Raw genomic sequence first — 60,948 nt, forward strand, 5'->3', positions numbered from 1 at the left:
GTCCCCTCTGAGCCCTGAAAGGACGCGAGCTGCTCTGATGGGAGAGGAGTATTGATCAGACATTTAAAATCTGGCTTCTCTCTCTCCCAATCCTGTACGGCGTAAGCTCTTTGCCGGGTGACAGCGGTGTGTCAGGGAACATTCTCCCATCGATCGCAGGCACATCTGCTACTTCTCCTCTCTTCCCCTAAACCTGCCCTACTTCTTCTTTTAAAGCCCAGTCCCACTGGGAAGGTCAGTTCTCTCTTAGGACCAAAGACAACTGACTGAAGTGGCGTGTTGAATAGAAATGGCTGGCACCTTTTCTAAGGAAATCAAGTATTTGCAAATACGTTTATTCAAACGTAACATTTTTCGTGGCCAATAAATACTTTGAAGGTTTCTACAATCTTTATCTAATGTCGTTTCTGAGACGGCTGTCTAAACCCCCTGCAAATGGTTAATCCACGACCTTAATATCTGCGCATTTGTCTAAACGAAGGACGCGTTCATCATTACCCAAAGAGATAAATGGAAAGAACACGATGACATAGGCCGAGAGGACCTCAAGCACTGAAGGGGTTAAAAAGGCAGCTACATTTCTAAGTGATAGTGGGGTTTTTTGTTGTTGTAAATATAAAAGGAGTGGTACTACCCTTCGCTCCCTCACTTCAATCATGCTGGGCCCCCTCTCACTGTGGTGTGTGGATCAGGTCCTCCCGGATCTGATAACACTCTTATCTCGCTCACCAGGACGGCCCTACTTTGCTGACCTCGATGCTGCAATATCACTTGGGAGAGATAAGAGGTGACACTCACCAACATATATGGAGGTGCAAAACGAGTGTCCTCCTACCCATGTGCAACAGAACGTGAAGACGGCACACAGGGAGGGCAAGTACACCCGTTTTAACCCCCTTTGCTGACAGATGGACCAGCAAAGCATTTTGGCCGAATAAATTAACATGCACAGCAATGTGTTGCTGGTACCTGGTAACAAAGGGGTTAACGGTGCTATTGGTAGCTGCTGACCCCCTAATGCCTGCTCTGTCCTGATACTCTTTAACCAATGCACAAATTCCAGAATACATTGATATACACAGGGAAGCACTGATACACAGATATTAACACACTAATACACAGTGTACGCAGACACACGGATATATAGCATGACATTCACAGATTTTCACATGCACACAGATGCACAGACCCCCACGTGCTAATATACTGCTGTTATTGTAAATGTAGTACTTATATGGCTGTATTTCTAGCCTTATTGCACCAAAGTCCATGTTGCTGATTTTTACAAGGTTCCACAAAACCCCTCGTCACCGACTCCTTTCTCTGACCCCCGCACCCCCTTTCAGCCACACAGTAGGTCATCTGGTCAGAGAGATATGTAAAATTATGGATCCTGGTAAAGAGCTTAAACTGGAAAATTAACTAAAGACAGGCGTTAATAAGACTGAGCCTGTGATCAATGCAGAAGACAATGCTGCACCCAGGGACCTGCTCGCACAGAGACATCACAGAGAAAAAGACAGAACAAAGAGAGAGAAGCATCAGCAATCAGCAGAACTGACCCACACTGTTCACCTCTGACCTCTAATGGCCTGGAGAAAGGTCAAATGACCTCACAGGATAAGGAATCCAAGACTTCAGGGTCTGTATCAATGCACAGAAGGGGGATCTTTCTTTTAAACGCGCTCGTGTCGGATGCAAGAAGTTTGTTGAACAAGTTTTTTCGGTCCACAGCAAATTAGAGAGGTGGTTTAGAAGAGGAAAAATAATGGCCAGACTATGATACCTCACATTGCGTGTCGCGTAACCATTTCGCTGCTAGAGGGGCCTACAATGCAACACAAGGGGTAACAGAATATCAGGTTTATATAAAAAATGTGTCATACCACCTTCCCCAAAAACCCTAACCCTTGGTGCCAATTCCCCCTTTCCTTAAACTGTAGTGTTTTCTTGAGATGACCACAAAGCATTTGGCACTACTTCCCCCTATCATCCCCCGGCACCAGGAGACCGTTCTGTGCACCCACCACTCTTTTAGTAAAGGATTTTCTTACAATCGCCTCGGTATGCCACCTCCAGCTGCAGAGTATGACCTTTAATTCTACAATTTCCTTTACTCTGAATAACTCTCCTCCCACTCAACTTCCCCTTTTCTACACCATGGCGGTATTTATTAAAGGCAGTCCCAGCCAGGCCAGTGGTATGTTTAACAAGCTAAATAGAGCATTACAAAATAAAAAAGACAAGGGTTTTTTAAATATTTCTTTATACTTCTTTTCCACGATGAAAAAAATATTGGGTGGATTTTCAGCCTGTATTTAATGTCTGGGTGATCAGATTATCAATCCCCATAGCCACAAGTAAATCGCTATTTCTGTTCTGTGCAAAATAATTATCAACCACACATTAAATAAATGATGATGGGTACGTGACAAAAACCCTCCACCATACAGCAAAGCAAAATCCCACTTGTGTGCACATTCCTGTCTCAGACTGGTCCCCATTATAGAGATGGACGAAACGGTCAAAATCCATTTCCCGAGCTTTCCCTTCAAAAATCCGTTCCGCAGTGGAAAATCCGTGGACGGATTGGTCCAGTTTTAATCTGTGCGGATTCGTCGAAAACAGCCATTGGATACAATCTGTTTTGTAGAATCCAGTCCCCGGATTCAGCAATCCGTATTTTTAAAGAATCCTCCAAGGGATTTTGGATTCCGCTGGTTGTATTCTACAAATCCTCCAACGGATTGGATTGTCATTGACACAAAGATCCATTAAAGGCAAATTGCCCTTTTTGGGGCCGATTCTCAGAAATCTGCGGACCGAAAAGGAACCGGACGATTCGAGGTAGATCCAAATCCGCAAAAAAAAAAAAAAATCTTCCCATCTCTAATCACCAACCCTGCCCTTTCTCCGTTATCTCTTAGCATACAATGCTTCCACTTCAGCTAGGGATTCTGGGAAATGACATGCAAATGAGGGTACAATGTCACCTATTACTGCTTAACATGGGCCCCTAAAAGATCATGCCTGCCGCATTACGCCTGCGTAAAGGGCATAGCCAGTAAACCTGTAAAATAGTCATTAGTCAGATAAACTAGTAGTGGCGGTTATGTTTGAAACCCGGAGAAATGCAAAACATTAATTTTTACGATACAATTAAGAATCAGTTGCTTTAAGGAGTATTGAATCCTTTCTAAGGAAACCGATTACACCCTCTTCCTCTATTCCCCCAGATGCTCTGAATGACTCGAACAGAGGTTCTTGATTCTTATTCAACACCATCCATATTAGTTGCTGTCAGTGTCTCTACTCGGTAGAAACCCGATCTCTCCTCTTTAGCTCGCACAGACACGTTCGTGAAAGACAAGAAGCACGCTGTTTTACAGGGTTTTATTAAAAAAAAAAAAAAAAAGATATATATATATACAAAAAGTAGCAGGTTAACAGTATTTATGTACAATAAAAATATCAACCTCAATTAATCTAGAGAACTAAAAAAAGGTTGGAGTTTATTACAGTGTTATTGCAAAATGGAGTCTGATGAATACTACCAGGAATCGCTCGCTCTCAGCAAGAATCCCATCAGCGTCAATAAGGGGGGTGGGACGGTGGGGGGTGTCAAGCAAAACCCTGAATCATTTCTACACCAGTAAGGGCTGAAAAGGTGTCGCTGCACAGCACTATAGGGTTCCCTGATGTGCCAATACTTTGTGACCCTACTGAGATACACAGTTGTAAGTCTCATGTGATAAGCATATACACATACACCCCTTGAGCACTCACGAGGTCCAGAGGAGAGGCAGAGTTGGCACACATACCGGTGCAAAGTGAGTGTATTTTTTTTGTTTGTTAACCCCATCACTGCTAAAGGACCATGTAACATGTAAGCAATGCGACGGTGCATAGCAAAGGGGTCAGTGCAAACATGTCTCTACATGAGGACGGTCACATACTACACCAAATTTACAGATCCCTCCCCTCAACTTTTCCTTCCTCAGCTGTTGCTGCATGGGATCAGCGTCCTACATCAGGGGTGCTCACTTCTAGTCCTCTAGACCCCCACCCAACAGGTCAGGTTCTCAGGACATCCCTGCTTCAGCACAGATTGCTAAAAGACAGCCACTCATTGAGCCACTTGTGCTGAATCAGGGATATCCTGAAAACTTGACGTGCGTGGGGGGTGTTGAGCACACCCAAAATAAGCCGCTAACCCTCCTTATCCTTTCTTCATGTGCCCGGATGTGAAATACTCATTAATAGCCACGTCTTATATGGGACGGCTAGGCAGGTTACCAGAAACATAATCAGTGACCCAGACGCTGATAAAACTGAAGAGGTTATTTATTGAACTGCGATAGCGCCCAGACCGGCACTGTCTCATGGAAACCCACTGAAGTCAATGGGAAGGTCCATGTGATACCTGATCGGCACTAACCATAGTTTAAAGAATAACCCCCAATGCGTTTGTGATGTTTTCTTCACATTGGGACACTTGCCCTAAATGCGCCTGCATTTATTTAGTAGCAAAATGCACTTTTATTAAAGCCCAATGTGCGTGCAGAGTCCCTGCTCTTGGTACAGACGCAGCTAACTCTGCATCATTTCATGTCCCCATCAAATAGACTTCAGAGCAGGGTGCAGGCTCAGTCAGCATTCAGAGGGTTAATCCCCAAACACTGGATTTCTCTGGCTGGGGCAGCCCACATACTGAACGGCAAAACACACGGGGAAAGGAATAAAAGAAATCAAAATGGCTGGAGAGATTTCACCTACATCACCGACACGTGATGTGATGAGATATACTCGGCTGAAAGAGGCAGATGGAACAGGTTTATAAAAAGGGGAACACATTTTGTTTCTCTCCTCCCCCAAAAGAAAATTAACCCTGTAATATCAGTTATTGGGAAGAAAAACTGCTGCTCGAATGTTATTAATCCCCCTTTTTTTTTTTTAACTCTTTTGCTGCCAGTGGGAAAAATCTCTTGCACATGTCCGGTTTGGCTTACACCAAATTTAGAACGATACTTCAGAACGCAGAGAGGGGGTTCAAAATATTGGTTCGGTGCTTTCGAGGTTCAGTGAGCTAAACACAAAATTAGAATCGTGGTGCAGGGGTTGGGAGATGGGGGTTACGGTAAGGGGGAAAAAAAAAGGTTTAACCACTTTAACACCAGATGCTCTGCAGTGTTGAGGGGATTAATTTCATAGGGACTGTAGGCCATCCTTACAGGTAGCCTTGCATAAATAAAATCCAACCTCAAATGAACGGAAATGTAATATTAGATTGCAGGATTACCATCCACGACGAAGATATTAACCCTTTCCATGCCCGGAGCTGCCCTTCTGCTAGGAGGAGGGGTTCGAGAACGTTTTTTTTTTTTTATCCCTGAATCTTTCCAAGTCTTTTGCTGAACAGCACAGGTCTTTCTCTCCCCTCCTCCCGCCCCCACCCCCCATATCACACCCCATGGTGTCAAACCGCCTTATTAAAAATAAATTACTTTATTAGGGTTTTGCAATGTGTTAAATACTCTATTTTTTTGCGTGTTAAATATATTGTTTTTTTTATTATTATTATTACATTACGGTCAAGAAATCGCTGCTGCCAAAATAATTATTGTGGCTGCGGTTGCTTATCGTGAAGATGATAATGTGGAATTTAGGACTTAAGGGGGAAAAAAAAAAATGGAGAACATAAACGATGCTGAATCATTTTAACCCCCTGGCAGCTAAGGGGTTACAAGTTAATGTGCTGTGTTTTCTCCCGCCCCTTAAAAAACAAAACAAAAAAACCCCCACTAATTTCTTTGTTTGGAGGACTACTTCAACACCCTTCTGGTTTGGCTTGTCGGCCATTTTTTTCTATCCAAAGATAGTCAAAAGAGTAAGGGGCTTCAGCAGCCAAATGCCCTCCTCCCTTAATGCAATTTCATTGGAAACCCAGATGGTGGTGGTCATGATGGGGATCCCCACCCTTAGGGTGTGCATGAGGGGGTCTTGCAGCTTTGAAATGGAGGGTCATCTCCCCGCTGGGGATCAACGTCCTTAACGAACCACATGTTGCCGGTGTAACGAGCTTCTGCTCAGCAGTTCCCCCGCTGCTCCTCTTTCGAGAAGAGCGGTGTCCACACTGTGGGGCGTTACCGTTCCTCCCCCGGGTTACGCTGGGCGAGTCTCTGCACCAGGGCTGTAGGGTGGAGCGAGCATCCTCGGGAGAGAAGTCGGTGCCGGGGTACTGGAGGGGAAGAAGGTGGGAGGGGTCACCGCTTCACTTTGGCGTCTTCCTTTAGCCTCCACATCATGAGCTCCATGCAGGAGCAGGCGTCCTCGCTGGAATCGTGACCCTCCACTGGGACAGAAAGAGGGACATGGTCAGTCAGGCCATGACAGCAACAAGGGGGAGGTTCCTGTCTGGCCCCTACGTCAGTGAAAGGGTTAATAGCTAAAGCTATGAATATACCCACTCACGCAGATTTGCGGGGCTTAGAAAAAAAAAATGGCCTACCCTTTAGTTTTTGAAAAACTAATAAATCTCATTCCAACTCCAATCACAAAAGTTTATTGCTCATTTTTCTCTAAATATTTTTTTGGGGGGGAGTAGGGGGACACATACCGTGCCAGTATTAAGTCTGCATTTGTTTCTCCTTTAACCACTTCCCTGCCAGAGGTGTTACAGCAAAGTTGTTAACCGCAGAAGGATAGAAAAAGAATCCACAGAGATGGAGCTGAAGTGCTCAAAATACCCGCTCCCCCTTACCGTTGTCCTGGATGATACGCTGGAGGTAGTCCGCCATCAGCGTGCGCAAAGCACGCTTATACGGCATGCCCAGTCGGTGAGGGAAGACGATCGCGGTGTCCACCACGGTGAGGTGGATGATCTGAGGGGAGAGGAAGCGGATGTCGGTGCAGGCTCGTACATGCTGCCTCATTACATATCTCAGTCTGGGTCCTCACACCAGGCCAAGGTCACACGGTGTCTAACATACTTCAAATCAGAGCCTAAACACTAAACCTACTGCAGCAAATGGGTTACTTATCAATGAGAACTTGCGTAGTAGTGGTCCCGTATTTCCTTGAAATCCTGCCCTGAGGACTGTGTTGGACTATCAGTAAATCGGGGGAATTGAGGTGGGAGCAGAGTTGTAGAGGGAGAGAGGGGCAGTACCTTCAGTGCAAACAGGTCACTCTCAAGGCTGTGCCCAATCAGGATGGTGTCTGCGTTAAACATGCAGAGCAGCACCGCCTGTACATCCCGCAACGTGATGCTCGTGTTCTGAAGATCCTCCTCTGTCACGCCAGAAAACCTGCGGCACAGGGAGGTAAAATAAACATATCGCTGACGAGTATTATGGCTTTTATCTCCCAGATCCCCAATACAAAGCCTCACACAGCAGCAATCGCGCATCAGGTCAGAGCCTGTGTAACGCTGCCATCTCACCTTGTATTATAATCCACAATCCTATTGTCTGGTTTGACGAAGGTGTCGTACACGACCTTGAGCTGAGAGTTTATGACAGTGACGCGTGTCAGCTCCAGCCCATGCGTGGTGTAACACTGAGGAGAGGAGACAGTCAGCAAAAGCACCGGTGTACCTACACAAGTAGCAGACACACACACACACACGTCAGACATCTGTGCCTCGTTCACAAAAATACACCAAATCAGACAGCCAAACACTGATGTACAGACACACGACAAGTACTGCAACTCATTTACAAAAATATTGGTCACCAAAACACTGACAGTCTCAGTCGCAGACACACTGCATTCGAGAGGGAGTGAATACGAGTCTCCTCTCCCTTCTTATGTTAGCAACTGACACTCTGTGCAGCGTCCCGTCTCCTCCTCACCATCTCGCAGTCCAGCGCATACACCCCAGAGTTCCCGTCGGCTTGCGGCATTTTCTCAAATGTCTTGACGTAGCCGTCCAGGTTCTCCTTACGGCCGTCCTGCACGTGTTGCTGGAAAGGCAGCAGGAGGAGGAGGAGGTTAACCACTTCACAGCCAGAGGAGCAATGTTTTTACAGGACTCCTGCGGCAACTACTGGTCAGTGTTATAATGGGAGAACATGGACACATTGGATTTTTGGCGCGGATCGGCGCACTTTTCTTTAGTTTCCATATTCCCCTGGGATACCTTTGCCTCCTAACTGTGGCTGGGCTTCTATCGGTTTTAACTGGAAATGCAAGATGATCAAACGGTGGTGTTTTTCAGTTAAAGCAGCAGTCCAAACTGTCAATTCCTCACCCCACCCCACCCATTTAATATGTGCATCAATACAATACACACAATGATAAGTAATTAGCTAAGTTGCTGGTCGATCGGCAATGATTCGGCTCGGGGGTTCACTAAATGGAAGAGGACCAAAGATGCAAAGTTCTCTAAGGAAGATCATGTGACCAAGCAGTCACTAGATACAATTGGTGCACTGCTAGAGAGGACAAGGTTCAAAAAGGGGTGTGCCAGAGCCTGTTTCAGAAGAGGAAGGGGATGTGACTTTGCAAATGGTTGCTATAGAAACAGAAAATGTTTGTTACGTTATAATACATTAAAAATATCTTATTTTTTATTCTACAAATATTTGCTTATAGTACAGGACTGATTTATTTAAAAAATAAATAAAAACACATGTAGGATATTGCTTGGTCTGCAGCATTAACACACAAATCATAACCAGGCAGGAGCACAGTTAGTGCTGAGGGACAGGCATCTGCTACCACCTGCTGGCGTATTGAGTAACTGCAGCTCCTCAGTGTGCCACGGCTACTATACATTGCTGGCAAAGTGAAGAAAATCTGCTAATGTCCAACACAATACCCACTGGCAGTGAAGAGGTTAAAAGGTGGCTGCGAGTGCTACATTACATTTCTTACCTTCCCCACTTGGCATCCAGATGAACCCACAGCACCAGAGCAGCAGTTGTAATGAGTCTCCCATCCACCGGGCACTGAGACAGGAGAGGCACAGATATTGTAAGGTGCAACACACAGCCATGTTATTGCACCGCCAGCTCCCCACGCACCCGTCATTGCACCGCCAACTCCCCACGCACCCGTCACTGCGCCCGGTCATTGCACCGCCAACTCCCCACGCACCCGTCACTGCGCCCTGTCATTGCACCGCCAGCTCACCACGCACCCGTCACTGCGCCCTGTCATTGCACCGCCAGCTCACCACGCACCTGTCACTGCGCCGTCATTGCACCACCAACTCCTCACACACCCGTCATTGCACCGCCAGCTCACCACGCACCCGTCACTGCGCCCTGTCATTGCACCGCCAACTCCTCACACACCCGTCATTGCACCGCCAACTCCCCACACACCCGTCACTGTGCCGTCATTGCACCGCCAACTCCCCACACACCCGTCATTGCACCGCCAGCTCACCACGCACCCGTCACTGCGCCGTCATTGCACCGCCAACTCCCCACACACCCGTCATTGCACCGCCAACTCCCCACACACCCGTCACTGCGCCGTCATTGCACCGCCAACTCCCCACACACCCGTCATTGCACCGCCAGCTCACCACGCACCCGTCACTGCGCCCTGTCATTGCACCGCCAGCTCACCACGCACCCGTCACTGCACCGCCCACTCCCTACACAAAGCTCAGTCACTGCACCGCCTGCTCCTCACACGCACACACAACCGCCTGTTACATACACAACCGCCTGTTACACACACACACGCGCCTGCTCCCCCCACTCACTCGTCACTGCGCCGCCTGCTACACACACACACAGCGCCGTCTGCTCTACACACACCCGTCACTGCGTCGCCTGCTCCGCCCACACACACCCCAGTCACTGCATAGCCTGGTCACCCCACACACACCCCGGTCACTGCGTCGCCTGCTCCACCCACACACACCCCAGTCACTGCGTCGCCTGCTCCACCCACACACACCCGTGTCACTGCGTCGCCTGGTCACCCCACACACACCCCGGTCACTGCACCGCCTGGTCACCCCACACACACCCCGGTCACTGCACCGCCTGCTCCACCCACACACACCCCAGTCACTGCGCCGCCCACACACACCCCAGTCACTGCGTCGCCTGCTCCACCCACACACAACCCCGGTCACTGCGTCGCCTGGTCACCCCACACACACCCCAGTCACTGCGCCGCATGGTCACCCCACACACACCCCGGTCACTGCGCCACCTACTACACACACCACCGCCTACCACACACACGCGCGCCTGCTCCCCCCATACACCGGTCACTGCGATGCCTGCTCCGCCCACACACACCCCAGTCACTGCATCGCCTGGTCACCCCACACACACCCCGGTCACTGCACCGCCTGGTCACCCCTCATACACCCGTCACTGCGATGCCTGCTCCGCCCACACACACCCCAGTCCCTGCATCGCCTGGTCACCCCACACACACCCCGGTCACTGCACCGCCTGATCACCCCACACACACCCCAGTCACTGCGTCGCCTGGTCACCCCACACACACCCCAGTCACTGCGTCGCCTGGTCACCCCACACACACCCCAGTCACTGCGTCGCCTGGTCACCCCACACACACCCCGGTCACTGCACCGCCTGGTCACCCCACACACACCCCAGTCACTGCGTCGCCTGGTCACCCCACACACACCCCAGTCACTGCGTCGCCTGGTCACCCCACACACACCCCGGTCACTGCACCGCCTGGTCACCCCCCACACACCCGTCACTGCGATGCCTGCTACACACACTGACAGCGCCGTCTAATCCACACACACCTGTCACTGCGCCGCCCACACACACCCCAGTCACTGCACCGCCTGGTCACCCCTCACACACCCCGGTCACTGCGCCGCCTGGTCACCCCCCACACACCCGTCACTGCGATGCCTGCTACACACACTGACAGCGCCGTCTAATCCACACACACCTGTCACTGCGATGCCTGCTCCGCCCACACACACCCCGGTCACTGAGCCGCCTGGTCACCCCACACACACCCCGGTCACTGCGCCACCTGCTACACACACACACAGCGCCGTCTGCTCCACACACCCCCCAGTCACTGCGTCGCCTGCTCCGCCCTCACACACCCCAGTCCCTGCATCGCCTGGTCACCCCACACACACCCCAGTCCCTGCATCGCCTGGTCACCCCACACACACCCCGGTCACTGCACCGTCTGGTCACCCAACACACACCCCAGTCACTGCGCCGCCTGGTCACCCCACACACCCCAGTCACTGCGCCGCCTGGTCACCCCACACACACCCCAGTCACTGCGTCGCCTGCTCCGCCCACACACACCCCGGTCATGGAGCCGTCTGGTCACCCCACACACACCCCAGTCACTGCGTCGCCTGCTCCGCCCACACACACCCCGGTCATTGAGCCGCCTGGTCACCCCACACACACCCCAGTCACTGCGCCGCCTGGTCACCCCACACACACCCCAGTCACTGCGTCGCCTGCTCCGCCCACACACACCCCGGTCACTGCGCCGCCTGGTAACCCCACACACACCCCAGTCACTGCGCCGCCTGCTACACACACCACCGCCTACCACACACACACGCGCGCGCCTGCTCCCCCCACACACCCGTCACTGCGATGCCTGCTCCACACACACCACCGCCTACCACACACACACACACACAAACCCGTCACTGCGACGCCTGCTCTCACACACATCAGTGCGCTGCCAGCTACACACACACACGTCAATGCGCTGCCAGCTACACACACGTCAATGCGCTGCCAGCTACACACACGTCAGTGCGATGCTTGCCCCACACACACACGTCAGTGCGATGCCTGCCACACACACACACACACACACACACACACACACACACACACACACACACACACACACACACACACACACACACACACACACACACACACACACACGTGTGCCGCCTGCTCCACACACGTCACTGCGCCGCCTGCTCCACACACGTCACTGCGCCGCCTGCTCCACACACGTCACTGCGCCGCCTGCTCCACACACGTCACTGCGCCGCCTGCTCCACACACGTCACTGCGCCGCCTGCTACACACACACACGTCAGTGCGATGCCTGCTACACACACACGTCACTGCGCCGTCTGCTCCACACACCCAACCCCATCACTGCACCGCCTGCTATACACACATACCGAGCCCAGTCATGGCACCACCTACTATAAACACACGCCGCCAGCTCTATCACTGCAATCCACTTCTTGCTATACAGTTCTAAAAACTGCACTGCAAGCCCACCTTGCACACACAGCAGTCACTGCACGCTACTGCCTTCTGCTCATACAGCTCCATCACTGCACCGCGCCCTCTTCAGTTATTCCACGACTCACTCCCTCCTCTCACACCAATGCAACTGAAGCCCCCTGTAATTCTCACACACACAGTCTGTAGCTGCCTCAGCCCCTCCCTGCGTCAGACGGCACCTCTCTGCCTGCGCAGGCGCCCCCAGTGATGAACGCACTCCTCCCTGCGCACGCAGTTCCCGCTGGGCGACACAAAGTACTCTGCTCCACAGCGACAGCAAACTCTGCAGAAGGCTGTGGGGGGAGAAGAGCAGGGAGTGAGAGTACAGCCGCATGAACAAGAGCACGAGTCGTCACATGACTACCGCCTACTGAGCCAGAGAAAGGGGACAGCGTCTCTAATGTTACACACATTGCACATAAAGCTGATCTATTATACTGCAAAACACAACTTGGTTGGAGACTGCCACCCTACAGTGGGAGGGGAAGCCTTTATAGGTCATAGGTCCCTTCTGTCTGTCATGGTCACCCTGCTGTGGGAGGGGCAAATTCCATTGTCTATCGGCCCCTTTTCTGTGTCACTCTGTAGTGGGAGGAACAGATTTGCTAGGTTACTGGTCCTTCCCATCACCCTGCTACAGGTACATTCTGTGTTGCTGTGCAATGAGGCACAGATTCAATGGGTCACAGGTCCTTTGTCACCCTGCTGTGGGAGAAGGAACAGGCCGGATATCATAGAATTCCTGTCTTTGACACGAGGGATATCTATATACATTTTGGCCCCTCTGAAAGGTGTGGGGGATTAAATAGGACATGCAGCTTTTAGCAGAAAAGGCTTTCAAATCGTAGGGGCCGTCAAAAAGCATTTCATAATCTACAAGACTATACCCAGTGTACAGACTGAATATACAGACTCAACAGTATCTACCGACTGAATTCAGTATCTGAATGTACAGACTTTGTGATTGATCGTATACAGCATCTCAGTACACAGACAACACCGGTGTTGTTGCAGGGTACCTCAGTGCACTCAAAAACGCAACACACCCGCCCCGCTCTCCCCCCAGACCCCCAGGCAGCATGCTGGGAGGAAGAGGGTGTGGAAAGCTTGCACACTTACAATCGGAGGTCTTCTTCTCCTCCCCGGCGGTGAAGACCAGGGCTCGGCCGGGCTTATCTGGATGTGGCAGGGGGTATCCGTTTTCCTGCAGCTGCTCCATGGTCAGGAAGTAATCCTTCAGCTTTGTGTACAGCACAGCGTCTGTATACACACACACGGAGTGAATATGAAGATACAGGGGACATCGCATTTGGCCAAGAGCAATGTAAGAAATATTGGAACCAGAGAGTTGGGCAATATGATCGGAATAGTGCGATAATAAAATATACTCCTCCTCAGTCACACAGTGACAGCTCGCGGGATGTAGCTTCAAGTGGCATTGGCCCACACCATTTTAATTTTGTTTATTTTTTGATTTTGTTAGTTTCTGCCGTTGCTCAACTTTAAGGCAAAGTATCTAAGCTGCCTATCAATAAGCAAAGAACGGTCTTCCCAGGGCAGACAAGATGGCCGCCCATTTCAAACGAGGAAGTGCTGTAGATTCCTAAATGGCTTCTAAAGCAACCCAAGGAAGCTCAATACATTAAAACTCATTAAAATGGACATAAAGACAGTGTGTGAGGGATGGGGGGTGGGGGGGGAGAGAAATGGAGTAAATATGATCTAACATTACACAACAGATTTAGTTTTTTTTTTTTTTTTTTAAACATAGGATTTTGAAGGCAAAAAAGGCAGCCTTTTAAAAGACACATCTGCCAATGTAAAAAGGATCTCAGCACCCCTCATCCTTCCTTCCCCACACATCCGGGATAGCAGCCCCTCTCCCCCACTTCAGCCTCCATCCTAATCCTGTCCCCGATCTCGGCCGTTCAGGGATCGGCAGAAGTACTCATTGTACATTTTTAAATGGGTGTTAAAACCGAAATACTGCAGCGGTGGAAGGAAGCGCTAAACAGCTTACCAAATAATGGATATATAAATAAAATACTTAAAGAATAAAAATTTAAAGGACACAATGAAAAATAAAAATAGAAGAACCTAAGAAAAATAAATAAATAGATAAATAAATATAATTAATTAAAATAAAACAGTTGGATTCCAAAATATTAGTCCTGCAGCCACAGTCCATATTAGGGGATTTCCTGGTCCCCTCACAAGATTTAGCGAAAGGGTTTATCTGGGCGTTAGGGCGCAAAGGGCTGTAACAGAGGAAAATAAACTGTATGTGGAAGAGAAAAGTGTTCTTATAATATTATAGAGCAGTTTTGTAAAATGCTACTTCGCTTAAGAGTCCGTTTGAATTTGAAGAGTCCTTCTGCTGGGTGTCCTGACGTCAGAATGAAACTACAGTGGCTCAAGAGGGACACCCTATGCGTTTCGCAAATTCAATTCGTTTCGTCGGGGGATAGTGCAAGAGGGTTGGTGAAGGCTGTTATATACCCACCAGCCTGCCCATTCGCTGTAACTTATTACTCATGTGGAACACCCTTGGGTGATCAGTGTAACGCTGTGGCTTATGTTATCTATAATACTTGCTTTTAGGTATGCAGCCTTAGATGGATTACAACGCTTTAGAGACCAATTAGAAACATATATAGTTTGGATGAAATATATAAGAGATAAAAGTATTGGGTTTTATTATAAAATATATTAAATAATTTATGGATTAAATAAATAAATAGAACCACAAGTTGCTTTTATATATTTCATCCAAACTACATATGTTTGTAATTAATTTCTCAAGCGCTGTAATCCATCGAAGGCTGCATACCCAAAAGCAAGTATTATAGATAACATAAGCCACAGCGTTACACTGCTCACCCAAGGGTGTTCCAAATGAGTAATCAGTTACAGCGAATGGGCAGGCTGGTGGGTATATAACAGGCTTCACCAACCCTCATGAACTATCCACTGACTAAGTGAATTGAATTCGCGAAACGCGTAGGGTGTCCCTCCTGAGCCACTGTAGTTTCATTCTGACGTCAGGACACCCGGAAGAGTTTTTGACTACACAGCGCCAGGAATTATCCCATACACCGAACGGAGGACAGCAACCTGGTCCAAAGCACTACCCGGGAGGAGGTCTATGAAGCAGCGACGCACAAAAGGGGCAAACCAGGGAAAGCAACACCGTGGGGAGGGGGACGGCCCCCGGAGGAGAATCCCATAAAACCCAGAGTGAGCAAGCAACACTGCGGACCCAGGGCAGGAACCAGGGACTCCAATGGGGTATAGCTGGAAAGCTTAAAATTCGACTGCGCACACAATTTTATTGTGTGCGAGTTTGCAATCATCTTTTTCTTTTAATTTTATTAAAACGTTATTATGCCATGTTGTTTTATGAACTCCTTCATTAAGGTGCTGTTCCCCATTTGCTGAGGACTGCAGAAGGACTCTTCAAATTCAAACAGACTCTTAAGCGAAGTAGCATTATACAAAACTGCTCTATAATATTATAAGAACACTGTTCTTTCACATAGTTTCTTTTCCTCTGTTGCAGCCCTTTGCGCCAAACGTCCAGATAAACCCTTTTGCTAAAACCGAAATACTGCCTTCATGATTTATTAAACATTAACCTAAAAAGGTAAAATGTCGTGTTTTCCCTCCCTGCTGAACAGAACGCGATCGCCATCTTCACGATAAATGTCTTAATATCGTAAACCGGAAGACATGTTTTGTTATTGCCAAACCCTAATACTGGGAATACACACCCAAGCACACAAACAACCTGCCCGCCCAGCTCTTTCCCAAACAGCTTGACCCTTTCCCTGCCAGAGACCTACAGAGAAGGGATTACATATGTAGTATCACTTAGGTCGCAGAGTTCTCCCACCACCCCCCCCCCCCCCTTTATTGCAACTACTGTGCGATTTAAGATGCATTTAGATATGCATCTACGGGGGTGGGGTGATCGATCTTGGCGGCTGCAGTCTTTTCCAGGGTAGGTGGGGGCTGTAAGGTCCTCTACTCCAGCACTCAAGACCTCCCCCCCCCCACCAGGTCTGGTTTTAAGGATATCCCAGCTTAAGCATAGGTGGCTCAGTCGCAAACTGAACCATCTGTGCTGAAACTGGGAGGGTCGTGAGAGCTGGAGATGAGCACCCCTGTTCTAAGCCCGCACTTGGGCTAGTGAGATATTTGGTATACCTGTCAGCTCCTCCTCCCGGATGGTGCTGCAGCGTTGCAGAGAGAAGCTGGTAGTCACCGCTCTCTTCCCCCCCAAGACGGACTCGTGAGACACGGTTTTCTTGTTGACGCTTTCTGTTGTGGGAGCAAAAAAAGAAATAAAATGACGATGGGCACGAGAAACTCCGTGATGGCGAAGGAAAAGTGTGCAGCGCTGGAAGAGAGGCCAGGAGCCGGCTGGGGCTGGGCAGTGCCAGAGTGCCTCAACATGAAAGTACTCTGCAATTTAACATGGTCTACAGTTTGCGGGTTAACAAGAACACTTTCCCAGTACAAAACCAGCTCGTTCGGAGGATTGAATCCCATACACCCCTTTATGTATGTTCGACATATTTGCATCCATTTCAAAATGAATGTTTTGCTTTTCTTCAGTAGCACTGAATTCCTGCCCATCAGCTACTTCCATTTATCCGTTTGACTAGTGACAGCTTCATAAGAACGATATAAACCATGGACCGACAGAAGGCAATCTACCTCTAGTTTTGAGGACGGACGTCACCAAAATACATTACATGAAGGTTGTAAAAATATCTCCCCAAAGCTGGTTTACCACTTGTGTTTTTTTTATTAAATACTTCTACTGGTCAATTTTAACACCCCTCTCCCTCCCAAAAGAACAAAGTGGCATCCATCAGTTCCATTTAAAAGGAAGAATTTCAGCTTTATTTATTTTTTATTTTGTATAACGGATTGAAGCAGGGAGGGGTGGGGGGATTGCAGCTGAACCCCGTTAATTTCAGCTCTGGGACCCCTTTCTTCCCGAGATACTGCCTCTGCCGGTATCACCTGCAGCATCCAAATGGCCATCGGAGCTTCGAAAAGCCGCCATGTGAACCCTGGATTCGAGCTGGAGCGGCTACTGACGCCCACTACCGAGGTATCTCCGGTATCAGGGAGTCCCAGGAGAGGAAATTAGTGGGGCTCAGCTCTGGAGACCCCCTGCTTCAATCGGATGTAAAAAAATAAAACAGCTTGGATTGCAGCGTTAAGCTATTAAAAATGGCACCTGTATCAAATTGAAATATACCAAGAGGACTAATGCACTTATCCCCTTTTCTTTCTGTACCCCCCTCCACCCCACTAAATGTGCTTAAAAAGCGTTATAAAAAATAAAAAAAAGGCACCATCTTCAGTTCACTTTCTGCAGTAAAAAAAAAAATTTAAAAGCCAGAAAGACATGTCCATCAAGTTCAATACCCATGACACATTTAGATGACAGATATACAAATATAAATATAGGATGAGTATCTAAAGATCCAGAGGAAGGCGAACAAAAAAACAGTAACTAATTAAGTCGCATAACAGGAACAATGACTCCAGTGATGACAAAACTATTTCTTCCTGGATCAACACCCTTCCCATGTTTACTTATTTGGTATATCCAACCTTTCCTTAACGAGCTCTCCTGCGTCTGCCATTACAGTCACCATCTGTAGTAAACGCCACATTATAACTGCCCTTACTGTAAAGAACACTTTCCCTGGCTGCTGTTGAAGCAAGTTGGGACTGACCCTAAAATGATGTAACCTTGTCCACTCTATAAAAACAGATATTTCTATACAATTTTTAAAATTGCATACAAACAGGTCGGGTCTATGGTCCATACCTGTTGGGAGTGTCGAAAGATTGTTTCCCTGTGGTCTGAAATATTCGTGTTGGGGTCTTCCATACCAGCAGACCCATGGGTGGCTGTGTTAGACACACCAGTACATGTGCTCCCAGCCCAAAAGTTAATCTCTCCTATTATTGGCTACAAGGGTTAGTATTGCAGCTACATGTTAACAGATTGACCCAAGATATGGGACACATTACCAATGTAAATGGTAGGTGATGGCCATGGAAACAATGACCAGCTAGTTAGATGTGAAACTCACGAAAGCTTGGGAATCATGGCTGGCTGCACTGGGTGGCTTGCGGAGATGGGACAGAAATCATCCTTTAAAAGATGTGTAATGGCAACATCTATATTAATAATAAGGCTATGAAAATAGAGCCCTTGCTGTGCGTGGACTGCACACCCCTTCCCTACCCACACTGCTTTCAAAGCAGATACTGGCGTAAGTTAGTGCTAGCCATATTTGCACTTTTCCATTAAAACCTTCTGCCACTCAATCAACGTCTTGTCCGTATTTTAAGCACGGATGTAATCCCACCCCTTTTTTCCTCCCCCTGTACCCCCAACCGCAGTTTTATTTGTCCTTTTTATTGCAATGTCGAAAAATGCTAAATAAACTGAGATTTAAAAAAAAAGCCACAAAAATAATAACATACAATGGAAAGGTTGCCGCTCTAAGACCCCATTAAGATTTAACTGCGTCGATATTCCTCCGGAAAAACGGAGCGTCTCACGACAAAGCGCTAAAGGTTGTACCGGGAAGGAGCAAGCATTTAACCGCTCGTCTGCAGGAGGAGGGTGCCCTGCATCCTCTGTGCAGGCTGTAACCAGCACGCAGAGTGATGCTGTGCAGGCGGCTCTGGCAGTGACAGGGTTAAAGGCCCTGCAGCCCTGGGATGGCATATACGCACTGGTGGAGGCTGCAGCGGAGCTGGGCACGTGGCCCCTCAGCTTCTTCAAGGTGTTGACGGCCACGTTCAGGTAGATATTCCTGCTGGTGCTGCGGTCGTACACCACCTTTTCTTCTGCGAGAGCCTGTGGCGAGAGGTTATCAAGCGTCAGTGCCCCGGCAGTGGAAGGGTGAAGTGACCCTCCCTCCCCCCCGAGCACCCCTCTCTCTTCCCCCACGTTTGCCGTGGCCCAGACCTTGTCGAAGGCATCCTGCTGGGAGGCACAGAACTTGAGGCACTCGTCAATGAACAGGTTGAGGTATCGTTGGCGAACGTTGGTTGGTACTTTGGCACCGAACTCGGTGGGGAGCACTGGCCTCTTTAGACTGGCACTCTGGGGAGGAGGGAGACGAGGCGGTATTAAAGAAACAGATTGAAAATCAGTGAGAAAATAAATAAATAAATGGGAAGGAAATTAAGCCAGTGAGAAATAACAAGCGGAAGAAAGATCGAAGTAGGGGAGAGAAAGGACAGAGTTAAAAAAAAAAAAAAAGGGTGTCAACGTTACAAAGTAACGGGTAGGTACTGACCCATGGCTGTGTGGGCAATGCTTGGCGCTCACAGCTCGTGTGGGTATAGCACCTGGTGTGAGCAATGCTTGGCGCTCACTGCTCAGGTAGGTAATGCCCCACGGCTGTGCGGGCAATGCTTGGTGCTCACAGCTCAGGTAGGTACTGTACCTGGTGTGGGCAGTGCTTGGCGCTCACAGCTCAGGTAGGTACTGCCCCACGGCTGTGTGGGTATTGCACCTGGGTGGTGTGTAGGTGGGTACCTGCAGCGATGGCACGTGCGCCTGCCTCCTCTGCACGGCTGTGGTGGTGGTTTTAGATGCCATGCCGGTCAGCGTTCGAGCCTTTAGGGTTGAGGCTAATCCGTTGGACATTGGAGTGGTGCCCAGTGAGGTCTTTACGATCGGCTTTTTTACATCTGTATGAAACAAAAAGGCAGCTTTTACCAATCCCACCGCTTTTCCCTCCTTCAAAAAGGTGCAATCCCAACATAGCCAGACAGAAAACACCCTTTTTTTTAAAGAACTAAACAATCTAATTGGCTTTACTAAACTAATCTAACCATGCCGCAAGCAAAGATTTGGTGTCTCGTTTCTCTAGATATTGGAGATGTATCCATATCTAGAGCATTTCTTCAGGACTTCTGAATGGAGGAAATGTTTGTAAACAATAAAATACATGGGATGGGGAGTTTTGCCTGTGCAAACTTTTTGAACACAGCGATATCAGTCAAAAGGGAGCAGCCCTCAAATCTTAGCACATGTCTAAAAATTGGTGTAAAGGAAAAGGCCTGACCCACCCACAAGTGACCCCTCCAACATGTCGTACACTTTAGTCCTAGGAAGGACTGACCTTTCTATCTCCTTCAATGCTTTTATTACTGGACAGAAATATTAAAGACCTTGTAAAAAAATATATATGTATAGTTTGTGCCACGACTGGATAATTTATAGGAACACGTCCCAAGTGACGCTTCTCAATAATTACCCTACGGAGATGGAGATGCCGGCCCTCGGAGAATTAGCCCTTCCGTTACCTGGTGAGAGCGGTTGCCGTGGGGAGGAGGAGAGCAGGCCTGGAAAATGTGCGATCCTTCTCTTCTTCCCAGACAGAGATGGCAAGGCTTTCTGGGCAATGGCTGAGGCTTTCTGTGCTACCTGCTGCTGGGCTATGAGCTGGGAGGCCTGCTCCTGTGAATGCTGAATCCTCTGGTAACAGATCTGCTGGGGCGTTGGGCGCTGATATGGACGGATCACAGGCTTACTGGGGGAATCCAACTGTGCCAGGAACACAAACCATAAAGAACTCTTCAGTGTGTACGTACGCAAACATACACACACACACACACGAAAATCCAGAACACCAGGTCTTGCATTAAAGTAAGTGTTTATTAGGGTGGGGGAGTCTTTGCACCCATTTTGTAAGCCTCCATGCTGCGACAGCACGAGAATCAAATCCTTCTCACTGCCTCATAGTTGCAGGAAGGTGGCAACGAGTGTTCAGGAACATGTATAGTGGTAGTTGTGCGGGAAGGTTTAACCATACTATGAAAGCTTGAACACTATACCCAAGCTAAAGTGGGAAAGGTACTTGCCAACATGCAAATGAGGATGGCATGGCACGTAGGGCTTCAACCACCAAATATTACAAAAAATAAAAATACACCAGAAAGCAATGACCCTCATTATCCAAAGGCTGGAATGTCCCTGGGCAGGACAGCATTCAGGACGAAGACATGAAGCCAGAGGTTAAACAAAAGCAGTCATTCAAATATAAACCTGGCTACTTCAACTGTTGGACTCTCTCCAGTGAAGCACCACGGCAAGAAATGGAAGACGAACTTGAAAAGATTAAATGGGATATTGTTGTCCTTCGTGAAGTAAGAAGAAAAGAAGAAGGCCTCATTAAACTCTAAAGCATACACCTATTCAATGACAGACACACACACAGACAGAGACACACACAGACAGACACACACAGACAGAGACACACACAGACAGAGACACACACAGACAGAGACACACACAGACAGAGGAATCAGTGGAGTAGGCTTGATGATTAACAAGAGATGGAGAAACAACATAGTTGAGTATAAAAGCTCATCAGAAAGAGCAGCCAGAATCAGTTGACAAAGATACAGGCTTCATATAATCCCAGTGTGTGCTCCAACATCAAGTCATTTAGACAATGAAGTGGAAGACTTCTACCATGAAATCAGCCAACTTAACAACAATGGAAATTGTCACCAAGATTGTTATGGGAAATTTCAATGCAAAGATTGGTGCCCATGAGAAAGACGAAGCATCAGTTGGCAAGTAGGGTTACGGTAACAAAAAAACTTCTACATCATGAACGCATTCTTTAAGAAGAATTCAAATAGAAAATGCACATGGAATGAACCCAATGGGTCAGTAATGAAATGGACTATATCCAAACAAGAAACAGGTGGTTGAAGGCTGCACAGTCCTTAACCGTTTGGAGACTAGCAGTGATCACCGATTGGTTCGCTGCATGAAGGCGACGTTGGAAAGAAGAAAACCGATTAAAACAACAAAAAACAATCATCAATAACCTCTTGAATAACAGCAGAGAATTTAAACTAGAACTGAAAAATCGCTTCAGCTCGCACAAAATGCATGGGGACACTTTAACAAATGATTATGAAGAACCATTGAAGATTGTAGTTGAAAGCTCAGAAGAAAAACTGGAGGAATCGCAAACAAAAAACAAGATAAGAAAATATCTGATAAACAATTCATGAGGAAACAAGGAAGGAAGCAATCCCAAGACGCAAGAATAAGAATTGAATATACAAAGCCGTGCAAAACAATCTGCAAGCTTGTAACTGAAGATGTAAGAAAATGTACCTGTGATATGGTGGGGAAGACTATGAAAAGAAGCAAATCAATGCTCTCAAATAAGACGATGGATCAACAATGGAGGATTGTACACTTATAGAGAGTTGAGGACGGCTACGTAAAAACAGGGCATAATCCAACTGAGGACAAGCGAGAAGAGACCACCAATGATGCATCATGCGCGTCCTTCCAAAAGAAGTGACAAAAGCAATAAAAATCGATGAAGAAAGGGAAGGCTTCCGGGGAAAATGGAATTACAACTGAAATCTTGAAAGAAGCTGGGGAAGAATTAGAAAGAATCCTTGCAAAAAACTCTTTACATGCTGCTAAAATGGGAAAATTCCAAAGCAATGGAGTAATGTCATAGTTATCCTCAACCACAAGAAAGCAGACCAAGCAGTCAACTTCTAATCACTCACAAGATTTTTTCAAAGATACTCACTAATCAGTTGCAACAGACCCTAGATTTTGCCCAGCCTCGAGAACAAGCACGATTTCGCAGTGGATAAAACACAATGGATCACATCCAAGTCGTATAAGAAGCGATATCTTGAAGTAATTAATACGATCTATCACTTGTCATAGGATTCGTCGACTACGAAAAAGCATTGGCTTCTGTCTACACCGCAGCAGTCCTAGATGCATTTAAAATGTAGAAGAAGCGTACATTGATATTAGAAAGAACATTTACAAGAGTGCCACATCAACCATTAGATTACATGAAGATAGAAGCAAGATAAGGATCTGCAAGGGAGTGTGGCAGGGGGACACCATGTCACCAAAGCTTTTAACTGCAACACTTGAATTGTTCATGATTGGGAAGAAAAGGAATCACAATCAACGGTGATTATTTCAGTCACCTACGATTTGCTATTTTTGCCAGAAATCTACAAAACCTCCAGCAACAAACTGAAGAACTCGCCGAAGCAAGTAAGAATGTTGCCCCCGTATGAATCTCAGCAAGACCAAAGTGATGTTCAACAAAAATGTGTCAGGTCTGTGAAGATTGAAATAAATGGAATAGAACTAGAAGTCGAAGACTGTCTACATTGGCCGGCAAATAACAAATGTATACGAACTTTTTGAATAAAATCAGTAGGAGAATGAAGATGGGATGGAGCACACTTGGAAGAAACAAGAATTATATTTCAAGGGAACTTTCCACTTTGCCTGAAGAGGAAAGTTTTCCACCACTGTATTCTGCTGGTGCTCAGTTATGGATAAGTTGGACCCGAAATGCGAAGAGAATTCAGAAGCTTGAGACAAAGCAAAGGGTATTATCCAAAGAGACAGGAAAACTAATAAATGGGTTTGAAACCAAAAACAAGTCTGTGACATCATCACAAGGGTAAAGAAATTAAAATGGCAGTGGGCCCCTTGGCAGCAAAGGGGCTGAAAATCATGCAAGAAGTGAACAAGCAATTAGATCTTTCAAAGAACATTAAAAAAGCCTGTGATCTTAAATATAGTTGATATGATAAATGTAGTAATCAAACTATTATAAAGATATTTTATTAAAAAGCTATATAGAGCAATTGCTGTCTAAATTCAAAACAAATCTAAATATTACACAAAAAATAATTACACACACGCAGTCACTTATACAGATAAGGAAAAGGTGTACACACATAAGTACATCAAAGCGAAATACATCACCCGACACAGAGCCTGGAGCGACGACACAGCACAATTAAAGTGAAGGAAAATGTATTGCACTTCAAAACTGAACACCAATATTCCAGTCCTACATGGGACTGTTTGGTCTACAGCACATACCTTTTTCTTCACTACTTCAGTTGTGCTGTATCATCTCCCCAGGTTTCATGTCGGGTGATGTGTGTGTGTATGCATGCGTAAGAGCTTCTTCCAATTCCTCCAGTCAGCTGTTTAATGCCGGCATACTGATGAACACCACCACACCCCTCACTGAGAACTAGTGATTAGTACGAGAGGAACGGGCCAGTAGTTATCAGCACACTGTCATTAAGCAGTTGAGGGAGCGGGGAGAAGCTACGACTCACGACAGCAACATCTCCACTCCCTGTGCACTGGAGAGGGAGGGGGTGCCGGATGATGCGGCGGTTCCAATGGAGCAGGCAGCCCGGTCAACCTCTAGAAAACAAGCTTTCAATCATGACGGGCCTGAAGCAGCGCAAGGGCCCGTAGCGTGCCAGCTACATAAATTGGACACGCAAAAGGTTAACTTTAACAAAAATGTTAAAATTTAGTTTTATTTATTCCAATTTAAAAAAAATAAAAAATACGTACATACACTAACAATAACTTTATTTTTTTTTTACATACGTGTACACACACACACACACACAAAGAATTTCAGTGGAATATTTGATGTGAATTGAAAGGGGGGGGGGGAGAAAGGGAATTATATGAGTGGGACTGCAGCTGGAACACCCCAGTACTTTCTGTTGGAAAGGACTCCGATACTCACGTTAGTTGGGTTGGTGACGTGAGAAATCCTCCTCTTCTGGCCGGGGACTAAAGTGGCCAAAGCGTTGTCAGAACTCTCCTCGCTGCCCTCATGATGCTGAGAGATCAACAGGATGTAAAAAATACACGTGTGATTGTATATACTGATGCAGAGAGGTGCGTCACTCTGCAAAGGGAAGGACCGACCTTAATGGACTCATGACCACTTCTCTCCACACCCATAGGAGGTATTGACCACTTCTCTCCACACCCATAGGAGGTATTTACCCAACATCAAAGCTAGGCATTGCCATACATTGCACGTACGCCTTCCCCTGCTCTCCAAGTCTCCCAAAAATCCAGTTGGATTGTAAACTCTAAAGGACAGGGATTTCTTTTCTGATCACATGCTTGTATGTTTAATGCACTTCTTGTATTAGAATTCCCGGTATCCTTATATCTATTTTGTAACGTGCTGCATACATTACAGCCACTATGGAAATATACATAAGCTAAAAGGATATATTACTGTGCAGTTGGTGGAGCAAAGAAAAACAAAAACGCCCAGTCTGTCATTATGTCACCAATCCTTACAGTTAGTGTTGTGTCAAGGAAAGACTTAATGGGTCTTAAAATCGACTCAATCTCTCTCCCACTTTGACACAGCCAGATGAGCATACAGTAGGTCTCTTCTGTCTGCGTCATGGTCACCTTGCGGGGAGAGGGACGGATTTGGTGAGCCATTGCTCCCTTCTGTCTCACGGTCACCTTGTATTGCAGGGGACATCATATAGGATCTCCTCTATATATCACAATAAAGGAGACAGAAAATATATAGCCAGGGAATGGACAGATATCACAATCATGCTTGTGAGTTTTCGGGTTCCCTGCTCCCATATTACCTGCTTCCTTATCCTCCCCTTGTCCTCAGTCTTCACATCATGCGACTCGTTAAACACACGCAGGCATTCCTCCATCGGGTCAGAGTCGGAGTCCAGGTCTTTCTCCAAGACGGAGTAATCCATCTCCAAGGAGTCGACAGATGATGTTGAGGGTCTGTGTGAGGTCACCTTGCAATGGTACATACGGCTCTCCCCCTCAGTGTCGCTGTGCCCGCCTCCGTCAGAGCTCAAGCTAGCGCCACGTCTCCTGTCCTCCAACTCCTCGCTGCTTTCATCCCCAAATAGATCCACATGGCTGAGAGATCGCTGCTTTCGCTTCGACTTCTCTTTAGTTCTACTCGAAGCAGGACTTCTTGATTTTTTTGTTGGTTCAGACTTTGTATCCTTATCTTTACATTTCCCATTCCTCACCTCACCTGCCTTGCTCTTATTGTCCTTTTTAACCATTCCTGCCTTCTCTGTACTCGATTTGATCATAGTTCCTACATTTTTGCTTCTGCACGAGCTACTCGGGGTGGTTTTAATGCAACCCTTCTCCCTCTTTGAATTCTGCTTCTCGAATTTGACTCTCTCAGATTTCCCAGTGTCTGTTTTTGGCTTACTCTTACCCCCTTCCTTTCTTTCCCCATTTCTAACCTCCGTGATCTCCAATTTAGTCTTCATGGGGGTCTTGGGTTTCTCTTTCTTCATTTCCTCCTTGAGCACAGTTCTCTTTTTGGAGTCTGTATTTGTAGACCTCGCTCGTGACTCTTCCTTCCCCTTCTCGCTCTTGGAACCTGCAGACTTAAGAGGCTTTTTCTTGGCCTCTTTGCACTGGCTTATCTTGGGCTTTGTGATATCTCCCATGTCATACTGCACCGCTATCTCCTTCACCTTTTGAGAACTTTTAACTTTATTCTGCGTCTTGGTGCACTTCTTTGTGGATGAAACACCCTCGCTTGCTTTTGAGGGAATACGTTTGCAAGGTGTTGGATGATACTCCGATTCAGTCTCCTGTTCCGAATCTGAAAATCTAGGATAGACCATCGGCATCAAAACTGCACTGCAGATCTTCTTGACGGAAGGCGTGTAGCCCTCTTCTTGGCTGGCTGATCTGCTTCTTTTGGTCCCTCTCTGCTCCTTCACCTTATTTAAAAGCCTAGCCGAGTAGTTCGACATGGGGTCATACTCCATATCTGTGTGAGGTTTGGAGTTATCAATGACGTATTTGTGCTTGGTCTTGTATTTAGGGGCGGGTGTCACTACGGCAGGAACGTATTCCATGGACCTGCTCTTGTGTTTACCTCCATCTGAATCGTCCAGGGTGTATTTGCATGACCCCTTCACCGGCTGAGCCAGCGGAGTTGGATTGTAATCGGTGCTGCCGCTTCTCCTGTAGCTCCCAGGATCGTATTCCAGTGAAGAGAAGGAGTTGCACACCGCGGATGCGCTCAGGGAGACATCGTATTCCTTCTGCATTTCCAGCAACTCCTCGTACTTCCTCTGCTCTCTCTCCACCTCGCTCTTGGCTGCCTCAATGGCTTTGTTGACTCTCTCCAGCTCCAGGATTCCCAGGCTGGGCTCAGGAACATCCCCCAAAACACCATCATCCAAACAAGGGGGGGTGGTGGAGAAGTCAGGGCTGTACAGATCATACTCTGGAAGAGGAAGAGTGAATGGATGTGAAGCAGGCAGCTCTCAAATTGTATATAAATTATTATAGACCTCATAAAATCAAAAGTATACCCATCATACCTACTTAGTCAATATATTGAATGTTGAAGAACAAACTAAAAAAAAAAAAAGTGTACCCCTAAGGGATAGAAATTTGCCTGTTTTCAGTTCTCTACACTAAAAATGAACTTTGTTAATTTCCTAAAGTTAGATTTGGTGTTTTTTTGGCAGAAAGCAAAAAAAAATTCCACAGACATAAGTTCTGATAACACACACTGGGGATTCCGTTTTACCAATTTCTTAACTAGCACGGGGTTTAGAAACTGAAGCCATTACACCTCAATATTAAACATGCTTTACAGCATTTTATATTCCCCTATATTACAGCTTTATAGAACACCACATAAATCCTACTGCTCCCTATAGCTCCTCCTATTGCTCCATATAAAAAGTTTCCTACTGCTCCATATAAAACTCTTCCAACGCCTTCTATCGATCCATATAACCACTCCCTATAATGTCCAATAACACAAACCACAAATTGATGAGCACCAGTTAAATGAGGTTTAACCCTTTTGCTGACAGCATTGCGCAAAACACAGGACAATGTTCTAAAAAAAACACACACAGAGAACCTGAAACTGCAACTGACATGTGCCCACCCTGACAGAAACAGACGCAGCCAGAAAAGCATATGCAAATATTATAGTTTCAGCAAAGCTGTGGATTAAAGGTGCACTGTGTGGCACAGGGCGTAAATATAAATCTCGCCTGGGAAATGGTACATGCAGTGCTGTATGGTGATGCAGATTATCTATATAAACTGCTAATAAATAGCTGCGGAGTAGATCTATAGACATGCTACACTGTAGAATTATGCTGAGTATATCTATACACTGACAAAGAACCCTATAATGATGCAGAGTATCTATATACACCGACAATGAGCACACTGCCACCCTGCATAATCATGAAGAGTATCCCTGGACAGCTATAATGAACATGCTGTCGAGTATCTATAAACTTCCAGTGCCTAATAATTATCATTGTTTATTGGTAAAGTAGACCAATTGTGAAATACTGCTAAACAACGGACACAAGAAGGGCCAGTAGACCAGTAAAGTCCCCTATATAACAGCACTCAATCACGTTTCATGGTATGATAGTACGGTATAACCAAAACAAGAAGGGCAGAGACAGGACATCCAAACAGTGTGATGATATGATGTAATATAAAAACAATTTGTAATGAAATAAAAGTTAAAATGAAGGATGTCCTGAGCTCTGCCCTTCTTGTTTTGGTTATATGGTACCATCATACCATGATTAAGCGCTGTTATATAAGGGACCTTACTGGTCTACTGGCCCTTCTTGTGTACGTTGTTTAGCAGTATTTCACAATTGGTCTATTGTTTTCTTTCCCCTATTGCACCATTTACTCTATTTACGTTTAACATATACAAGTCGTGCTGGTGTCATATTTGTTGTTGTGTTTGATTGGTAAGTGCTAACAAATTTCGCAGCGCAACACAAAGTGATATAAATTACAGAAACATGTCACACTGTATAATGAATATCCAGCCCCCATCATGAAAAGGGGTATCAGTTACTTTACCTTGTTGCCCTGTAAGCATGAAATGAGTACATTTGCCCCAGCGTTTTTCCATATGCCTGCTGCCTCTGTGCTCACACCATTAGGTCTGTGCTGGGTTAGGCGGACACAGCCCTTGCTGCCATGTGCAGATAACAGGCAGCCAGCACTGACTGCACTCACAGCTGGTACAATCCCACTGTCCCAGGGAAACTTAACCCCTTGGAAACCGGGCAACCAGAATCGAGAGCTTAAAGCACAGCACTGTCACTTAGCCAGATACACAGGGATCCCAAAGAGGAGAGACTCACCCGCATACCAGTCCCATTTTTATAGGCGCACTTGCGACTGTAGTTTGGAAAACATACTGTGTCACCCCTTAACAAAACTTTTAATGGTCTGTAATGTTATCATGTAGGATTGTAGGGCCCCGGAAAAGCATGTTCCTAAGGTTTAGTTTCTGTGGGATGGAACAAGATGGCTTCTATATGCTTAATTGGGAAATAATGGTTGGAATTCAATATCGATAATCTTTACGCAGAAATCACAAAAAGATTTAATTGTTGTGTCTAATAAGTCAATGACTGGGATTGGCCATTTAAAGGGAAAGTCTACTCTTGGACAAAAGCAAACGGAGGGTAGGGGCATAAAAAACGTAAATAGAACCACAAATCATTTAGAAATATATATTTTTCCCCTTAAAGGAGCTGTTCCTCCCAGTTACCACACGCACAATTTTTAAAAAAAAAATACATGAATACAGAGCACAGGGTCTACAGAGCTGAACTGTGTTAATTTCAGCTCCAGGGACCACCTGCTTCGTGTGATACCAAGGGGTTTCATCCCCAGCATTACACGGGTCAATAGGAAGTTACGACAGATGCGGCTTCCTATTGGACCGCGTGACATGAGAGATTTTAAACCTCCATTTTATTTCCCCTGAATGGGAGGCAGTTTACTAGGCAAGTATCTTGGTAACAAACGGGGTCCCATGAGCTGAAATTAACCGCTCTGCTCCGGGACTCCCTATACATGCGAAAAAACAAACACAAGCGCAGGAGGAACTACACCTGTAAACAAAAAGACGAGTGTTTTTTTTTATTGTTAAAACAATGTTTATCTAAGGTCTTTTCGTGATCAGACTGTTTGTCAGTCCTTAAAACCAAAGAATAAATGGATCTTCTGCCTGTGTCTTTTGTTTGCAAAGTAATTATGAAGCCATCATTAGCCAAACTGATAAACAGAAGTGCCAGTAGTTCATATACTTGAATTCAGTGTTCCTGAACAAAAGCCAACACATTTATTCTTCACAAAATATAAAAGAAGTCAAACACTTACTTTACGGGGGATAAAATCCTCTCTAATGAAGCAGATTGCACTGTTAATGTTTTGACACGCTATGTGGGACTGGCCCTTTAACACCTGTCCTGATATCACAGCAAGCCAGATACCGCTGCTTTCAGATTCATTTTCTATGAGGAAGGGAAGCTGCAGCTTTACAGAGACCCTCAACCTTATTATACAGGGAGGGGTGTCTTTCTGTTCCTTAACCCTTTCAGTCAGCGGCCCTCTGGCAGAATCTCTGCACGTTTCAGTCATACCTTTCCAAGGTTGCACATCCTAAATAATTGCCCTAATTATCAAGGTCAGACGCATTAAACACCAAGTTATCCCTGTGTGTCACTAGGTCACCTAAATTCCTGCCGGTGCATTGTAATTATATGTGTATATCAGTAACTCACAGGCTCTTTCCACCTGTACAGTGCTTTTGTTGGCAAGCTTGTGGTGCCATAATAACCACAACCAGAAATTATACATCTGGACACCACGGCTGCCTCGTTCCTACAAATATACATCAGAGCCCAATGTCTGGGGTTGTGGGAGGGTGACATGTCAATGTATACACTTTGGGAGACATTTAGACCTTTACAAGCTTGCCAATTAACTGACTAAGGCTGCGCTTATAGTGACGTTGACGCAACGTAGCGGCAAAACAAACGTATTGCTGCCGTCGCATGCACTTATAGTAAAGCGACGCGTCGGCTTGGTTGCGATCGCTGAAAGTCGTCAATTTGATTTTTTTAGCGACTGCAGTGTGACGTCACCGTCGCTATAAGCGCAGCCTAAGGTAGCTAGCCATTATTCACTGAACCCCCACTAAATAAAGCAGCCCCAATAAAGCAGCTCCCATATGTAATAACATGCCCCAGACATTTAATATGGAAGCCACACATAAATAAGGCATCCTCCCATTTACCAAGGCAGCCCCACATGTAAATAATGTGCCTAATAATGTGCATGTAATAAAGCAGCACACAAAAAAATAAAGTTCTCCTCTAAGAGAGCCCCTAATAAATAAGACATTGTACCATTTAATAAGGCAGCCCCTCGACATAAAATAAGGCAGGACCTCAATGCATACAAATCCCCCACTAATTAAAGACTGCTATATTTAATAGTGCATACCATATATGTTATATGGTTGGCGCTGTTAAATAAGGCAACAGCCCACATTTAAGACAATATCATACTTAATATTGTACCACATTTAATATGGCAGGCCCTAATAAATTAGGTATTGCCCCATTAAGGCAGCCATATTTAATAATGCATCCCATACACTTAATAGGGAAGAATCCTACAAAAGAAGGCATCACCGCAATAAGACAGTCCCAATATTTAACAGTGTACCAAACATTTTTTATTATGGGAGACCCTGATAAAGACAGACCCAAACGTCATAACACAACTCTTGCATTTAATATGGCAGCCGGTACGGCGCCATATTTCATGTGTCCACACTTAATAAAGCAGCCCTCTCTCCCCCATTATTAGGCCTCAGTCAGTCCAGGGCGGTGTTTACCTGCCCCGCTCAGGGCCTCTCCGCCTCCTCCGGTGCCGCTGCTCCCGGCCGCTCTCCCTTTGCCCCCGGCCCGGCCCCCGGAGCCGCCACCCCCGTGTCTAAAGTGACAATACGGACGCCGACAGCGCTCTCCCCCGGCTGGGCCCTGCTCCCCGAACGGGCACTCGATTCCCCGGAAAAACTCGGTGCTCTTCAGCATCCTGCTCCCGGGGCCTGACCTCCCGTTTCGCTCCCTACACCCCCTTCACCGGGACAATAACACCGCCGCCATCTTGGACATTTGATGCGCAGGGGGCGGGGTCTTAGCCGGTCCTCATACAGGCTGGTGACGTAGCTGAGGTGCCCTCAGAGCGCCTGATCTGCAGCGCATTACCTAGCAATCACTCCGCAGGACCGTACGCCGTCTCCATAGCAACGAACCTAACCTCCCCTACCGGTTGCCACGGAAACAGGCAGAAGACTTCAGCGGAGTAACTAGGCCACAGTGTTATAAATTAGGAGAATTATTATCACTTAGATTGTTGACTGGTCGGGACAACATTTCCTAATGTTTTATTTCTGATGTGCTTATTCCTATGATGTCTCCTATTATTGTCACTTGTATTGCTGCTGTAAAGCGCCATGAGCAAAAAGAATATACATACATTAATTAATTAATGAATATATATATTATTGTAGCCAGGACTGGTTTCTGGCTACCAGTCTGCTGCCTCCTGGCAATAAGCCCTGGTAAGAGCAGGCTGCCAGGAGTTATCATGGGGTTTCCCCACTCACAGTAGCTTCTTGATTGACAGGGGAGGTGGTGCGACTAGGCCTGTGTGTGTCCAATCAGGGACTCAGACCTGGTACCTACTTCCCTTGTACTTAAGGAGCTGTACGGCTAAATTTAGTCAGTGCCTCGATCTCCTTGAGAGAGGCTGGTCTATCCATAACAATTGTGCAGGGCTCTGCCAATCTGTATTCTAGGGGAGTGGATGGGAGACTATATCCCTTACTCCACCAGGGAGTAAGGGAAGAGCAAGGACTGCTTCAGGGCCCCTTGGACTGGAGTGGAGGTCCACGGTACATCCTGAGGGTGAAGCCCAAAGAAGTGATCTCTGATGTGTATGCTGTACCAACTGAGTGTGCTGTCAGAGTAAAGTGATCATGTTCAAAGATATCTTCATGTCTGAGACTACAATCTATCAGGGGGAGGGGAACTAAATTCTCCTGCAGGGATTGTCCCCACATCCCTGGGGCCTGCAAGAGATGGAGACGGAGTCACCATGAGAAAAAATTGGTTACTACCCCAGAAGCCTGTCCTGTTCGCCTCCACAACAACGCGGGAGACTCAGATCTACTGTGAAACAGCAGGTATGCACCACACCACACTGTGTAATGGCAGAATCTCCCAGAGATGGGGGGGAAACACTGTTACATTTGGAGGTGCTGCTGAGATCAGCAGTAGGCTTTCAGCTAAGCAGAACTGGAAGATATGAGCTATTCCAGTGAGAATGCCAGAGAAGGAGGGAGGCTAGGTGTAGTGTCCAAGGGAATTCTTGCGTACCATAACCGGGGCTCAACTTCCCCGCCAGGGAGCTACAGCCTGTGCTGACCTGAAGGGCAAACTGTGCTGAAGCAGAGGGCTATTGCTGTTCGGAGTCACCCTACGGTCTGATGTTGCTCAGGACATCTGGCGGGGATCTAGACACCAACAAAGGGCTTAGCCCGAAACGCGTCAGAGTGGGTGGTTGCTCCTTTGTTGGTGTCTCCCCTAGTCGCTCAATAAAGTAGTGTTTTAACCTATGGTGTGCTGGTTCCTGTATTTTGGCCCTGCGCTGTGCTCCACTTTCCTCCCCAGAGGCTGTTCTTTTCCTGGTGCACTCAGGTAGTTCCAGTGTCTGGGTTAAGATTGCCCAGGGGGGGGAGGAGTGCAGGTGGGCTGCAGGGAGGTAAGCAGCAAGAGTCATCAGCAGGGGCTGAGGTGCTGGGCCTAGGGGAGGCTAGGCAGGGAGACACTGTGGAGAAGGGGGAGATAGGAGGTCAGTGGGGTGTCAGGCAGCTGGCAGAAGCTAGGGATGGGCTAGGTAGGCAGGAGGTCCCTTGTTCTGACTGGCCAGAAGTGACCCCCCTGACGGATTCCCCAGGGTTCCTAGAGGAGGGGCTGTGGGTAGATAGGCAGCCAGGAAGGAGAGTCAAGGGTATAGCGGAGCAGCTACAGGGGGGGGGGCACAGGGCCAGGGCAGGTAGAGTCCCTACAGGATAGTGAAATAGCTCTTTCCCAGACTTGGTTGACAGGACAGCGATGGTCTGTGCTTGATAGCTGGTCTCTCGCTGGTGCAGAGACATGCCAGTCTCTGGGCAGTATGCAGCCTGGTCTGCAGAGAGGCCCCTTCAACAGGGACTTGGTTCACCAGACACGGGGTGGGGGGCAGAGGGAGGCAAAGGAGAATGCCCGGCGGCCACGGTGGAGCCCTGCTCAGCAGGATCTGGACTTCACTATCCACTGTGGCCAGGACAATGTACTGGACTATGCCGGAGGACAATTTTGCCAGGCAAACCCCTCAGGACTTATTGAGTACTTAAAGGGCGCCAATGGTGTCCCAGTGCCAGGGAAGGCAGCTGGGGCACCAGGCACCCATTGAGCAGGGGAGGTGTCATGATAGAGAGGATTTGGCCCGGGATTAAAGGGGTTACACCCCATTTGGCCACCCTCTACTCTCACCTGGGACGCAAGGGGTTAACTGGACTGAGGTCCAGTAATGTGTTTTTTACCTTGCTTCAGTATCCAAATGTTTATCCCCCTGTATAAATGTATTGTGTTATCCTGGTGTTTGCACTCACACACACACTAGGGTTGATGCGGGAGGGAAGGGGTTAATGTTAATTTAGTGATTATAGACCTTTGTTCCCTTTTCCCGCCTTTTCAGGCTCCATTTTGCAGCCGTCCATAGGTCGCCATTGAGCCTCCATGCTTTCTAATAGCAGAAGTAGCGGTTTTGGACCTGTTTTCCAGCGACGACCAGCAGGTGGCGTCCGAGAGGAGGAGCGGCGGTTTCCCATTGTAAGTCAATGGGCTCATTGACTTCAATGGAGATTCCTCAACGCCGGCCTCGAGAAACAGGTTGGCAGCCATCCAAACCGCAGACCGCAAAAGCGGATACAATGTCTTTGAAGAGTTTAATCACTTCAGTCAAGTTCAAAGACAATTGGCGTGGGAATCTTAAGTTCTAGGGCCCCTGGGAATAAAGTTCTTCTTGTCCCTAGCTCCTAGGAACCCCCACACACAATCCACACTGGGTCCAGGAATGAGAGACCCCCGTAAGGGGTCGAGCGGAGGAGGGTCGCGCCATTGACTTCAATGGTGGAGCGGCGTTCCCATTGAATCTAATGGCGGTGTGCGCCATGCATTGTCTATGGCGGCGCCGGCCATTGATTCCATTGGGGAAAAGCCGCGTGGCGTAAAAACGACTAAGTGTAAAATAATAAAAAGTGTAAGTCCATATCTCCAGTTCTGGAATGACCAGGGGGATGGGATTTGGGTGGCATGTAGCCCAGGTTCCGGCTTTAATGCATGACCCTTCCCAGCCCCCTCCGACCAGCCAGACGGAGTGTGGACGAATGTAAAGATTGGTGTTTTTTCTCATAGACTTCAATAGTGGCAATTTCTCCATTGAAAGTCTATGGCGGGAAACTCCATTGACTACAACGGCGGAGTTGCTCCATTGAAACCCATGGCGGCAGAGCCCGTTGTTTTCAATGGGGATTTAGTGAAAAGCTGAGATTTCTTTTTAGCGGAGATTTTTATAATAAAATATGAAACGGTTTATGTGGTATTTGTATAACTCCGGTTCCGAAGGTCGCAGCGGGCTGAATCTTGGACCCTATAGTGTACCACTTCCGGCATTAAGGTCTGGAAAGCTTGGACCCGCTGGACCTACCAGAACCGGGTATTTTAATATGTGTAGGTATTAAAGTGTATCTGGGATTTTGGATCTGCTCTGAAAAATGCAGACTCCATCTGCTATGCTAAATAGGGCAGGAAGGGCATCCTGAGGAATTCGCATAGCCCGGTGATCAAAAGCTAACTGTCCTGATTGTTTATACTAAGGGCAGGAACAAAGGGACTGAATGTTTTTAAGTGTCGGTCTTCACACTTACAAGGGAAGCCAAAATCTCCTTCAAAGAGATTTTTCTAGCCAGCTCGGCGCCTTGGTTGTAAGAGAGGGGGTTGAAATGGTATTTAAACCAGAGTTAGCCCTTACTCAAATGTCTTCATGCATGGTCTTCATGATCTTCATGTATTGTCGTGATGTCTACATCTGAACCTGAATTATTGAAGAAATGGCCCATCCTGTATCCTGATGGCTTTCTTGTCCTAAGCTTTAAGTAAGTGCTATATTTTGTCTGTTATTTGTATATCTCGTGTGTTCACCTTTTTCAAGGAATAAATTATATTTTATCATATCTAAGCCTCATCCAGTTCAACCAAGTTATATTTTTGTTGTGTATTATTAATAGCCTGTCACAAAGTTACCGTCACAGGCATCATAATGTTTATTTCCTTCCATCCATTGCCGTTTAATTCAAGATAAGATCTTGTTTGCCTTTGCAGTTACTACATGTCTTTGGGCACTATTGCTAAGCCCGCTCTCTACAAGCACTCCTAAATCCTTCTCCATCAAGGATTCTCCCAATTTATCACCATTTAATTTGTAAGATGCCTGTAAGAGATGGGTGCAGAGGTAAATTTAATGGAGACTGATTAGGGTGAAATTAAATCCCGGCTTTATTGCGCCTGTTCCTTTAACAAGGTGAAACATACAAAAACAAACAAAATAAAAGCTTACTCCACTTTGGAGAATAACTGAATTGTCTGTCTGCAAGCCATCCTGTGCTATGTGTATTTTTAGTTGTAGTCTTTAGTCTAGTCTTAATTAAATTAACTTACACTAACACTTTGGTATGACAAGACCCTGTTGAAAAAAACATCTGTGTTAATATGCCTCACATGTGCTAATTAAGGTGGTTGGGCTGAAATAAATTCTGTCAGGTGACTTTTTAGGCCTTTATAAGAGCAACCAGAGCGGCTCTAGCTGTGAAAGCAGGCCAAGATTCAAAGTGGCACAGTTTTAAGGGGCATGGTCGAGTTTAACAGGGAGTTAAACAAGGGGACTACAGAACACCTACGGGCCCTCAATCCTGGATGTGAACTACGCTGGAAAGGTGGACATTTTCTATCCCAGACTACACATCTCAGCACTAAACTACTGCTGCCATGATGCTGCTACTATTTATATTTGCTCTGACCTCGCTTCTTTTCAAAATACACATTTCTTTCTACCAGCCCCATGTCTCCAACTCTATTCATATATCTCCATCTTCTTTACCCCTCAATAAAAAACACCCACACAAATCCTCTATTCACACTCTCTATCTACTCCTTCCTGCTGCTGGGGATCTCCTCTAAGCCTGAAGCCAGACATACACACCTGATCTCACCTACGCCCCCCTGCCATCTCTTCCCCTTTAAATGGTGTTAACCTTTTCATTTAAAACTTAAAACTTGCCCCACAAATCAAGCATCCCAATAGCCTGCACTCATAGCTATTGTCCCACAGTCACTTATACCACCCATTGTGGCCAAGCACACCCATCTACAGCACTTATTCCCTCACCTGCTGTCTCTGTAAATTTCCCCTCAAACCTTAGATTGTAAGCTCTTCGGGACAGGGATTTCCTTTCCCATTGTCTGATTTTTGCTGCACTTATTGTATTTTTAAAATTCCCTGTACTGTATTCTTTGTGAAGCGCTGAGTACACTTTTGGCGCTATATAAATAAAGACATACAATACAATACTCCAGCCCTTTCTAACTGGGTGGGTAGTTAAGCTGGTTACCACCCTAAATAAATATATATATATATACACACACACAACAGTCCAACAAGAAAGTCTCTTATCTGTTTCTGTTGTAGCTGTAGGGGAAGGCCTCTCTGTTCTCCTGGGTCAGCATCCTCGTGTGCTATAGCACTCTCTGTGTCCAGGTATAGAGGTCTTGTCCACTTGTCTTGCTGTCAGCATACAGTCCTTTTATGTGCATCAAGACATATTTTCCTCAGGTCAGCCCAGTTGTGGGCTAAGGAAATCTCTGCAATCCTCCTCTTTATGTCAGCCCAAATGTGAGCTAAGGAATCTCTCCTGTTTTTCACATCAGACTTTTCTAAAAGTCCTAATCAGCCAGCAGAGTCTGGTTGATTGCCTGTGTGCAATTAACCAGCACACTGCTGGATTTAGAGGCAGTTTCTCTTAAACTGTGATAAGTCCGTTACAACACCTACTATTGATATTGATTCTTCCCTTGCCCACAGAGACAAATAATTTGGTTAATACCACTGCTTTTTCCTTATCTCCAATAATTTGCCTGTCCATCTCACACTGAAAGGGTCCTATATTTTCTTTTCTAATTTATTTTTGTTATCAAGGTACTTAAAGGACTTTTTAGGGCTGATCTTACTTTCTATTGCAATCCTTTTTTCATTATCCATTTTTTTCTAATTTGATTGCCCTTTTGCCATTTTTGTTACATTCCTTATAATTCTGATATGATGTCTCCGTCCCTTCTGACTTCAGGAATCTAAACGCCTGCCTCTTCTTTTCCATTTCCTCCCCTACCTGCTTACAGTACTTAGCCACATTGGTTTTGACGTATTTATTTTATATTTACTACACTGATAAGTGTGCTTTTCTAACAATGTTTAAAGACTGCCCATTTATCTTCTACATTTTCCCTTCACAAACATCATCCCAATGTATTCCTTATACTGTAGATTAGTCCTCAGTTTATTAACATCTGCCTTTCTAAAGTTTAAGGTCTTTGTTGAACCCAAGAAATCTGTTTTTTATCATTTATTTCAAATGAGACCATGTTATGATCACTGTTACCCAAATGTTCCAGGACTTGAATATTTGTTATTACTTCTACATGGTTTGATATTACCTAATCCAGTATTGCCCCTCTCTGGGTTGGTTCCTCAATAATTTGGGTCATGTAATTGTCTTTAAGCACCCCCAAAAACCTGTTTCCTTTTGTTGTAATCTCATTGCCTCAGTCAATATCTGGATAATTAAAATCACCCATTATGCAAACATGACCTAGTTTTGATGCCTTCTCCATTTGCAAAAGTATTTTCGCTTCTTCCATTTGATAGGTTATTTGGTGGTTTATAACATATCCCTACAAACATTTTCTTTGCACTTTTACCTCCGCTGCTAATTTCTATCCACAAGGTCTCTACATTTTCATCATTCCCTTCATAAACATTGTCCCTTATAATAGAGTTTAGATCCGGTTTAACATATAAACATACTCCGCCTGCTCTTCTATTTGCTCGATCCTTCCGAAAAAGGGAATAACCCTCTAAATTAACTGTCCAGTCATGAGTTTCATCCCACCATGTTTCAGTAATGCCTATGATATCACACTGCTCCCTTGTAGCTATTAGTTCACGCTCACCCATTTTATCTGTCAGGCTTCTTGCATTAGCAAGCATGCATTTAAGGGTTTTTTTCATTCTGTACTGTATTATCTTATCTTCTCCTGCCTTTCTATGCCAATTGGGTTTAGTCTTTAGAAGTTTTCTAGTATTATCTGTATTTACCATGGATATCTTCGTGCTTGTCAAACTTCCACTTGCCCCCATTCTTCCTCCATGACCCCTTGCTATTTCCCCATCCCCATCTATTCTATTTAGTTTATCTGTTTCTTGTCCCTCTCCCCTCCATCTTAATTTAAAATCTCTTATGTTATTTTATTGATCTGTATGTTATTATATTACTCTGCGTGTTATTTTATAGCTCTGCTATTATTACAGGGGGTGTGTATCGCTCTACATGTTATAACTCTCCCCATGTTTTTATATTGCTGGTATCATGTCCTAGCATGTTATCTTATTGCACTGCATGTAATTGTAATTATCTGTATGTTATTATACTGCTTTGCATATTATTATATTACTCTTCATGTTATTATATAGCATGTTATTATACAAATCTACATGTTATTATATCACTCTGCATAGTATCATATCACACTACATATTATTATATCACACTGCATGTTATTATATCGCTCTGCAGTGCACGGCTCGCCCTGTCAACGACTGTGGTTAACATAAATGCATACAAAATATTAGCCCTGTCTTACCGCCTTGATTATAACAGGTAGTAACACTTGTAAGTAACCCAACTGACGATAATCTATTACATTTCCGATCTGCCCTCTCCCAGTAAGACAATGCCCATGGATCTGTCACCTACCCTCTTCACCCAATCATGACAGAGTGACAAATCTCCATTTATTGCTCATCAGTTTTTATTCTCCCTCGGCTTCCCGCGTACAGTTCCTGATCCCTGCCCAAGACAGGCAGGGGGACTCAGCAATCTTAAATCAGCCTTGAACAAGCCTTTAACCAACCCTTTCTGTGCCAGAGGGGTCAGCAACGCATTGCTCTGTAGCTAAAGGGTTAAAAGCCTTCCAGTGCTACAAGAGTTAATAACCCGTCAGGGTTCAAAGGTCAAACATATGTGTGTATGTAGTGTTACTAGTTCAGAACAGGTAACTGGAGTAGTATCTTCTTCAGTTTTTGCTTGTAGGGACAGTGGAGCACTAAGCTCTGGCTGTGTTCTGGCTGGCGATGACATCACCTTGTTCCCTGCAGCTTCCATGATGTCAGTTGCTGAGCGTTGAGGTCACGTGACCGGTCAATCGGTTTTACGGTGAGGTTAACTCAAGGTCAGGTGTGAAACTTGTCATAATTGTGACATCGACAGCAAAAGTCCTTGGGGTGACATTACTTCCAGCATGAACACAGCCCAGGCTTTGCATCGCATTGCCACTGTTCTCTAACGTTATTTTAACCAGTTAAGGATTCAAAGGCATAGTGCATACGGGTGCCTTATTGAATCATTAATGCAAGTTATCCCATAGGTTTTCCAGACTTAAAGTGCCTTATTGCACCATAAACACACATCATCACAAACTTTCCAGCCCCCCCCCATTCCCTCTTAGTGTGGCATTCAGATGGCTTTTTTGTGAGGGGTGAGAAAAAATCCTGAGAAACCCTAAATTTGACAAGAGTAGACGTCAAGGTATCTGCAGTTCATTTTATGCCCACACGGTGGAGCTCCTGCATTATAACCCTCATATCTGAGTTGCCCACATTAATGCGCTCCAGATTCTTATGGCACAGGAGGGGTAAACTCCCAGAACCTCCTCTGGCTGGGAGTCAACTTAGTGTTTGGAGCCAGTGGACTAACCCATTCATTGCCAGAGGGGGCAATGTGCTGCCGTCCCTTCTGGCACAGAAGGAGTAACGCCAATCTGAAAGGCCAAATCTGTAATTCCAGACCAGATGTAGTGTGATAATGTCTCACTGGGGCTGTTGAAGTCCTCACTGCCCCTTACCCCGTCCTCAAAATGTACCTTCTGCTCCCTGCACAGAGAAACTAGTAGCCAGCACTCGCCATGTCTTCTAAACGGCATTAAGACTGTGACCTGCACGCGGAGTTTCACGGAGACAGCGAGCTTCGCAGTTTGTTTTTTTTCCCCTTGTTTTTTGTTTTCTTGGTAACGGAAAAATTAAAATGGCGTTGGCCAGAATCGGTGAGTGGTAGGTAAGAGGTAGAGAGGGGGGAAGAGGAGGGGGGGGAGAGCGAGGGTTCGTAAAAACAGGAAGTCTCTGTTTCGGCAGTCCGTGGGGGGAGGGAGAGGGGAAGAGAGGAAAGCTTTCAGTTACCGCGTTGAGCGGCCAGCTCCTGAGAGATGAACCGTCTCAGCCGCTCCAAGTACTGGCTGTACAGTTCGATGTCGTTATGGCCGGCTCCTTCCACCCATAGCGGCTCCACGGTTTTGGGGCACCGCTCGAATAGAGCGAGGCCGTGTGAGAAATCAATCACTTCGTCCTCCGTCCCGTGGATGATCAGCACCGGAGAGGTGATTTTCGATACCTTGTCGATGCTGCGGCAAAATAATAAAAGACATTAATGGGTTAGGGCAGGGGTGCTCAACAACAGCCCGCAAGCCCCCCTCCACCCCCCCCCCCAACAGGTCAGTTTATCAGGATATCTCTACTTAGGCACAGGTGGCTCAATCAGTCCCAGCTTCAGTATAGGTGGCTCAATCAGTCCCTGGCTCAATCAGTCTTGCAGTCCTGCTTGAGCCACCTGTGCTGAAGCTGGGATATCCTGAAAACCTGACCTGTTGGGGTGGGGGGGGGGGGGGGCGGCTTGAGGACTGGAGCTAAGCACTTCCGGGTTAGAGCACTGCGGTGTCATCTCAATTCTAATGTTCCCATTCTAGTGACACGTAACCTTCTGACTGCTCTGAGGTATTTGGCACACTAGCACGTCAGCACTTAGATACTCGTTTTCTAAGCTCGGCTCGCCCCATCAAAACGAAAGTGGAGATCAATCACATGGCCGCGATCCCGAAAGAACGGATTGCACTGTGTGTTATTATATACTTTCTGCAGTAAAAAGGCTGATTTGTTGTTTGTTTAGTTAAAGCAGCAAACACACACACATAATGTCTATCTTATATGTTCTTTTTACAAAACAGGATAATTGATAACCTATATGTTTATTAATAATCATTGCTATATATTTTTTATAATATAGTATTTATTATAAAAAAATTTATGTAATTACTTTTTATCTGGTTTGTAATTTTTGAATAATATATCTATTTTACTTCTTACAGTCACTCCCTATAACTTCCATCGATTGTCCCATATAACCGCTCCCTATAACTTCCATCGATTGTCCCATATAACCGCTCCCTATAACTTCCATCGATTGTCCCATATAACCACTCTTTATAGCGCCTCTTATTGCCCCACATAACCGCTCCCTATAACTCCTCTTATTGCTCCATATAACCCCGCCCTATAACTCCTATTGCTCCATATAACCGCTACATATAACAACCTATTGCTCCATATGCAAGGTTTATAGAACAAAGTTCTGGTAAATAGTGCTCTAATGACTGAGGTAACTGATCTGAATAAAACTAATAATACAAATAATCTTGATTGAAGAACTTCCTCAAACAGGAATCTGCGATATTAGAGAGTGCTGGTGTACACAGGTAAGCGCTAAGCAATGAGAAACATATATAAAGTCCTGGTAGGTGCTGTAGATGAGAGATATAACAACTCCACTAAATCACTTCCAAGTAGGACTGCATCTCAAGCGCTGATATCTACCGTGTGTGTAAATCCCAGTGGCCAAATTGAAAGGTAACTCACATGCAGTAGCCTGATGTTCCTCCGTGGGCGTGCATCCCCTGGAATCTGTAGATAGTAACCCCCGAGAAGGGAGGGTGAAGCGGAGCACAGCCGTGCAAACGAGGGATACATCCAGGATAACAGCCGATCAGGTAAAAAACTTCTTTATTGAGTGAGCGACAACATGGTGCAGAAAAGGATAGCTCTTACGCGTTTCACGCCACGATTGGCGCTTCGTCTTGGATGTATCCCTCGTTTGTACGGCTGCGCTCCGCTTCACCCTCCCTTCTCGGGGATTACTATCTATTGCTCCATATAACCGCTCCCTATAACTCCTCCTATTGCTGCATATAACCGCTCCCTATAACTCCTCCTATTGCTGCATATAACCTTTAAAGCAGCAAAACATGTGAAATCTTATATGGGGTTTTTTTTTTCATTTTTTTTTTTTAAATAAATCAGTTCTGTAGTATTAGATAACAGTGACTGTTTTTTTTAATTCAACTCAATGCAATTTTTAATGAGTTTTAAAGCGTGCTTTGATTTCTATAGCAGACTTTAGCCCACCTCCCAAGCAGTGCAAGATCTTTGCAACACTTTCCTGTTTGTGATAATTTGTTGCAAATACTCCCAGCAGTTTGAGCTGTAAACTGTAACAATGGATAATGTTACCTTAGTAATATAAGAATACATTGTAGCTGCTGAGTTACACTGACTGATGCAACCATTATGTTAGGCACACAATCAGGATTTTGACAGATTTATAACAGGAGAACCAAACGATTGCCAGTTTAGGTAAGAATGTAGAATTATACATTGCCACATGCTTTACATATAAAAATAATAAAAATAGAAAAGTTAGAAAGTAGTATTGCTACTTTAAACACATGACATGGGATATAAACTCCTTTCTATGAACAGAAACTGTGTAAGGCTGCGAGGCTGGTGGCGCGTGCAGCTGAATTCCCCGGTCTACAGTGAGCTGCAGGAGGAAAGACAGGGGGGGGGGGGGAGTGACGGGGGCACGGCCATGACGTCACCCGGCAGGTTCGCCCTCATTGGCTGAACCGCCAGGAGGCGTGGCCTAGCGCTCTGTCGCTAGTTGTACTCACCATTTTAACGTGAGTCTGAAAAACGCACCACGCAGAGGCGGCTCTTGTCCCCGCCATAGCGAGCGCTACAGCAGCCAGCGGGGACCTGGCCTAAGTAACATTACAAATGGTCTAGAATGTGTTGCGTGGGTGAGTGCTTCCACTAAACAGTGAGGTGCTAGCCTGCGGAATGGGCCACTTACTTTGGGAAGGCATCGAAGCAGTAGGTTTTCTTGGTGTCAGGGAAGGCGACCCGCATCCCAGAGGTGAGAGGTGAGTGCAGCACCACGGCAGCACACTCATATCGAGATGCCAGGTCCACGGTGGGTACCGTGCCGATGCTCTGCCCGTACAGCAAGATGTTCTCCGGGCAAATCCCGTACCTAGGAGGGAGAACATAGCGTCAGCTGTCAGCCCTGAGTAGTGTTGCTGCCTTTGAAGTGGGCGATACACGGTGAGAATCCCAGTGCCCTGTACCTCTGGCACCAAAATTATTGTCATTAGGCCAGTTTGACCCTTTAACCACGTCACTGTTACTAGGCCACTTTATTTAACTCATTAACCATGTCACTGTCACTTTGGCTCTAAGCAGGGATTGGAAATGTAATAAAGAAACCAATTTAAATATATATATATATATATATATATATTTATACACACAAAAATATATATATATATATATATATATATACACACACACACGCTATATAAATATATATATATATAAACACACAATATATATATATATATATATATATATATATATATATATATATATAAAAATTTACACACGCTATATAAATATATATATATTTGACACTACTGCTCCTGTTTTCAAAAGCAGCGAGGGAACATGCAAAAGTTGCTGCCGTTTTGGCATCTGGGAAGATATTTGCCTTCAGGGTGTGAGAGGCAGACAGCTTCTGCTTGCCATGTACGTGACTCAGAACATACCCCAGGCGTGTGCATCTGAGTCGTTGGCGTGTTCTAATACTCCATGGCTATCCTGCATTCGGAGTTATTTTTTTATGTAACAGTGACAGCGCTGTGACATCACGCAGCTCGATGGCATCCGCCTGTGTCCCTGAGTGAGTTCGCCTCCTTTTAACCTAATGTAATCTTAAATATTTCTCTATTAAATAGCCCCCCTTTTCACCCAAACCATAAATGTTGTCAAATCCTCCGTTACTGCTGACCATTTTCGCATAAGGAGATGTCTTAAATATGGCCGCTGTCACGCTTGCTTCGCAAACACTGCAGCCATCCCACCTCATTAAAGTCTGACCCTTTTAAATGTCCCCCCTAGGACCAAAGTGAACTAATTCCACTGACATGTTTAAGGGGTCGCATCTGGGTAATTGATCATTGTTTTACCCAAATCTGACACCTATAAGCAATTTATTTTTGAAAGTGAGACTTGGGAGGGGTGTGGTTGCCTCTGGCTGCTCCCTTACGTGGGATGTCACTGAGTGTTCCCCAAGTGCTTGTGCAGCCAGAGTCCCCCCTCACCACCTTCTCTTATTTTCATGGGTTCTCTGATAAGGAGGGGGAGAGGAAGAAAACACTTGATTGACAACCCCTTCCCCGTTAACGGTGCAATCCCACATAGTTGGTCAGTTGAATTTTTATGGCCTCTGAATGGGGAAGTGTTTGTCAATCAAGTGTTTTCTTCATCTCCCCCTCCTTATCAGAGAACCCATGAAGATAAGAGAAGGTGGGGCGGGGAGGTCTCTGGCTGCACAAGCATTTGGGGAACACTCAATGACATCCCACGTAAGGCAGTGCTTATACCAGATGCGGCCAGGTGTGCGACGTGTGCGCACCGCCGGAACAAATACATGGAACCTAATGCAGTTGCTTTTACTTCACACGCGGCGCGAGTGCTTCAGCGCAACCGCACGACCTTCTCCCTAGCAGATTTTTTCATTTGGCGCGCGGCGGCTGCGTCACGTGAGCAGTTCAGCCAATGAGGGCGATACGCTCACGGCCACGTCTCTGCCACGCCTCCCTGTCTCCTCCTGCCTGCAGTGCAGGTTTCAAGCGTGCGCATTGCCCAAGTGATGTCACAAGGGTGCGCGCATGTCACAAGGGTGCGTGCATGTTTGCACACTCCGGGTATAATCAAGGCCTAAGGGAGCAGTCAGAGGCATCCACACCCCTACCAAATCTCACTTTCAAAAAGACATGAAAAATACTTATGTGTCAGATCTGGGTAAAAAAGGTATCAATCACACACTGGAAACCCCCTGAACATATCGGTGGAATCAGCTCACTTTGGTCCTAGAAGGGTTGTCCCTTTAAACAGCCGCAGACAAGGGTTGCATGTGCTGTATATTGTTCATTGGGTTTTTTGACCCACATTTTAAAGACATTTTGAATTGAGACAAATACATACATACATACATACATACATACATACATACACACACATACATACATACATACATATACATACATACATATATACATACATACATACATACATACATACACACATATATACATACATACATACATATATACATATATATATATACATACATACATATATACATATATATATATATATACATACATACATACATACATATACAAAGTCCAAATCTCTCTCTATATATATATATATATATATAACAGAGATTGGGGCTTTTCTTCATGTGGTGCTAAACCCACAATAAACAATAAATATGTAACAGTTTATACAAATACATATTTAAATTTACATATGTACAGAGATTTGTACAATATTTATACGAAGAAAAATAACTTCCTTTTTTGCTAGAAAGTGGAACCGTGTGTCAATCGAAAAAGTAGTGGTACTTTGTAACTAACAAATAGGTGGCACTCTGCATTTGGAAATAAAAAACTAGCAGTCCTCTGCGTTCTGACAATAAAAAGTTGTTTTAGTTCTGGGGTTGTAGACAAAAAAAAGTCAATTAAAAATCAGGAAAAAAATGACCTCTCTGTATCTGTTTGTGCCTCTTTGTCCTTATTTGTTTATGTCATTATCACATCTCTGTAACCCCATTGTACCGCGCTGTGGGGGATATATTGGCGCCTTACAAGTAAACAATAACAATAGTATTGTAGCACTCCGGTGAAGGTGACCTTGATAGCGGGTACATTCACATTTCCATACTCACTTTTCAGGCTTTTTGTTTCCACCTGGGGGAATAACAAATACTTGTACCAACAAGAAGTTTTACCTCGCTGCGTGAAGCTGAAATACCTTTCGCATTCAAAGAAAATGATTTATATTTAATGTACACACAGTATAATAAATATATATATACCCATTTAAAATGATACCCTGCTTTTGAGGGGTTAATATTTGGTAATGATTAGGACTCATAAATTAATAGGTTTATTGCATTTACTTCTTATGTGTTAGGAGGACATCTCACACACAGGATATCTTGAAGTTACAACACTTTAACTTCACCCTCCTCACTTCTAGGAATCCCTTGGGCGAGACCATCTCTTATCACGTAAGGGGGAGGTACCAGCCAGCCCATTAACATAGGAATCCTGTGCATAAGGAACTATTTGAAATCCTAAATGACACAGCCCTATACATTTATAGGAATTGCGCCCTCTTGCTCTTAAATAGATGCAGGCGACTATTAACTTATCGGGATCCCGTGCATGAGACACCCTCTTATCCCATCAGCGGTAAATGTAGGTAACCTTGTTACTGCTATAGATCCCGTTTGTGTGACCCTCTCTCGTCCAATAAGAGGGAGGTGCCACTGATCCTGTTAACATAGCAATACCTTACATAGGACAGTATTTGAAAAACCTAAATGCCACCGACCCTAAAACTTTATATGAATCCTGTGCAGGAGACGCCCTCTGACACACGAGAGGTGCTAGTAACACTACAGCAGGGGTGCTCAACTCCGGTCCTCAAGACCCCCTAGCAGGTCAGGTTTTAAGGATATCCCAGCTTCAGCACAGGTGGCTCAATCAGTGGCTCAGTCGAAGGAGGAGTCCATCAGTGGAGAAGTCTTGAGGAGTTTAGTTGAGCACCACTTCCCTATAGGAGCCTGTTACAGTCTGAGGCAGGTTTGTGATGCCTGCCCTCCCCCGCTCACCGCGTGCGCAGGGCCTGCCAGGCGGCGTCGATGTCTGCGTACAAGTTCTTCTCGGAGGGCCGCCCTGAGCTCGCCCCGTACCCGGAGTAGTCGTACGAGAAGATGTTGCAGTTGATGCGGGTCCCTAGGCCCAGGTAGAAGCTGCTCATCTGACCAAGGTCCACAGCGTTCCCATGGGAGAAGAGGAGTGTGAACCTGCGGGGAGGGTGACGTGTGAGGCGGAGAGAAAAATAGAGGGGGAGAGGAAAAGGTAGAGGGGGGGAGGAGGGAGAAGAGAGAGGTGTGAGTGCGGGGTAGGAGAGGGGAGGATGGAGAGAGAGGGTGGGAGGAAGAGAAAGATGGAGAGGGGGGACAAGGAGAGAGAGAGAAAGGGGGCGGAAAGTAAGGGGGAAGGAAAAGAGAGAAAGGGGGGAGAGAAGAGGGAGAGAAAAGGCGAGAAGGGGGGAAAGAAGAGGTGTAAGAAGAGGGGGAAAGGAGAGAAGAGGGGGAAGGGGGAGAGAGAAGAAGGGGAAGGGGTGAGTGATGAGTGTGGAAAGGGTGAGAGGGGGCGAGATAAGAGGGGAAAGGGGGAGAGAAGAGGGTAGAGGGGGTTATGAGGATAATGGAGAGAAGAGGGGAGAAGGGGGCAAAGGGGAGAGAAGGGGGGAAAGGGCGGAAAAGGGAAGAGAAGAGCGGGAAAGGAAGAGAGAAGGGGGAAAAGGAGAGAGAAGGGGGAGGGGAGAGGTGGGAAGGGGAGAGAAGGGGGAAAGGGGAAAAGAGGAGGAAATGGAAGACAGGGGGAGATGGGGATAGAGAGAGCGTATGAGGGGGCCAAAGAGAGGGGGAAAAGGGGTAGTAGGGAAAGACGGGGAGAGGTGAGCAGGGGGTGGGAGAGAGAGAAAAATGGGAGGATGAAGGGAGAGTGTTTGGGGGACGGGAGAGAGAAAAATGGAGAAGAGAGGGGGGAGGAAGAGAGTGGGAAGGGGGGAAGAGAGAAGTAAGGGGAAGGTGGGAAGAGAGGGGAGGAAGAGGAGGGGAGAAGGCAGTGAGAGGGTGGGTAGAGAAAAATAGAGAGAGGGTGAGAGAAAGGGAGGGAGCGAGAGGTACACAGGACAGAGACACAATAAAAGGTTAGCTCCCTGAACCAGCATTACAAAGTATAAGGTTTTCCCACCTGCACTGTAGCTCAACGTCCCCCCTAAACAGGGGGAATTTTATAATGCTAACCCAGCCTTTTCTCATTTTAGGCCTGCTTGTGGAGCCTCTCCCCTCTCCCCCACCACCAGTCAAACAGTTAAAGTGGCAACACAGCCAGCGATATAATAGTCATCCTTCCCCCCCCCCCACCAAACCTGAATTTTCCCCAATGAGCAAAACCCTAATGTCCAAACACTAAACATTAGCTGGTTCCTAAATCGCCCCTGAAATGGGAAATAATTTGAGTGGTTACAGGGTGTCCTATACCTGGCCCCGGGCGCACAGCGGATGTACATGCAGGCGATCCTATTGCCCCGGCTACTCTTGGTCATAAAGACTTCCACGGTGTCAAGTTCCCGCTGCGTGTACTGGAAATCTGCGCGATCTGTGAGGTGCAACTTCCAACGTCCCATAATGCCCGCTCCACTCCGCACGCTTCCCCCAGCCGGCCCAGCCGGGGTGTCTGCCTCCTGTACGATGGCATAGGTGGGGGGCGGCGGCAGGAACGCCAATTTTGCCGCGATCCTACCAGGACAGGGCGGGCAGCAGAAGAGGCAGCACAGCTCCTTAATGGAAAACCCATTCATGTTCAAACCCAACAGCGAGGAGGAAAAAAACCCCGATAGGATAGTTGTAAAAAATAATTGTGGAAAAAGATGGAGGTGATAATAAAAACCCTTCAATTTTTTTTCAAATAAAAAACTGTTTTTTTAGGGCTGAAAAAATTAAATAAAAAGTAGTGTTAACAAAAACCCATACTTGCCCCTTGTAAAGGTTTAACCAAAGTAGTAGGATTTTAAGCCATATTTGTGGCTGTAGTAAAAAAGGGCCATGTTGTAGAGGGTGGGAACGGTATTTGGGGGTGAATGGAAACAAATAGGGTATTTGGGGCGTATTCCTAAATGGGGCTCCTAAAAGTTTGTAGGGTGGGAGAGCAAACTGCAGTTTGTAAGGTCAGAAATATATACATATAGTTTGCAGATCAGAATCCCAAATGCAGTCTGTAAGGTTAAAAAACGAACAAGTTTGTAGGGTGCCGTTTATAGGATTGGAAAGCAAATGACCGTTTGTAGGGTCAAAAATCTGGAAATAAATTGTAGGGTCTGAATCCTAAATATAGTTTGTGAGCTGAAAAATAGTGTAATATGGTTAGAGAGAGTTTGTAAGGTCAGCGTCCTAAATACAGTTTGTGGGTTTGGATTGAGGGATGTCAAAACCCTACAGAATTGCAGACCCTAAAAACACCTGTGTGCTCCTCCCGCCATATATACAACAAGAAGCCTCTGAAAAATCCCCTCCAAAATGTTCAGAAATGTTAAAATCCGGGTGTCTCGGGTGTTATATTCCGGGTGTCTCGGGTGTTATATTCCGGGTGTCTCGGGTGTTATATTCCGGGTGTCTGCGGTGATATATTCCGTAGTTTTTCGGTGATATAATCCGGGTGTCTCCTCAAGTGGGTCACCTCCGGATTCGGGTGTCCGTTTGCCAGCCGGTCAGGTCAAAGGTCGTGACTCGAAGTGTTCAGAACCAGAGAAGAAGAGACACCCGAACCGGGTGAGAGAAACACCCGTGTACCGCCTTCGTTACTCTCTGTATCACTGTTTCGCCCTGTCCCTAGCTGTCGGTTTACCTGTCCCTGGCTGTCTCTCTATGCCTCCCTGTCTCTCTATGCCTCCCTGTCTCTCTATGCCTCCCTGTCTCTCTATGTCCCTGGCTGTATCTCTATGCCTCCCTGTCTCTCTACGCCTCCCTGTCTCTCTATGTCCCTGGCTGTATCTCCAAGTCCCTGTCTCTTTATGTTCCTGGCTGTCTCTCTATGTCCCTGGCTGTCTCTCCCAGTCCCTGTCTCTCTATATCACTGGTTGTCTCCCTGACTGTCTCTCTCCCTGTCCCTGGCTGTCTCTCTCTCCCTGCCCGTCTCTCTCTCCCTCTCCCTGGCTGTCTCTCCCTGTCCCTGGTTGTCTCTCCCAGTCGCTGGTTGTCACTCCATGTCCCTGGCTGTCTCTCCCTATCCCTGGCTGTCTCTCCCTGTCCCTGGCTATGTCTCAGTTTCTCCAGGTGCCGGATGTGACTCTCAGGCTGGGACTGGAAGTGACGATTAGAGAGAGAGAGAGAAACAAACAAGGAGAGAGAGAGAGACAGGGAGACAGACACGGACAAGCTAGTGACAACCCGCCACATACCGTATGTGATAGTGTTTCTTGCAGCTGACCTCAGATCTCCTGTGACACCTGTCACTGCCCCTCACACCTGGGAAAGGGGGGTCTGTGAGGTCCCAGCAGGGACATGATGCTGACTCAAGAGAAGGGGAACGTCCATGGTACATACATAAATATACAGTACAGTAGAGATATACTTACATATATACATAGATATATACATAAACAAAAACAGATAGATATATACATAGAGATATACATACATATATACATAAAAATACACAGAGATATTCATACATATAAAATATATATATATATACGTAAATACACATACAAAAGTGGAGATAACTGCAGCACTCTAAATAATATACAAGGTTATATCAAGGAATATTTAGCTTTAGCATCCTTTAGCTTTTAGCTAAATGTTAGCTAATTTAGCTTTAGCTTCCTATAGGGTGCACACACTGAATAGCCAGGATCACCATCCAGCCCCAAAAACATCTTTAGGATGATTTCGGGGGGGATACTACGGCCGCGAGCGTCCGTGCGCCGCGCGCTGCTGCAGCCCAGCAATCTGTGCCTTAGCTGCAGGAGTTGGGCCGCGGCGTTTGGGGGCGTGGCAAATGCGTCACGGGGCTGGTTCGCTGAACCAGCTCATCTGACGCGACTGCAGCCCGAAAAATAAATTTCGGTTGTGTCGGCAAAATGTAGCAGCGTCAACGCTGTACTTTGCCGCCAAGGGTCGTTTCTACTCTGAAACATATTCTCTGTCACAACTTCGTCCCGAACGTGCACATTACTAATTATGGTATTCTTTATTTAAGTGTAGTCTGTAGCAGGCAATTCTTTTGTGTTTACACATATATATATATATATGTTTATTTATATAGATAGACCGGAGACCGGCGCAAACTGGTAGATAGGTAGACACAAACATAGCTACCGTTATTAAAGCAAAGATAAACACTTCGGTCCAATACCTAGATCTTTTCATCAAGATCCGAGAGTGCCTAGTTCATACTTTTTCTATGCATCTGTTGAATGGCAGGTTTGGAGCACTCAGGCTACTGCTGTAACCATGGCACTATTTATAGTGAGAGATATAGTGATCTAGGGTTAGAGGGATAACAGAAACAGGTATGTAGACATATATATTACATGTGAAAAACACATATATACTGTATACAAGTTGCATCTTGATTGACATCCATCATGTAACTCTCACAAGTTTGGAAATGTAGAGTTTTGGGTCTGCGGCCAGGGTGGGTTTCATTGTAAAATCCTGCTTTAGAGACCCTATATAAAATTCTCTAGCTGTGCATATATTGCATTTGCTAGTTTCCAACCCATAAACATTCTCTCCCCTCTTATTACATATCCATCACGGTAATGATAATCCACAAGGGAGTGGAGAATGAGGGATTCTTCAAACATGTAATTCTGAAATCCCAAACGTTTCCAATCTCAGATCAATGACCCACACACATATATAGTTACAGCTCTCCCTCTCGTGTTTTTTATTCCATACAATACATGTTTACCTATAGCTTGGGATCTCACCAGAAACTGCACACACAATCCTGTTTTATTTTAAAACACTTTATTATTTGTTATACTGTATGTGTGTGTGTATCCTTGGAATGTGTTGCTGACACCTCTAGCACCGCACGGGTTAAATAATAATGGTTATATAAAAACAATGGGTATATGGTAATTAAATTGAAATACACATTTTTAATAAGCCTTTAATGAGCCTTTGGGCTGTTGTATATACAGTAATAGAATGTATATAAATATTCACAGTGCACGCTGAATCATTCGTCTGCACGTGAAATCCAGACCGGTTGAGGAGATGCTGGAATCCAGTTAAATGGCTCGTTACTTATGTTGATAATAAATAATAATTAAGAAAGGTCATCTACTGCCTCTGGGAATCAGTCACCTTTTGGTATGTGAGAAATAAATACATAGGTATGTATTGTGTGTGTATTTTTTTTATATATAGAGACAGAGATACGGATGTGTATATGTATATATATATATACACAAAATAATGCTGGGTGCACACAAACAAAGAGCCACAGACCAAAAAGAATAAATAATATATACTTATCAGGAATCCAGGTGCTTGCAGACAGACAGGGAACACCAACCAGTCTAAGGCCGCGCTTATAGTGACGGCGATGCCACCGATGACATCACCCGTCGCCATTGCGAAAGTTATATTTTAAGTTTAGGCAACGTCGCTGGCTACAAGGCCCGTGATGTCACAAAAGGGGGAGGGCAGAGGCCGCAAGGGGAGACCGTCGGTGAAAAAATCAAATATCAGTAACTACCAGATTTTTGGTAGCGCTGTCGCTTGGTCTCTTTGTCGCTGTCGCGTGCACTATAAGCGGCGGTGATGGCCACAATGGATTTGTTTTCACGCGGCCGTCGCCGGCACTACAAGCGCAGCCTAAAAGATGCACAAAAACATGAAGTCCGCAGCACACTCAATAGAAAAAGGATTATTTAATCTCAATAAATCAAGTATATATATATTTATACAGAGTACCCTTCTTAATTAACCCCATAATATGAACTGCTGTGCAAGGGCGGTACAAGAACCAGTGGCAGGGAAGGGGTTAATTCCCATTTAAACTTATGTTAAACGAGTAAAATCCGAGTCAGAGGGATTCACAGCCACACATGTAATGTATTATAGACTAATGGGATAATGTCACTCATCACACAAGGTATTCTGGAGCCAAATGGTTATATGCAGGATATAAGTATGGCCAGATAGCTTAACTCATCCCTTTTGAAAGTACAAGTCCTTATGTATTTCTTGATTTTATTGGGAAAGCATCAGACATATGAAGGCACTTGTAGATGTTGTGGAGTGGTAAGAGAGTGCTTCTCTATGCGGAGTGCTTTGTATCAATTGAAGGTAAAAACGGAATGGCCATGCCAGGGAGTAGATAGCATGAGAGGTACTCACTCAGCCTGCTTAGGATGGAAAAGGAAGTGAGTAATCTTTGTCACACAGGAATAGTGACAGGACTACGCTACCTGTGAATACAGACAGGGGTGTATGGAAAAATCCTCTTAGCCAGGGGGATTAAAGAGGTTGGCAAGGCAACCAGCTACTGGCAGAGTAAAGAAAGGAATTTGTAATAATAATGTATCGATTACACAGGCACTGTCAGTTTTCAGAGCAGGGAAAACATGCAACTGAAATATAAAGCGCTAGCAGGCAGAGCTGCAAGGGGGGGGGGGAGCAGGACAGAAATGAACAATCCTGTTCCAGGACACAAGGAGGTATCACTAACCTTATTATATATAAGACGCCCTGTTATCACATAAAGAGGAGCTGTCACTAACCGTATTATTTATTGGAGTGACTGTGAATCGCCCTCTTATCACATAAGGAGGTGTCCTAACCTTATTAATATACAGGAATAAGTATGAGACGCCATCTTATCACATAAGGAGGAGGAATCACCAACCATATTATTTGTAGGAGGGAGTGTGACACCCTCTTATCGCATAAGGAGGAGGTGTCAGTAACCTTACTATTTATTTATAAACTGTGTTACCAGTAAGTAATACATTAAGAGTGGCCTCTCGTTTTCATGTATGCCCTGGCTAAGGAGCTATGATAACAATACATGGTTACATTAAAGCTGCAGTTCAGTCAATATCCTGCATGTTTGTTTTTTTTAATAAATCAGTTCTGTAGTAAGAAAAAATACTTTTAGCATTTTCTGTTTTTAAAAAAAACAACTTTGAAAGACCAATTTTCTTGTATTCTATTTTAACAGCCATTTGCTAAGGCACGGCCCCTTCATGTCCTGTCACAAGCTCTGGCACACCCCTTTGTCAGCCCTGCCCTCCCTCTAGCACTTGTCAGTGCAGGAATGCTCATGAATATTCATGAGTTTCCACTGCCAGTCAAGCAGATTATAAACAAATGCCAGCTTTTAATATGTCACCAAATTTCGACCTATCAATACATGGAAAACGAATTGAGCTGCAGCTATACTGTTCTTTAGGTAATTAGAGATTGCACACATAAAACTATTGAAGTAAAAAAATAAATGTAAAAAAAAAAAAAAAAGACTGAACTGCAGCTTTAAATAAAAAAAAGTATGGTGCATAGACAACACACAAATGATATATTCTTAGATAAAATTATAGAATAATGGTGCAACGGGAACAAAGCAGGACCCTAAATCCCACAAAATAATGGCATAAGTATATATAGGGCTCCCAGCACTCCAATTATAATAATGAAGCAAGAGTAATGTTTGAAAGCAAAAAAGTATTTAATTGTAATGAAATGAGTAGCACTGTCACTAATTGCTTGTATAAGGAGTGTAAAATATCTACACATATATGTGTCAGAGCAATACACAGTGTCTATTACCAAATAGAAGAGGGCAGTAATGTAACCACAGAGATAGGTAACAGTATAGTATACAATGTGAAAAGGGAACAAGTGCTAAATAAAAACCACTACTGCACACAAACAGTAAGTCAAAAAATACTTATCTAGAGGCAGAGTGGTAAGAGGCAAGAAAACAATGGGGAGGAGTGCAACCCGCTCGCCCGCCTCCTCCGAAGAATGGGGAAAACGGGCCAAAAGAAAAATCAAAGGGAGAGGAGGACAAAAAATGGGGGCAACGTTTCGGGGTAGGACCCCCTTCCTCACACAGTAACATGAAAAAGACCAAAGGGTTTAACTAAATGACCCTTTTCAAGAGAATATATAAGTATTTTACTTTGTATTTTTGTCATATTGGATATAGCATTTGGCTTTTCTGACTTTAGCTGTAAGGATTTGTTCTATAAAATACAACCAGTTTGCCGTAGGTTTTGGATTTCAGGGTATCAATATATTAAATATATATATTATAAATAACAGAGATAGAATAGAGATCATTCCTAATTGAGATACAGGGGAATACAAGTTGTTCCCATAAATAGAAAAGGGGGTGATAGACTCAAAAACATATCTAAACAAGATAGTTTTGGGATCTATAAATTAAGGACATTAGCTCCCTGGGGACTAAATGAGGAGATCGATATATGGTCTCTTTATTAATGTATGTTTTTCACCACTAGCCTCTTATATTTACATCCATATAGCTGAGGATCTATTTTTTTTTTAGTAAACTATGGGTGTTTAATACCAATATATATATATATATATATATATATATATATATATATATATATATATATATATATATATATATATATAAATCTGAAGTTTGTGGGGTTGTTGATGTGGCCAATCAGATTCGTCCGTGGGTCTGCCCGCCCACCCGCGACTCTCATTGGCCAAGAGGTAAGCTCCACTGTGACACACACAGACATTGGTCCCTGTGTCTGCCCCCACACGACTCTCATTGGCCAAAAGGTACAGTGACATCACTGACACACACCTACTTGACTGTCACACACTGACACTGACACACCATACCCCCAGAGAACCCCTGCGGAGTCCAAGGTACTTTCATCCATCTCACACTGTCACCCGTCTACACACACACTCACTGTCACCCCTGTGTACACACAAACACACACTCACACCTGAGACCATGCTTCACACACACTCACTGTCACCCCCGTTCACTCCCGTGTACACACACTCACACCTGAGACCAATAAAAACGGAAAATACGCTTTCTTCACCTAATAAATACGGAAAATACGCCACCTAATAAAAACGCCTTCAGCTCCGCACACACGCCCGCACGGACCGCACACACGCCTGCCCGACACTCCCTGCACACACGCCTGCCCAACACTCCCTGTAGCCGCGCACACACCACACTCCCTGTAGCCGCGCACATTTTACTGTAGCCTTGCACGCCATAGCCTGCACCCGGCCGACACTCCCTGTGCCACACACGGCCGCACCACACTCCATGTAGCCGCGACCGCCACACCAAAAATCCATAATCGCATTCACAATGTAAAACACCATTACACAAAATGTCCGCATTCAACTGCCTTTCCCCCTTCGCACTCTGAATTGGCATTACAAAATGGCCGCCCGTCTAGCCACGTTCCCCTACGCAGTGTTAATTATAAAATGGCCACCATCCTATGGCTTACATTCGCATTGGGCCTTCATGATTGCCTTCACGTTCAATACATCTACAGCTTTAACACTTACGGCGACTGCAGGGGGCGGGGCCTGCGCCTGAGAAAGGCGCCGCACATGTGTCCCCCCTCCTTCCTGTCCACTGTACCCCCCCCCTCCTGTCCACTGTCCCTCCCTCTGGGAGGGGGGGGGAACGGAGAAAGAGGGGGAGCACAGAAATAGAGGGAGAGGAGGGAGCGGGAAATTTAACTCACGGGCAACGCCGAGTATATCAGCTAGTATATATATATATATGAAAGTTTTTTGTTTTTTTTTACCTCTGCTTGCTATTTCTTTCTCCAGTGTCACAATGCATCCTGCAGTATACAATATAGCAAGTTGTGGCGGCTATTTATATACTGACACATGGGCTTGTGCTTTTGCCTGTTTTCTCTCAGATACTAATGGTTACATTTCATTCTATTAGATATTACCCCAACTGACTAGTGTTTTAACACAATTCTTTTCTTTGTTCTCTCTTTTGTTTCAGCATTAAAGCCACTGCTGTTCATTGTCATTTTTTAGTTTAACATATTGTTTGTTATATTTATTGTATTCTGTAATTATTTCTGTATTTTATTCATGCTGTATTAAATCGATGTATGTTTTATGTTCTTAAATGAACTATCATGTGTAACACATTATGTCCAATCAGCAGAGTGTGTCTGGATTGATCTGAACTCACACATCCACTGTTTTATTTTAACCAATGGGGTTGAATTGAGGTGTTTAAATATCGGCGCTAGTCCAGTACAAATATATTCCCTGATGAAGTAGATGTATATCTACGAAACGCGTTGGATGTGGACTAATAGTCCCTAAACTCTCTATTAGCAATTCCAGCTATCTAATTCTCCTGCGGTAAAAATCAGGGCTAAGTGTATACGTTTGCCTTCTTGTGGCTTTGCAGCACAGCCGCGACGTCACGAGTCGCCGTTTACTGCTAATTTAGACAGTTTTGACGACTGAGACAACTCTGGCAATTTTTCAGCTCTGTGGAATACTGCCTGAAGACAAAATAGAGTTGATTAGGGAGGCAAGTGATTTGGCAATGGCTGGGACACTGACTCGTAGGAACTTTGATTGCACTGGGCCTGGTCCACATTGGCTGTTTAGTTTTAATGTTAGGAGCGCCTGTGTAATCTCCTCTTCAGTTACTGGGACAAATTGAAGATTGTAAGCATTTGGGAGAGGGTGGGGCCAAAGGGGTTCTCAAGATTGGGCTTCATGATTGTAGTTCGGGTTGCGGTTTGATAGTAGGGAAGTAGCACACCCCACAGAGTATTAATTCAGGGCATTTGCTATGTCAGGGTATTTATCAGAGTAGTATCATCCTTTTTGATATTAGATGGCTGATTTTGGTTTGTTGATATTTATAGGAGTGAATGTTAGAAGCCCTCTTATCACATAAGGAGGAGGTATCCCTAACTATTAATTATAGGTTTGACTGTGAGATACCATCTTATCACATAAGAAGGAGCTGTCACTAACCTTAATATTTATAGGAATTAATTATTTATAGTAACGAGCGTGAGATGCCTCCTTATCACAAAGTAGGAGATATCCCTAATCCTATTATTTGTAGGAATGAGTTGGAGAAGCCCACTTATCACATAAGGAGGAGGTGTCACTGTGACGGTAGGGGTAGATGTGACTGCTTTTAATAAAAGTTAAGCCCGCCATTACCCCTACCTGTCAGTAATACATTTGTATAGTGTGTGTGTGTGTGTGTGTGTGTGTGTGTGTGTGTGTGTGTGTGTGTGTGTGTGTGTGTGTGTGTGTGTGTGTGTGTGTGTGTGTGTGTGTGTGTGTGTGTGTGTGTGTGTGTGTGTGTGTATATAGCAAATGGAAATATAACTGTATGCTCATTTGCATGTCTTAGGCAGGTCTGCAACCCCCTCCTTTCACCATTATCACCCAGCACACAGCACTTCCACTGCAGCAAGGGATTCTGGGAAATGTTTTGCTATAGATTCTGGGAAATGTTTTGCTGTGGAGGGTTTTGTCACTTTTTTCACACACCATAACTTAACTATATATATGTATGTATGTATGTATGTATGTATGTATGTTGTGTAGCCTGGTTCCAGAACTTCAGGGCGCAGGGGTTAACGTTGCACTCAGTGGAAAACTTGCAAATTGCCAGTGACCTTTCCATGTAACTGTTTTCATGGAACTCTTTTAATGTTGCTGTTCAACCCACCAATCAGGGGCTAAGTAATATTGCAGGCACCTGGCCTTGGCCCTCCCCTAAATGTATCTTTGTTATGCCATGGGGTATTGTTAGGGAGCGGCTTCGTATGTATAGTCAGGAAGCAGCTCACACAGGACTTGCTGTGTAATGAAAGTCCTTTATTCCCCATGTCAGGGGTTGCAGGTTGCAGTAATCAGGTAATAAAACAGAATAGTCTTTAAAGTAAACCGCATAAGTCTGTAAAGTAACAAGACAGTCCTTAATCACTGGTATCTCCAAGGGAGCGCTGGCTCTCTCCCTGACAGGCTCTCTGCAACCTGTTCCCTCGCAGATTGAGAGCAGAATGAGAGGCAGGAAGGAATCTGCGTTCTGCCTTTTAAAGCTCCCCTTCCCAATCAGCTAGCAGTATAATTACGTGGAGCCGCACCGCTCATACCAATCTCCAACTAATGTAAAAATAACCCGCTGCAAAAGGGAAAAAATTACAATCAACACAGATAGAGTGACCAGATGGTCACAGTAGTGAGTGCATGTATTAGGGACTACTGTGACCATCTGGTCACTATCTGTGTTGATCAATCAGCTAGCAGACCTACTGTATAACCTTGGGTGCGTTTTTTCCTGGTCTGCTCAGGTGAGAGAGTTTTAACCTTTTATATATATGCTACCTCACGGGTAGAAAGGTGGGGAGGGAGACCCTCAGTCAGAGCAGGGAGGTTGCTGAACTGAACCTGAAGATACTGCTGTTGCTGTGCCAGTTCTAGGCATACGTTGCAGGGAATTCCCCAGTTACCCCAGTTGGGAGTGTGTATTTCTGTATATTCCATTAAATTCACTTTCATTCACTCTGTTGTTCTGTCTGGCGAGTTGATTCCTGGTGTGTTAGTGCTGGTCTCCCGTGACAGTAACTAACCTTATTATTTATAGGGCTGAGTGTGAGAGGCCCGCTTGTCACAGAAGATTAAGGTGTCACTAGCCTTAT

General features: G+C 45.5%; 2 protein-coding genes and 1 long non-coding RNA gene across 7 annotated transcripts; 1 reads left to right on the forward strand and 2 right to left on the reverse strand.

Moving 5' to 3' along the window:
* Nucleotides 1-3,378: 3,378 nt before the first annotated feature.
* On the reverse strand, nucleotides 3,379-32,168 carry REXO1 (RNA exonuclease 1 homolog). Of its 5 annotated transcripts, none has more exons than XM_075611550.1 (16): nucleotides 31,856-32,166; nucleotides 25,749-27,385; nucleotides 24,869-24,964; nucleotides 20,598-20,838; nucleotides 19,825-19,979; nucleotides 19,249-19,386; nucleotides 19,014-19,137; nucleotides 16,449-16,562; nucleotides 13,362-13,502; nucleotides 12,422-12,535; nucleotides 8,878-8,951; nucleotides 7,854-7,964; nucleotides 7,442-7,557; nucleotides 7,169-7,307; nucleotides 6,761-6,881; nucleotides 3,379-6,352 (listed from the first exon to the last, which is right to left on the reverse strand). In XM_075611550.1, exons 1-16 carry the CDS (start codon nucleotides 32,052-32,054, stop codon nucleotides 6,264-6,266), a joined length of 3,609 nt encoding a protein of 1,202 aa, XP_075467665.1. In that variant the 5' UTR covers nucleotides 32,055-32,166; the 3' UTR covers nucleotides 3,379-6,263. The 5 variants fall into 5 exon arrangements, 3 of the variants coding, with proteins under 3 accessions (XP_075467665.1, XP_075467666.1, XP_075467667.1); XM_075611551.1 differs by lacking the exon at nucleotides 31,856-32,166 and adding an exon at nucleotides 29,017-30,285; XR_012803514.1 differs by lacking the exons at nucleotides 3,379-6,352; nucleotides 6,761-6,881; nucleotides 7,169-7,307 and having other exon boundaries at nucleotides 12,460-12,535; nucleotides 31,856-32,168.
* An 8,020-nt stretch (nucleotides 32,169-40,188) lies between these two features.
* On the reverse strand, nucleotides 40,189-51,566 carry ABHD17A (abhydrolase domain containing 17A, depalmitoylase). Its single transcript, XM_075611555.1, has 4 exons — nucleotides 49,748-51,566; nucleotides 48,305-48,499; nucleotides 44,414-44,593; nucleotides 40,189-41,852 (listed from the first exon to the last, which is right to left on the reverse strand). The coding sequence occupies exons 1-4, from the start codon at nucleotides 50,065-50,067 to the stop codon at nucleotides 41,624-41,626; spliced, it is 924 nt and encodes a 307-aa protein (XP_075467670.1). The 5' UTR covers nucleotides 50,068-51,566; the 3' UTR covers nucleotides 40,189-41,623.
* Nucleotides 50,797-60,437, forward strand: LOC142501547 (uncharacterized). The gene is made up of 3 exons (XR_012803516.1): nucleotides 50,797-51,800; nucleotides 53,443-53,610; nucleotides 58,263-60,437. It is a non-coding gene; the product is annotated as an uncharacterized LOC142501547 (long non-coding RNA).
* Nucleotides 60,438-60,948: the final 511 nt, after the last annotated feature.

This window comes from Ascaphus truei, chromosome 8 (assembly GCF_040206685.1).
Source record: "Ascaphus truei isolate aAscTru1 chromosome 8, aAscTru1.hap1, whole genome shotgun sequence".
NCBI lineage: Eukaryota > Metazoa > Chordata > Amphibia > Anura > Ascaphidae > Ascaphus > Ascaphus truei.

Bases quoted from the DNA above. Each gene is read 5' to 3' on its own strand.
- REXO1 (XM_075611550.1), bottom strand. From the start codon at position 32,054: ATGCTGAAGAGCACCGAGTTTTTCCGGGGAATCGAGTGCCCGTTCGGG. The intron at 20,839-24,868 runs GTGAGTATCGGA...TTCCTGGCACAG, and splicing joins ACGTCACCAACCCAACTAAC to TTGGATTCCCCCAGTAAGCC. The intron at 8,952-12,421 runs GTGCCGTCTGAC...CTCCTGTCTCAG, and splicing joins GCGCCTGCGCAGGCAGAGAG to TGCCCGGTGGATGGGAGACT.
- ABHD17A (XM_075611555.1), bottom strand. From the start codon at position 50,067: ATGAATGGGTTTTCCATTAAGGAGCTGTGCTGCCTCTTCTGCTGCCCG. The intron at 48,500-49,747 runs GTATAGGACACC...CCCTCCCCGCAG, and splicing joins CGCTGTGCGCCCGGGGCCAG to GTTCACACTCCTCTTCTCCC. The intron at 44,594-48,304 runs GTGAGCGGGGGA...TCTCCCTCCTAG, and splicing joins TGGCAGGCCCTGCGCACGCG to GTACGGGATTTGCCCGGAGA.